The following is a 72,089-nucleotide window of genomic DNA, read 5'->3' as shown; positions in this document are numbered from 1 at the left end:
AATTCTGCAATCAATGATGCGGTGCGCGAAAAAGTGGAAATTATTGAAAAATGGCTCTATCAGAGAGTCGAAGTACCCCCAATGGGTCGCCAACGTGGTTATAGTAAAAAGAAAAATGGCAAGTGGCAGATGTTCGTGGATTTCACTGACCTGAACAAATCTTGTCCCAAGGATTTGTTTCCACTACCTCGTATCGACCAACTCATCGATGTGACAGTCGGACATGAGTTGCTGAGTTTCCTGGATACCTACTCGGGCTACAACCAGATCCTTATGGAGGAAGCGGACCAGGAAAAGACCACCTTCATTACCCACTAGGGGACATACTACTATAAGGTCATGCCTTTTGGACTGAAAAATGCGGGGGCAACTTACCAAAGACTGGTGACGAAAATGTTCAAAGAACAACTCAAAAAGATGATGGAAGTATACATCGACGACATGCTAGTCAAATCCAAAAAGAAAGAAGATCACATCGATCATTTAAGAGAAGCCTTCGGCATACTCAGGAAATATAACATGAAGTTGAACCCTGAAAAAGTGCGCATTCAGTGTAGCCTCAAGAAACTTATTGGGTTTCTTAGTGTCGCAGCGGGGTATTGAGGTCAATATCGACCAAATCAAGGCCATCGAGGGTATACCAGAGCACTTGACCACCAAAAAACAAGTCCAAAAGCTAACTGGCCGTATCGCCACCCTGTCAAGGTTCATCTCGCGGTCCTTCGATAGGTGCCATAAATTCTTCGGCATACTTAAAAAGGAAAACTCCCTCCAATGGACCCCTGAATGCATCCAAGCATTGAAGGATTTGAAGGTATACCTATCCTCACCACCGTTGCTCTCAAAACCGGAACCGGGATAACCTCTCCTCGTCTATCTCGCCATATCCGAAGTAGCTGTGAGCGTAGTCCTAGTATAAGAAAATAAAGGTACACAATCTCTCATCTATTACATTATCAAGACACTAGTCGACGCCGAGACGAGGTACCCTCACCTTGTAAAACTGGCTATGGCCTTAGTAGTAGCTTCAGGGAAGCTTAGACCGTATTTCCAATGCCATCCCATCTCGGTCATCACGACTTTCCCCTTAAGAAGCATTTTACACAAATCCGAACTTTTGGGTAGATTGGCCAAATGGGCCATCGAACTAAGCGAGCACGATATCACAGATCGACCGCGAACAGCGATAAAGTTTCAGGTCCTCGCCGACTTCAATGCGCACATACTGCCCGAAGTAAAAAAGGAAGCCCTCCACACTTCTCAAACACACGATCTCTATTTCATATACACTGACGGCACATCTAATGCGTCGGGGTCCGAGCTGGGACTCGTACTTGAAGTCCCAACGGGCAAAGTGATTTGCCAGTCCATAAGATGCCCGAACATGACTAACAACGAGGCCGAGTATGAGGCCGTAATTGCAGGACTAAGACTAGCACTCAAATATGAGGTAAAGCCAATAAGATTGTGCTGCGATTCTCAGCTCGTGGTCAACCAAGCCACATGGACTTTCCAAATCAAGAAGCAGAGGTTACAAAAATACCAGACCGAAATCTGTAAACTACTACCCAAGTTCGACGAATGTGAGCTCGACTAGATTCCCCGAGCATAGAATTTCGAGGTAGACGACCTCGCCAAATTGGCAGCAGCCACCAAAAACATCATGACCGGGGACCAAAATGTGGTCCACCTCCTCAATTCGTCGATAGACCAAATCGAGGTAAGAACCATAAACCTAACTTGGGATTGGCGCAACTATATTGCTATATATTTACTGGACGGTATACTCCCCTATGATAAAAAGAGGCAAAGAAACTGCAGACGCAAGCAGCCAGGCATAGCATCGTTCACAACGACCTGTACAAAAGGACATATGGCGCCCCCCTAGCGAAATTCTTGGGCCCAAATCAGACGCGGTGCGTCCTTGAAGAAGTGCGTGAAGGCCACTACGGAGCTCACTCCGGCAATAGAGTGTTGGTCAGGTGCCTCATATGAGCAGGATACTATTGTCCCTCCATGAAAAAAGAAGCAGCAGATTTCGTGAAAAAATGCGAGCAATGCCAGAAGTACGCCCCAATGATCCACCAAGCAGGCGAACAACTACACTCAGTGACTTCCCCTTGACCGCTCATCAAATGGGGAATAGATATTGTGGGCCCCCTCCTGGCCGGACGAGGTAATGTACGATTTCTCTTGGTTTTGAAATGAATATTTCTCTAAATGGGTGAAAGCATGAGCATTCTCCCATATACGCGAACAAGAAGTAATCGCCTTCATATGGAAAAACATCATATGCCGTTTCGGTCTCCCCAAAGAAATCAGCTGTGACAATGGACCTCAATTTGCAGGAAAGAAGGTCACCGAATTTCTTGAAAAAATGGCACATCAAAAGAATACTGTCAACGCCTTAGCACCCCGTAGGTAACGGGCAAGGGGAATCCTCCAACAAGTCAATACTAAACATCATGAAAAAGAAACTCGAACACGCCAAGGGACTGTGGCCGGAGGTATTACCAGAAGTACTCTGGGCCTACCGATCAACGCCAAAAATGAGCACCGGAGAAACGCCATACTCGTTAGTCTGTGGAACTAATGCAGTAATACTAGTCGAAGTCATGGATCCCAGTCTAAGGTACTTCCGCGAGAGTGGATCCCAGAACGATGACAGTAGAAGACAAGATCTCGACGAGGTCGAGACACGAAGAGATATGGCTTACGTAAGAATTGTCGCCCAAAAGCAACAAGCAGAACGCTACTATAACAAGAGAGCAAAGATCATGCCACTTAAAGTCGGGGACTATGTGCTTAAAGCCAAAACACAAGCAAGCAAAGACCCGCGAGAAGGCAAACTGGGAACAAACTGGGACGGCCCCTACAAAATCATGGCAGCAACAAGCAAAAGGTCATTCACACTAGAAACAATGGAAGGAAAGCGACTACCAAACAACTAAAATGTTATGCACCTCAAGTACTTCAACTTTTAAAAGGACGAGGTCCCCAAAGTCGCACTCTTTCTCCCTCGCTCGAGTTTTGTCCCAATTGGGTTTTCTCGAGAAGGTTTTTAACGAGGCGATGACGGGGATACTTCAGAATTGAAGTGCACAGATGGAAAGCACTGCACGATCAGTTCTTTGCTCAATCTCTCACTATCTTTCCACCTCGACCAATGAAGGGACTATATAGACCGGGACTGGGACTGAACCACCAGCCAGATCCCGGAAAATATGTAGATCTCTCCAAAAGTATGAATAAAACACAAGTACATGAAAGTTTCTCTACTCTCCAATTAAAGGTTGTATTCGACATCGTTCGAATTCACACATATTCAGCTCACGGCCCCAATTAATTAAAGGTTACATTCGACCTCGTTCGAATTAACATGTATTCAGCCCACGACCTTAATTAATTAAAGGTTACATTCGACCTTGTTCGAATTAACACCTATTCGCCCACAGCCTCAGTTAAATAAAGGTTACATTCGACCTCGTTCAAATTAATACCTATTTGGCCACAGCCTCAGTTAATTAAAGGTTACATTTGACCTCGTTCGAATTAACACCTATTCGGCCCACGACCCCAATTAATTAAAGGTTACATTCGACTTCGTTCGAATTAACACCTATTCGGCCCATGACCTCAATTAATTAAAGATTACATTCGACCTCATTCGAATTAACGCTTATTCGGCCCACAACCTCAATTAATTAAAGGTTACATTCAACCTCGTTCAAATTAACACCTATTCGGCCAACGACCCCAATTAATTAAAGGTTATATTCGACCTCGTTCGAATTAACACCTATTCGGCTAGGGCCTCAATTAATCAAAGGTTACACGTGACCTCATTCGAACTAACACATGTCCGTCCCACTGCCTCAATTAATTAAAGGTTATGTTTGACCTCTTTTCGAATTACTACCTACTCGGCCCACCGCCTTAACCAAATGAAGGCTACCTGCAACACCGTTCAACCCACTCAAGTCTGTTATGACGAAAGAAATCAAGAAATAAAATCAGAAAAAATGCACAAATTTGAACAAAACAAAGAAGTCAGGTACGAATAACAAAACTAACATTTTCATAAGAACATTTTTTACAAAGGCTGCACGCATACAAAAAGTTCACATGCCCGCGGCTAAAACAAAAAAAAAGAACTAATCACCACCTGGTTCAGCAGCGTCACCCGCTTGATCATTAAGACCGTCTTCACCCACCTCATCACCAACGGGATATTCATCCTCGTATCAGGGATCATGTTCAATCCGGTCCACGCTCGCACCCTCCTCGTCATTGCCAGCTTCCGGTGTAGCTGGGCCATAACCACAAGCAAACCGAGCTTTACGTGCCTTAGCACGTGCATTCTCAAAGTTGGCTTCTGAAACAACCCCCGCCCTGTCAGATCCCTGAATATATCCAGTTGGGCCTCGACGTGAATCCATTCCTCGTACAGATCCTGAGGAACATGAGGAAAAGCATAAGTGCGGGATGAGGATGACTGATCCAACAACTGTGCCTTTTCGGCCTCGAGGGCAACAACTCCATCACCAAGGCACGCAGCCTCTTCTTCTAACTCCCATATCCGCTCATCAAACCCCTCCTTTCTGAGCCTAGCCGTCTCCAAAGCGCAATCCCGCTTACAATGGAGAATGCGGATAATGTCCTCTAAAGCTTATGCTTTCCTCGCAGCTGATAACTGGGCCGACTCCGCCTTCTCCAAACCCACCGCCTTCTCAGCGACCTCGCCACTCAAAGCAACTACTCGAAGTTGACACTCCTCAAGCCCGGCACACAACGAGACCACTTGGGCCTGAAAGTCGGCGCATTGGGCCTCGACCCCCTGCTCACCTCGAGCTTCTCTTCTTTGTCCTTCAACGCCCCCTCGCGTTCGCTATATTTTTTGATGACCTTCACCAATTCGCCATCCTTGTCCTTTAGCTCGTTTCGGAGAGCCCAAAAGTTGCTACTCCCACCAAGCCGCCTGCAAAGCTCACGATGCTTATCATGATACTCGCGATACTTCCGCTCCATCTTTTGGGAAATAGCCTTACGCCTCTCCTCTCAGCGGGAGCTTTCGATCTCCAAGATCACTGTCTGAAAAGAAAGCTAGAGCGAGTAAGAACAAAATCATATTCGACATGAAAAACGAACATAAAAATAAAATACCAAACTTACCCTAAGAGCAAGGGCGGCTATGCTCTTCGACAAAGTGGAGTCCTTCAGTTTCTCGAGTGTCTTACCCTCCACATCAGAACAGAGGGGACCAAGAGAAGGGACCACGTCCTTCGTATTAACTAGAAGATAAAAGTCTAGAGGGATCGCAATGGTCCGCGTGGTCCCCTCCAATCTCACCTCGAGTCGGGTGAGTCCTTCTCCCATCGTCCTAACCTCTTCGGCATCCATATCGGAGCCCGTCTCGTAACCCTATTCGGCTACATTTTTGCCCTTCATGTCAACCTTATAGGAAGGATCCTCGGCTGGTAACGAGGTCAATGGCTCACCTCCTTGTAAGGCATCAGGGACTCTCGTCAACGGCCCTTCAAAATTCGTTTCGGCCCCAGGGAGCAACGTACATCCCTTGACCTCTGACGATGACGAAATCATGGGAAATAGCTCGGCATCATCTCTGAGGTCTATAGTTGCCGTTTCTCTGACGACGAAATCCTCCATCGCCAAACTCCCCTCACGAACAACTCCCTCGGCGATATCTACAGATCGCCTCTTGCGGGGGAGCAGATTATCATCATTTGGCGATGACCCTTCCTCATTGTTCTCGTCAATTAAATGATGCAGAGGGGAAGTTGAAAGTCCCACTGCATGAGTAGTCGACGACCGAGCAGGCCTCACCACAGCGGATGGAACATAAACGGTATTCCTCTTGCGGAATGCTGGAGCAGGAGCCTTCGGCCTCCGCGAAGACCCTCAGGCTGCAAAAGAGATTAGAACATCAACTCTTACTTAAAGTCGTAATGAGGAGGCGATCACAAGGTCAAAATGGCATAGGTAAAAGATCACTGTATAGATGAACACGGACAGACAAACTCACCGTTCGCTGAAAGCTTGGTCCTGAACTTCTTGATAAAGGTCGTCCATTCACGAACCCCCACTGTATGAGGCAGGACTTGGCTAACCCAGTCATGAATATCCGCAAACAAAGGAGGGGCGAAGTCTCAGCTGAACGAGAAAAGGGCAAAATGTTAAGCTACAATCAAAACGGGCAAATTAAGTGCTTACCAAAACAGACTTACGGCCATAATTCCATGCCTCAGGAAACCCATTTGCGTTGGCCACCACGTCCTCGGTCTTGATGTAGAAGTAGCTGAGCCAGAATCGACGATTTTCTTTATCGTCCATCTTCACTACTAAACTCTTACTACCTCGATGGCGAAGATGTATCATCGTCCCTCTATAGAAATTAGGTGTGAAGAGGTGCATCAGGTGGCAAAGAGAGATCCCACGGCCACCCAATTCCGCGTATTTTGTCAACATGCGAATACGTTTGTAGATATAAGGTGAAAGATAGGTCGGGCAGACGCCGTAGTAGCGACAAAATTCCTCCACCAATGGGAGAAGGGGAAAGGAGTAGCCTACATAGAACGGATACATATAGAATGCGCAGTATCCTGGGTGATGAATTTGCACCACATCGCGCCCTGCTAGGACCAGATCGATATGGGCCAGAATTTTGAACTTCGCCCCGAAATCAGTAAGAGCAACCGCATTCATCACCGATTCCGAGACCTCAGGGTCGTCATCGGGTAACTTTGAGAAATCGAATCTAGGCTTTTCACTACGAGGAATTATTTCCTCTACCGTAAGGAACCCTTCATCTTCAAGGGCAGCAAAAGCATTGTCGCCGTGAGGAGGCACACACACTGCCAGGGGAGTAGGATTAGACGTCGCACTAGAATTGGAAGTTGCATTAACCATGGTCTTGAAAGAGGATGTCTAAAGTACAGGAGTAGGAAGCAACGATCACTAGAACCAGAGAAATGGGTACGCAACGACGAAGTAGAATAGAGACTAGGGTTAAATATGAAAAACGAAAGAAGGAAGCGCAGGGGATTCGATATCAGATGAAAGCAAAACAAACACAAATGGCATCAGATCCTTATTTATAAGAGTTCGAGTACCAAAACCAAGCCATCATTATCCAGCGCTGATATCGAAACGACAGAGGTGCAATGGTATGTAATATTTGGCTGATAAGAACACTTTTGAGAAGAAGACTCTCTTTCGGGTAAAAACACAAAGGCTACCTTTTTATAAAGATTCTCGTTCATATTATTCCCCACTTTTCCACGAGATCCAATAATTGTTCATGCAAATCTTGGATCTATTTGTCATTCATTGTTATCAGACAGAATATCCACCTTGTCCATTCATTATCAGGTGAATCATTCTCTTTATTTACATAAATGTCATTTATTGACATTTATTGCTAGATATATTTCATTTAATGTTCTTGTTTAAGAGTATTTCAGATTTATTGACATCAATCATATGCAAACTCAACCCCAAATATCTTGCATCCGCTTAATATCTAGAGTCATTATCCTTAACTAGATTTGACCTGTCATTATATAAATTTAATAGTTTAACCGGAGATTATATTTCTTGGTCAAACAATTATATACTATAATTTGTTTAGTTTATGTTAATACGCTTTTTTTTATTTACGTGGTAGTTATCAATATAATATTAATAATCGTTCTATATTGAAATGATCATCATTCTTGTTTTGTGTTAAATAAATGTTTCGTCCGTAGGTCGCGCTATATTTGTTTAACACAAAAAAGGAAATCCTAGACTTAAGTGGCTCCAAACAACTTGACACAAACTGCAAACATTTTAAAACTTTGATGGCGCGCTTGTGCTATCAACCTGTGTGGAACTTTATTGGATACCTAATAAGAACAGAAACCTTTCTGTCTAGAAAGAAAAAAAAAACAGGTACTCTTTTTAAATGTCAAATTCGTGTGAAGTATTGTTATGTGATATGTTCCAGAGAGATGCAATTTTTAGACTAACAAAGAGGATTTATATTTTGAGTGCTATCAATTGTACACTAAATATTTGAAAGACTTAGGGTTGTGTAAGCTACTGATTTTCCAATAAAGAGGATCATTATTTGTGTTTTTCTTCAAATCGAGGGAAATTCTTTTTTGTTATCTCAAATTATAAGTAATGACGCGATCCACAATCTCGAAATCTCATAAGTTCATAGAATATAGAATATTTACAAAGAGATCAAAAATATTAAATATTATCTATTTCAAATTCGTCGAAGAGATTTATAGACGTTGCTCTTTTTCATGAAGATCAAATTGTATACGGTCGAAATAGATTTCGGCCCTCCTACATTCGATCAAGTTCGAATGGTAAGCGACCGGAGTGAGATTTTGGGATGAGTTCCGAAGACAGTACAAACAAGCTTCGAGTTCCAAGACTGATTGAGGAGTCGGGTCGATACCATTATCGAGCCCATGACAAAATCGACCCGCAAGGCAACGTGAGGATGGTCGGAAACGCAGTACACCCACCCCGAAGGTCGAACTCAAACCAAAGCCGAGGGCTCGACCCAATAACGAGTTCGAGCCAGTATCGAGCTCGCAGATAAGAGCCGTTACAACCGCGCTAAGGGAGAGAATCTTGGCGGGAATCGAGGAAGAGACAATTCATCATGGGTTTTCCACTATATGTTTTTTTTATTATAAATAAAGTAGGATCCCTCTACTATAAAAGGGGGAATCCTTGTAAGCATAAGGCAATCTCACACATTGTAACAAAAGATTACTTCTCATATTGAAAGATATTCCCTTGTGCTTATTTTACTTTATCTTATTCGTTCTTCTTGTTCACTATTCTCATTCTCATAGTCAAGAACATAGGTATTACTATTTCTCTATACGGTTTGTATCAAATTATATCACATATCCTTAGAACCATACTCAAATTTAACTTTATCCGATATTTATTTAAGAATGAAGAAACCAAGCTCAGTAAGGTCATTACCCGAGAAATAAAATGTTGGGCCTCTTCTAGGAAAAGAGAGGCGTCGCCGATATCGGAGGCATCATCGACTCTAGCGAAGCAATCCCGAAAAGGATCCCCTGCACTAGAGCCTCCGCCTATATCGGGGTTCTTCAATTCTCGAGCTTCTTTTAACGCCTCCTCAGAGAAGGTCGGAAGAGAAGGCAAACGACCCACTATCATGGTACCGAGCGAATCGCTCGGGGCACTCTGATCGAGACTCGGGGTATTGGAACCGGCCCCAACCGATGTGGCTATCATCGGCTCAGAAGGTCTGGTGATCTCGATAGATTTCACAGGCAATAATTATGTACTACCCGAGGACAAATCAGTAGTATCTGAGGCTCCTTCATAATCAACCTCGAATACTGAGGGGCTACCAATCGAGTAAATCAAGTTTCGACACAAGAAAGTTGTTTTCATATCTAATTCATGTCGAAACAGGGTCTCGATAGAGAAAAGTGTAAGGGCCAAATGGTCAAAATGAACCATGCCCACGTAGTTTTGATCGAACTCTGGCACAAGATACAAACACATGTATAACGACATAAAGGAGAACTTCTAATTTCAGACATCTCACACTTTGAAAAAGATTTTCCTGCTTCAGGTTAAAAGGCCTACGGGCTAAGATATTTTGAGTTCGAGTTCGAAACAATCACTCACTCTATTATTAAAGCCTAAGGGCTATCTTATTTCGAGTTCGAGCAATCACTTACTCGATCATAAAAGGCCTACGGGCTAAGATATTTTGAGTTCGAGTTCGAAACAATCACTCACTCAATTATTAAAGCCTAAGGGCTATCTTACTTCCGAGTTCGATCAATCACTCACTCGATCATAAATGGCCTACGGGCTAAGATATTTTGAGTTTGAGTTCGAAACAATCACTCACTCAATTATCAAATCCTAAGGGCTATCTTACTTCGAGTTCGAGCAATCACTCACTCGATCATAAAAGGCCTACGGGCTAAGATATTTTGAGTTCCAGTTCGAAACAATCACTCACTTAATTATTAAAGCCTAAGGGCTATCTTACTTCGAGTTCGAGCAATCACTCACTCGTTCATAAATGGCCTACGGGCTAAGATATTTTGAGTTCGAGTTCGAAACAATCACTCACTCAATTATTAAAGCCTAAGGGCTATCTTACTTAGAGTTCGAGCAATCACTCACTCAATCATAAAAGGCCTACAGGCTAAGATATTTTGAGTTCAAGTTCGAAACAATCACTCAATTTTTAAAACCTAAGGGATATCTTACTTCGAGTTCGAGCAATCACTCACTCGATCATAAAAGGCATGCAGGCTAAGATATTTTGAGTTCGAGTTCGAAATAATCGCCCACTCGGCCATAAAAGCTACGAAGACCGAGTTCGATGGAATCGCCTATAAAAGTATTCGCATGGCATGAACGAAAGCTTCACAAGGCAAGAAAGTTGAAAAAAGTCAGTAAAAGAAAAAGATATTTGTATAAATATACAAAGATTATTTACATGAATAAAAACGACATAGAAGATAAGGGCTAAGCTTCTCGGTTATCATCAAGAGCGGTCTCTTTTCCACCGGGCTCCCCTTTATCATCAGACCTACCCTTTCTATCGTCATCATCATCGTCATCATCACCATCATCATCGCCATCGGAAACTAAGGCTTCAACATCGGCTTCGAGTTCTTTGGCCTTTTTCATCTCTTCAGCAAGATCGAAACCTCGAGCGTGTATGTCCTCAAGGGTCTACCTCCGAGATCGACACTTAGCAAGTTCGGCAACCCAATGTGCTCGAGTGTCGGCATCATCTGCTACCTCGCTTGCCTCCGTTTGAGCAGCCTCGTCATGGACCCAATAAACAGCAATAGACTTATCCACCATGACTTTTGATGATTCGACCTCCGCCTTGGCCTCAGCAAGCCTTGCTTCAAGCTCCCCGATCATCTTAGCCTGAGCCGAGCCTTTTTGCTTGACGTTTCGAAGCTGAACATTGGCCGATAATAATTTGGCAAGATAGTTTCCTTTTCCACAGCCAGACGGTCGATAGTCTCCTTCCACCGATCACATTCGGCTTTGATTTGATCGACTTCTTCCCGAAGCAATATGATCTTTTCGACTTTTTGCTGCAGCTGAGATAACGAAGGTTTAGCTTCCATAATTGGGTCAAACCCATGCTCTAACAGAATAAGGCTCAACTACTTATCTAGTTCGGCCTCTTCTTCTCGAGCCTTAGCCAAATCTGCTTGGAGGTCCTTTATAACCTCGTCCTTTTGGCCGCAGATAAGCCTCAGAGCATCTCTCTCCCCCGAGACTTTCTGAAGCTCGACCTCACACTGGCTGAGGTCAGCTTGAAACTTGCTAATGGCCTACATAGTAGAAAAAAAACATGAGTCAAGTATAGAAAAGAATGAAGAAACCAAGCTCAGTAAGGTCATTACCCGAAAAATGAAACGTTGGGCCTCTTCTAGGAAAAGAGAAGTGTCGCCGATATCGGAGGCATCATCGACTCCACCGAAGAAATCCCAAAAAGGATCCCCTGCACTAGAGCCTCTGCCCATATCGGGGGTCTTCAATTCTCGAGCTTCTTTTAACGCCTCCTCAGAGAAGGTCGGAAGAGAAGGCAAACGACCCACTATTATGGTACCGAGCGAATCGCTCGGGGCACTCTGATCGAGACTCGGGGTATTGGAATCGGCCCCAACCGGTGTGGCTATCATCGGCTCAGAAGGTCTGGCGATCTCGATAGCTTTCGCAGATCGAACCACCAAAGTCGAAGCATCTTCTTCTTCTTCTTCTTCTTCTTCTTCTCTAAGTCGTTGGACCGAGTCCATCGAAAGAGCGATTGCTTTCCTCTTCACTCTTCGAGTTTTGGGCTTAGGGTCTTCAGACCGAGAGACAGCCTTTCGCTTTTTATCGTTCCCCGATTTCGGGACCGGGGACTTGGTTCCTTCCTCACCATTCAGAGTCCTCAAAACAACATCCTTGGTTACCGCTGCATGAAAGGAAGTCAGTAACAAATGGAGCATACAAAGCGTTTCGAAAAACATAAGAAGAGACCCTTACCATGACATTAAAGCTTTCGATGCCCGACGGTGGAGCCTGATTAGGCCTCGAAAGATTTGAGGCTGATACAATCGTATAAGGTGATTTAAGGTAAAATCCAGCCCCCCGGCCTTGTTGGAGAAGAAGTGAAGTAAGATTACTATGCGCCATAGAGAAGGATGAATTTTACCGATGGTGACCTGATATCTTTTGCAAAAATCGATGATCACTAGGTCGACGGGACCCAACATGAAGGGGTAAGTATAAACACTTAAAAACCCCTCCACATGAGTGGTGATGCTCTCTTCAGAAGAGGGAATTTGCAATACAACCTCGGGACCCCAGTTGCAGTCTCTCCTCACAGCCCCGCGATGGCCCTCTCATATTGAGCACATGTACATCGACACATGCTCGCATCGACCCGGCACCGACGAAGGATTTTCAGCCCTAAAGTCAATCTTTAGGGTACACGGGCCAGGAACATACTCGTAGGGAGGCGGCTCCACCGGCGCCTTGTCGCCGGACGGCCGTGATAAGGAAGCTTTCTCCTTCTGAGGTACAGTTTTCGAAGTTTTGGCCATTGATATAAGAGAAAGAAAGGCAAAGGAAGATGAAAGGTTGATGATGCCAAACGCTGGTGTAGATGTCTCTACAAGGGGCGAAATAGAGAGAGAAAGAGTAAGAAAATTTGGAAGAGTGAAGATGTAAAAGTGGTAAATGATAAATGGAGGGGTTATTTATTGGCTAAAATCGTGGCGGTTCAGTATCAGCGGTGGCCGACCACCATCTGACATGCATTAAATACCTTGAAAGACTAAATCGATGGGATAGCTATCATGTACGTCATGATCGAGCCATATGAAAATGTCAGCTTATAACCTGATCGAGCCGTCGAAAATCATACCGATTCTCACCATATCCTTCCGGAGAAACGAGGGGACTAATTATATACGGTCGAAATAGATTTCGGCCTTCCTACGTTCGATCGAGTTCGAATGATAAACGACCAGAGTGAGATTTTGGGATGAGTTCCGAAGACAGTACAAACAAGCTTCGAGTTCCATGACTAATCGAGGAGTCGGGTCGATACCATTATCGAGCCTCTGACCAAATCGACCCGCAAGGCAACATGAGGGTGGTCGGAAACGCATTACACCCACCCCGAAGGTCGAACTCAAACCAAAGCCGAGGGCTCGACTCAATAACGAGTTCGAGCCAGTATCGAGCTCGGAGACAAGAGCCGTTACAACCGCACTAAGTGAGAGAATCTTGGCGGGAATCGAGGAAGAGACAATTCATCATGGGTTATCCATTCTATATTTTTTTTTTATAAATAAAGTAGGATCCCTCTACTATAAAAGGGAGAATTCTTGTAAGCATAAGGCAGTCTCACACATTGTAACAAAAGATTACTTCTCATAATGAAAGATATCTCCTTGTGCTTGTTTTACTTTATCGTATTCGTTCTTCTTGTTCACTATTCTCATTCTCATAGTCAAGAACATAGGTATTACTATTTCCCTATATGGTTTGTATCAAATTATATCATATATCCTTAGAACCATACTCAAATTTAACTTTATCCTATTTTTCGGATAAACACAAATATATCCCAAAAAATCTGCATCATCATATGTTCGAAAAATATGCTATTTATGCCCTCGAATGGCGAAAAATTCAATCAAGGAAGTAAACAAACAGAAATGTACCCACAAAAATATATCAATAAAATTATTTTTTCATTTAAAAAAAAAAGAAGCAATCGACAATAAAGTGCAAAAAGGAAACATTATCGCAAACGGTTAATAATAATAACAATAGGAGGATCCGAGATTAGGTAGTTCAGGTGTGCTTTTTGGTGAATAAATAAATTAATGTGCAGTTCATATATGGTTGCCACTTAAGCTTATTAAGAAGATAAGTTTGACACTTTCCTATTATCCCATTAGATTAGTGATAGAAAGGCATTATTATATGAGATTTTATCCTCTTCTTTTGCAGCATTACATTAATTTGAGGACTTCATTAGATATATTAATAACTGGAATTGGTTGGTAATCATCTTTTGGATAGATGCATTATATGTTTGGCCTTTCTCCAATTACTTTTGGTCAAAGGGGGATCCAGCGTGAGAGTTACAGGTTCAATTGAACCTATAATTTTCGACGCGGAACAGAAATTTATAGGTAAATATTCATTAAAATTATAAAAGTAATAAATTTGAACCCATAACTTTAAATATGTAATGAATTTTTAAAAATCTTAAAAATTGAACCCTAAAATTTAAATCCATTCGCCTATGCTTTTGGCCCCGTTCGTGTCCTTCCAATATCCTCTTTGAGTGGAAGTTAGATATCTTTCTTTCTTGTTTTCATATGTTATTTTTCTATTTTCTGTTAATCCGATTTTCCTTTTTGGAAAGTGACTTAGCTCCTTTTGGGTGCAACACATCCATCTATTTTTTACATAGTTTACCGGAAAAAAAGGGAAGACTCCATTGGAGCAGTGATATTATTCAAGTCTACCATTTTCGAAGCAATTGGGCGAACTGCACAACACAGATAATGAACGTAGAAATGGCACGAGGTAGCCATTTGTCGTGGCACCCTTTAGAGCATAGCCGGTTTTAAAAAGAATATTCATGTATACGATTAAAACCGAGTTTGCCCTTCGTATGAATAATCGATATTGGAATATTATAGACCAAGGTTCAACTTCGTGTAATATCAAGCCATGATGCGAATGCGAAGTTAGGTTACCGAGCTCGAGACCCAAAGGTCGAGCAAAATAGAGCCCGGTCAAGATCGAGATCGGCTAAGATCAAAGTTGAGCAAAATAGAGACTGGTCAAGATCGAGATCGGATTAAATAAAGACCGATCAAGGCCTCGATCGGCCTCGATCGAGGAAAGTTTATCGAGTCCAAAGACAGAAAGCCAGAATATCCATAGTGGGGCCCGAATCACGGCGGAAATCCCGACACATATCAAGGAAAGACCAATTAATTAATCTATCATGGGATTTCCTACTATATTTAGAATCATAGTAAGAGTAGGACTTCCCTACTTATATAAAGGGGGTCTTTGATCATTTGTAGGGGGAGAACACAATATTAAGCAATATATTGTCTTTTTTCAGCTCTCAATTTCTTGTTACACTATTCATATACCAGATGAATCCTTAGTTGTTTGGAAGGAGATCGAATTCAAGGGCAAAGGTTAATTGATTTATTTGGTTGGCATTTATCTTTTTTTATAGCTAATTATAGCACTGATATATATATATATATATATATATATATATATATATATATATATATATATATATATATATATATATATATATATTATACTTTCTCGGTTTGTATCAAGTTATATCACGTATCCTTAGAGCCGCGTATAAATTCAATTGTTATCCATTTTTTCAGGTAAACAGTTTGGCGTCCACAGTGAGGCTAAGGATAATAGTGACTATTTGACACAAATCTCTGTAAAACACATTATTTCACACTTGCTCTTGGAAGTATCTTTGATTTTAGGTTAAAAATGACGAAGTTTCAATTAGTGCCCCTACATATCGACAACGAATCTGGCCATCAAGGTGACAATGACAACGTGACGCCCGGGGATGAAAGGCCACACGCTGACCCCGTTGGGACTCAGGCTGTGGATCCAATTGACGTTAATTTGTATGTGGCCATCGAAGCGAACCAACATTCCGGTCCTGAAAGCAGCATCCATGGTGAAACCCGATCTGCAGTTCGAAATACCCAAAATATTGGAGACGATGGGATCAGCCTGCGTATGATTTTCAAAATGCTGCAAGACCAACAGCTGGCGATAGCTTAGTTGAAGAGCCAAACCCATGTACCGAGCAGGGCCGGGCTCGGTCCACCCCAAGAAGTCACCCACAGAACGGGGCCAGTTGTGGTAAGGTTGAATGAACAAGAATCGGGGACTAACCCCAAAATTATAAAAATGCTAGAGGAGCTAACAAAGCGGATAAAATCAGGGAAAAAGTGGTTCGAAGCAAATGACAAGAAAGTGGAAACATATAACTCCAGGGTTGATCAGATCCCGGGTGCGCCACCAATACTGAAGGGTTTGGATTCCAAAAAAGTTCGTAGAAAAGCCTTTCCCCCCGAGCGCAACTCCAAAACCGATCCCTAAGAAGTTCTGCATGCCCGAGATTCCTAAGTATAATGGAACGACCGACCCCAACGAGCACGCCACCTCTTACACGTGTGCCATTAAAGGGAATCATCTAGAAGTTGACGAGATCAAATCTGTATTACTAAAGAAATTTGGGGAAACCCTATCAAAGGGAGCAATGATATGGTATCATAATTTACCACCTAACTCTATCGATTCTTTTGCCGTGCTTGCAGATATTTTTATAAAAGCACACGCCGGAGCCATAAAGGTCGAGAGTAGGAAGTCGGACCTCTTCAAGGTAAAGCAAAAAGAGAACGAGGAACTAAAAGAATTTGTATCTCGTTTCCAAATGGAACGAATGGATCTACCACCGGTCACAGATGATTGGGCCGTTCAAGCTTTCACTCAAGGACTAAATGAATTAAACTCAGTGGCTTCACAACAGTTGAAGCAGAACTTGATTGAGTACCCGGTTGTTACTTGGGCCGATATACATAATCGATATCAATCAAAGATTAGAGTCAAAGACGACCAGCTGGGGGCTCCTTCTGGTTCCGCTACCAAAAGAGACATCGATCGAGAACCGAGGATGAACGGGGACCGATACCAACCGTATAATAGAGATCGCTGGGGCAATGGACCTGTGCACAATTCCATCCGAGGTGAAAGAAGAAGTGATCGAGGCCAAGGCTCTAGAGGGCTGATGAGCAAGAATGGTTTTGGCAGGCATACCGAACCTAAGGAAGCACCGCGATTGTCAGAATATGACTTTAATATTGATGCATCTGCCATCGTATCGGCTATCTCATGCATCAAAGATACTAAATGGCCTCGACCTCTGCAGACTGATCCAGCCTAGAGAAATCCTAATCAAATATGCAAGTATCATGGCACCCATGGCCACAGAATGGTAGATTGCAGGCAGTTGAGAGAAGAAGTAGAACGGTTATTCAATGAAGGGCACCTTCGGGAGTTCTTAAGTGATTGGGCCAAAATTCATTTCAAAAACAAAGAGTTCAATAGGCAAAATGAGCAAGAAGAACCACAACACATTATTCACATGATTATCGGAGGGATCAATGTTCCCCAAGGGCCAGTGTTAAAACGCGCTAAGGTGTCAATCATAAGGGAGAAGCGATCTCGAGCTCAGGATTACATACCAAAAGGAACCTTATCCTTCAATGCTGAAGATGCAGAAGGAATCATGCAGCCACATAACGATGCACTGGTAATATTTGTACTCGTGAATAAAACTCAAGTTAAGCGTGTGTTAATTGATCCAGTTAGTTCGGCCAATATCATTTGATCAAGGGTCGTAGAGCAGCTCGGTCTACAAGACCAGGTTGTGCCCGCGACCCTGGTGTTAAACGGATTCAACATGGCATGTGAAACTACTAAGAACGTGATAACTTTGCCAGTAAATATGGTCGGGACCATCCAAGAGACGAAGTTCCATGTGATCGAAGGCGACATGAGGTATAACACCCTGTTCGGGAGATCGTGGATCCACAACATAAGAGCAGAGCCCTCGACTCTTCACCAGGTCCTGAAATTCCCAACACTAGAGGGAATCAAAATGGTTTATGGGGAGTAACCCGCTGCAAAGAAAATGTTTGTCGTTGATAAAGTAATTCCGATATCTACACCTTCCTCGATAAAGGCATCAAATTTGAAGGAAAAACAAGAGACCAAATAGCAATCACAAACGTCGACCTCGACCCAACTAGAGAAGTAGGGGACTGACGAAGATGATGATTATGGGGTACCTCGATTTTTACAGTACCTGATGATTCTGACGCTACCAAATTAATGGTCTAAGAGTTGGAACAAATCATACTAGTCGACCATATACCCTCTCGAAAGGTATACCCGGGCACGGGGTTAAATCCCGAGCTTAAGGAAAAGCTAATTCAATTTCTTATAGCTAACATGGATTTTTTCGCTTGGTCCCATTTTGACATGACAGGGATCCCTCTGGAAATCACCACCCATAAACTAAGCTTGGACCCGAAGTTCCATCTGGTAAAGCAAAAACGATGACCCCAGTCCGAGGTTAAACATACTTTCGTCAAAGACGATGTAACCAAGCTTCTTAAAATAGGGTCCACCCGTGAGGTTAAATACCCTGAATGGTTAGCAAACGTGGTAGTAGTCCCTAAAAACGGAAACAAACTTAGAATGTGTATATATTACAAGGATTTAAATAAAACATGCTCCAAAGATTCTTTTACTTTGCCTAATATCGATCGCATGATCGATGCCACGGCCGGTCACGAGACCCTCAGTTTTCTCGATGCCTATTCCGGGTACAACCAAATACAAATGAACCCAGATGATTAGGTAAAGACTTCGTTTATCACTAAGTATGATACCTACTTCTACAATGTTATGCCATTTGGATTAAAAAATGATGGTGCCACTTATCAACGCCTAGTAAATCGGATGTTCGAAGAACAAATAGGGCAATCTATGGAAGTTTACATTGATGACATGCTAGTTAAGTCCCTGCGAGCAAATGGCCATTTAAAACACTTACAAGAAACTCTCAGTGTATTGAAGAAATACAACATGAAGCTAAACCAGGAAAAGTGTGCATTTGAGGTCGGGTCAGGAAAATTTCTATGGTTCATGGTATCTAACCGAGGAATCGAGATTAATCCTGACAAGATCAAAGCTATCGATGGCATCACGGTGGTAGATAGCGTAAAGGTCGTGCAGAGGTTAACCGGGCGCATGGCTACCCTGGGGCGATTCATCTCGAGGTCCTCCGCTAAAGGCCACTGATTCTTCTCACTGCTAAAGAAGAAAAATAATTTCACATAGACCTCGGAATGCCAGCATGCCTTGGAAGGGCTTAAACGGTACTTATCGAGCTCGTCGCTGCTATACACACCAAGGGCAGACGAATAACTTTACTTATATTTGGCAGTATCAGAGGTAGCGGTAAGTGTAGTCCTAGTCCCGGAAGAACGAGGTACGCATTCTCCCATTTATTATGTCAGTCGGACCTTAGGTGAGGCCAAAACTAGATATCCCCGCCTAGAAAAATTAGTGCTCGCTTTGATAAGCACCTCTAGAAAACTAAAACTATACTTTCAATGTCACCTCATATGTGTTGTAACAACATATCCACTTCGAAATGTTTTGCATAAACCCAAACTTTCGGGACGGTTGGCCAAATGGGCCATAGAAATCAGCAGGTATAATATCGAATATCGAGCCCGAACATCAATTAAGTCTCAAATTTTGGCAGACGTTGTAGCTGACTTCACACCAGCCCTGGTACCCGAGGTTGAAAGAGAACTATTGATAAATTCGATTATGTCCTCAGGAATCTAGACTCTCTTCACGGATGTGCTTCGAACGCGAAAGGGTCCGGGCTCGACATCGTACTAAAACCACCCACAGGCAACGTGGTTAGACAATCTATAAGAACTGTGAAATTGACTAACAATGAGGCCGAATTTGAGGCCATGATTGCAAGTCTCGAACTAGCTAAAGGCTTGGGAGCGAAGGTGATCGAGGCCAAATGCGACTCCCTACTCGTAGTGAATCGGGTTAACGAAACCTTCAAAGTTAGAGAAGACCAAATGTAAAGATACCTAGATAAGTTACAAGTAACTTTACACCGATTTAAGGAGTGGACTTTGCAACATGTGCCTCAAGATCAGAATAGTGAGGTCGATGCTCTCGCAAACTTAGGGTCATCAATCGAGGACAACGAGCTCGATTCAGGGGCCGTCGTACAACTCATGAGATCAGTAGTTGGAGAAGGTCACGCCGAGATAAATTACAGAAGCTTGACGTGGGATTGGAGAAATAAGTACATAGAATATTTGAAGACCAGAAAGCTTTCCTCAGATCCTAAAGAATCTAGGGCCCTACGCACGGAGGCAGCACTGTTCATTTTGACCGAAGATGGGACTCTATTTAGGAGAATGTTCAATGATCCATTAGCAATATGTCTGGAACCAGGAGACACTGAGTACGTTCTAAGAGAAAGTTCACGAAGGCACTTGCGAAAATCACTTTGGTGCTGAATCATTGGTTCAAAATGTAATCAGAGCCAGCTATTACTGGATCGGCATGGAAAAAGATACGAAAAAATTTGTTCGAAAATGCAATGAATGTCAAAAGCATGCGACAATGATTCACCAACCCGAGGAACCACTCCATTCGGTTTTGTCACCATGACCATTTATGAAATTTGGAATGGACATTGTCAGCCCCTCCCATTGGCACCAGGTAAAGCTCAATTTATTTTGTTTATGACTGACTATTTTTCTAAGTGGGTTGAAGCACATGCTTTTGAGAAAGTTAGGGAGAAGGAAGTCATCGACTTCATTTGGGATCACATCATACGTCGATTCAGGATGACATCCGAAATTGTGTGTGATAACTGGAAACAGTTCATCAGCAGCAAAGTAAACAAATTTCTCAATGATCATAAGATCTAAAGAATCCTATCAACACCTTTTCATCCTAGCGGGAACGGGAAAGTCGAATCAACCAACAAAACCATCATCCAAAATCTTAAGAAGAGGTTAACCGACGCCAAAGGAAAGTGGAAGGAAATTCTACCCGAAGTTCTTTGGGCATATCACACAACCTCAAAATCCAGTACCGGGGCTACCCCGTTCTCATTAGTTTATAGCGCCGAAGCTCTAATACCGGTCGTAGTCAGAGAGCCGAGTATCCGGTTCTGATATGCAACAAAGGAATCAAATAACGAGGCCATGAATACGAGCCTAGAACTATTGAACGAAAGGAGTGAAACCGCCATAATCCGATTAGTTGCCCAAAAGCAACTAATCGAAAGATACTACAATTGAAGAACTAATCTTCGATATTTTAATGTCGCGGACCTAGTGCTAAGAAAAGTCACCCACAACACCTGAAATACTAATGAAGGGAAATTAAGCCCGAATTGGGAAGGACCGTACCAAATTCTCGAGGTCATCGGAAAAGGGTCTTACAAGCTCGGAACAATGAATGGGGAACAACTACCAAGCAACTAGAACATATCTCACCTAAAATGGTACTACTTCTAAGGTACGCCTTTTATTTATTCATTTCCTATTTTCAGATTAACACACGCAGGCTGTCGACAAGAAATGACAATGGGCTTTTCAGCAAACGACACGAAGTCCTTGGGTCTGAAAGCACGTGTTGCACTCTTTTTTCTCATACCGAGTTTTGTCCCAAATGGATTTTTTCGCAAAGGTTTTTAAAGAGGAAACAATGAATCGTGCTAACTTAGAATCAAGCCCGATTACGAATCGGCATCGTATATCCATTCGGCATTATCCGAGGTTCCTTTGCAATCAACCTCGAATACTGGGGGGCTACCCTCGGATATGCATTATCTTCGAATATCAACTTTAGGAAGGAATAGAAACTACTTCATAAAAGGAGGATCTCGAGAAATAGGATTTATTGCAAGGGTCAAACTGTCAAATCAAACTGTGTCCATATAGATTGCTCGAACCCTGTTTCGATCAAGAATAAATATAAATATGTTTCCTTGCAAACATCTTATACTTTAAAATTAGCAGAATTTCCTTCTTCTTCCTCCTTTGCAAAGAGCTTTGTACTTCTGAATATAAACAAGCCCAAGGGCAATACTTAACCGGAATATGAACGATCTCTCCCTCATTCAGGGACTGCCATCTGACTCAAACAGCCCAAGTCGTCGGGCCCCGGGAGAAAAAGACCTAATAAGGCAATACACCAATTTCTAAAAGTCACGGCCACACTACTCAGGAACTGATATCTCGAGCAAGCCCAGATAAAACAGGAGAACAAGCCAAATGGGTAGCTACCGAACTAAAAGGAAAAGACTGATTTAACACGGCTCAGAGACGTCCGAAATCCGTAACAAAAATAGGCCTTCGAAAATGTTAAAACTTCGGACAACCGGTCCTAAAGGCTACCTCGGCAAAATTTCTAACTTAAGAAAGGAAACAAAGGCCTGATTTGTTCGAACCCTCGAACACAACCTTATTGTTTCATACTAAGGCATTTTTAACCTTTGTAAAGACAAATAAAGCAAAGGAAAATTACGAGAGCCAAAAGGGCAAGAGAAGCCATATATTTATACACAACAATTTTTTACAAAGGCCAAATCGACCTAAATTTACAACGGCCAAAAATCGGCCTCAGAAAAAATGCAAAAGAAATACAAGAAACCTAAATGTCCTAAATGGATTGGTCTTCATCGGTGGTTGCATCACCATCCTCAGGATTTTCTTTGTCCTCGGATTCACTTGAACTGCTCTCGGAGTCTTCCTTATAGAAGGCCAGCCTTCGGGCCCTGGCTTCCTCCGCTTTGGCATTTTTAATTTCAGCCACAATATTAAAGCCCTGGGCACTGACCCCCTCGAGAGCTTCCCTGAGAGCCTGCCATTTCGCATGTTCAACCTTGCCCTTGGCTTTGTCCTGGTTGACCTCGACATCGACCCTAAACGGGGCCACTTTAGCATCAACTCTTTTGTTAGTCTCGGTCATCTCGAATCTGGCCACTTTGAGTTCACCGACCAAGCTTGCCTTATCAGAAACAGCCAAATCCAACTGATGCTAAAACTCTATGAGCTACACCGAGGCCTTCTCTTTCGCACCTTGGAGCTGGGTCTCGGCCGACTTCAGTTGAGCTTGGGCGATCTTCTTTTTCGAGGCTAGAATGTCCATGTTCTTTTTAAACTCTTCCGCCTCGGCCTGTATCGCATCCACCTGCATTTGGAGTCGTCCGATTTGTTCTAACCGTTGTCGGGCCTACAGAATTAGATCATTTGTAGTTATCTCCAATTCATATTCACTATCTTGAAGTACTCGAAATACCTGCTCAGGCATCTCGGCATGTTCATCCCAAGTCGTTCCCAAATCTGCCCGAAACTTCTCACTAAGGGTTTTATAGGTGTTACTCTTCTTAGTGAGGTTCCTAACCTCGGCCTCATTATCCTCCCGAATTCGGAGGAAAGCCTCGTGATGCAACACCGAAGCCTGCAAATAAGGAAGAAGATGTTAGAATTACCTACAACTCTAAGTGTAAAAGAAACATTAGAGATACCCTCGAGGTTACCCGATTCAGAGCATGTTGGGCCTTGTTGAAAAGGCAAGCGACTCCTACCGCGTTCATCACAGCTTGATCCTCTTCGATCACCAAGGACCGAAGGTAACTAGCAATCCCCACTGGGGAGAGAAAACTCGGGCATCTTCTGGGACGGAGAGCACTCTTTTCTGCCTACGATCGGGATTAGCACTCGGGGCCGGGAATCGGTCTACCAACTTAGGGCTCGGTGAAGACCCGATAGCGCCCAACTATGATGCTTTCTCCAGTACCGGTAATCTACTGAACCCGATAATATCCTCTGAGGGAGTGGACTCGAGCCCATCCTGAAATCCATGAATATCATTCGATCCCTGAACACCCTCGTAAGATTGACTTTCCAACATGTTAGCCTCATGGATCATAGCATCTGAAATCTGAGGGGATCCAGTAATGTCGATTATCCCGAGCTCATCCTTCGAGATATCTTCTGCTGCCCAAGAAGTCTTGCCTCTGGTATCTCCTTCGACCATCTCGGCTCGGGACGGGATGGCCTTGGCTTTTACTTGTTCAGGAATTATGGCCAAAGCTCCCTTATCAACCTCCGTCGATTCGGAGGATTGTTGTATCACAACATTAGCCCGCATACTGGCTAATTCTTCTTCTCCTTCTTTGGGATCATATCTTAATCGGCGGATCGAGTCTGGAGGCATAATACCGGATCCCCTTGGGCTTGCGAGATTTTTTTGTCGGTTTTTTATTTTCCGAGACCGGGGAAATCAGAGCCTCTTTTCTTTTCCTCTTTGACCTGCTTCGGAGCAGGGACCTCTTCGTCACCAGATGGAGGCCTCATGGCAACGTCCTTCCCAAGACCTACAAAGGAAAAAAGGGGGGGTAAGCAAGAGAAAAAGATCAAACGATAAAAATCTAATAAAGAGACTTACCATAACTACGGGCCTCCCATCAACCCTACGATAGTTCCATCCAAGCGCGCTCAGAGTACGGTCTCTGCAGCACCAGACCTTCAAGAAAATGAAAAGCATAACCACAAAATTAAACATTCAAAGGGGAATAATACTCACGATTTATGTTCCATTTCTCAGGAAACGACATGTTATCAGCAGGTATCATGTCCGAATTTCTAACTCGAATGAATCGGCCCATCCAACCTCTGTCATGAGTCTCGTCTATGCTCGAGAACGGTGCATTGGTGGCTCAGCGAGCAAGTTTGATTAGCCCTCCTCGATAGAGCCGGGGACTGTAAAGGCGCATGAGGTGATCGAGGGTGAAAAGACACCCCTCGATTTTTCTCGAAAAGAATCGAAGAATCACTATTCACCCAAAAGAAGGGTGAATCTGGACGAGGGTCACGTCATATCTCTTGCAAAAGGCGACGATGCTAGGGTCTAAGGGACCCAACATGAAAGGATAAGTATAAACACTTAAGAACCCCTCCACATGGGTAGTAATTAATTCTTCAGGCGATGGGACTACCACGTGCTTTTCGCCCCAGTTGCACTCATTTTTTACTTTGTCGAGAATTTTCTCGGTGATTGTGCACTGGTACCTCGAGATTGGCTCACATCGGCCTGGTACCGAAAAGGATTTTTCAACCTTAAAGTCGATGACAGTTGAGCACCCTACCGGAATGAACGAATTCCTCAGGGTGAGGCTCTGCCGCATCCCCGCCACAGGCGGGTCGTGATGATGAAGCGGCCTCTTTTTGCGGCACTGCTTTGGAGGTTTTCGCCATTGATGATCAAAGGAAGAGATAATTAGGGTTGTATGCAGTACGAGAATTGTGAAGCAAAAGGATTTTTTGAATAAGATGCAGGAGTTGAGAAAAAGTTTTGAGTGAAAAGTTTTGAATGAATATGAGGGTCTGAATACTTATAACGTGGTAATGACATTTCAAAACTAGTAATGGCCGACCAATGACTCTGTCATGATCCAAAATCCTAACATGTCGTGATGGCGCCTATCGATGGTACTAGGCAAGCAAATTCTCAAAAATACTTCCAATGTTTCACAAAAGATAAGTCATGAGCATCTAAACAACCAGTCTAAGAAACAGTGTCTAGAAGAGTCTGTGTCAAAATACCAATACAGAAAAGAAAAGATAATGAGGAAGGAGAAACAAGGACTGCGAATGCCAGCAGCTACCTTGTGAATCTTCGATACTCAACCATGCACGAGATCAACTTCCTCCGTGATCGAGAACAACTGGATCTGCACATAAAGTACATGGTGTAGGGTGAGTACAACGAACTCAGTAAGTAACAGTAATAATTAAGGAACTGAAAGGTAGTGGCGAGCTATACAAATACAGTTCATTTCAGTAATTTCAGCAATGAAAGTAGACGTGTTTCCATTCCGGCAATTTAAGTCAAGTCAATTACACATTACCAAGTTCAGGTAAAACCGGATACAATATTTTTCCAGAAATTTCACAACAATGACATAAATCATCTAAGTTCAGCAACAATGAAACAAGTGCAGCCTCTTAGGGAAACAATCTCCCAAGCTCTCTCAATAGCTCAACACTCGGCTCTCAGCCCTCAATACTCACACTCAATAGGTACATGCGCTCACTGGGGGTGTACAAACTCCAGAGGGGCTCTTATAGACCAAGTGCTATAATCCGCACGGACAACTCACATGCTGCACAGACAACTCACGTGCTATAGAATCAATATCTGGATCCGCACGGAGAACTCACGTGTTGCACGGACAACTCACGTGCTTCACGGACAACGCACGTGCTATAGTATCATATCAAGATCCGCAACAACAACTCACGTGCTATAGTATCATATCAAGATCCGCACGGACAAATCACGTGCTATGGTATCAATACCTCACAAACAGGCCCTCGGCCTTGTCACACCTCCTTTTTCCCGAGGGGATAGGGGTTAGGGGAGTTTTTCCAATTTAAGTGACATTATTCGAAATGAGATTATTTATTTATTCAGAGTCGTCACTTGGAATAATTTATGGTGTCCCAAGTCACCGATTTAATTTAGTATCCCAAATCGAGGAAAATTGACTCTTATTTATGGTCTGCGAACGCAGAAGGTCGGGTAAGGAATTCTGTTAACCCGAGAGAAGGTGTGAGGCATTCTCGAGTTCCGTGGTTTTAGCACGGTCGCTCAACTATTAATAATTGGTCTGGCTATCTGATTTAATACATGTGTTTAAATCTATATGTGCATTTTTATTCCTTTTACCGCTTTCATTACATTACTACATTTTAAATTTTTATGGAATTAATATGAGACGAGTTACGTTGTCGTACACTCGTTATTTATACACATCGCAAATCGCGTCACGTGAAATGTACCCGCAATCTACAACGTATTTAATTTTATTTATTATTGTTTGAAGTTGTGGTCGAGTCATATGAAACGCACACTCGAATTGGGGATTACGTATCCTGACCATGCCACGGGAACCGTACCCACAGTCACGATGATTTATTATTAATCGCGCCTAAAGAAAGCTACGAAGTTTATGAATTATTTGTCTTAAACTAATTTGAGATTTGTAAAGCCATAAGAGTATGTCATTGTAGAAAAACATGAAAATAGATTAAATTAATTATTCAAGAACTACAAAAAAGGGTCATTGTATGAGATTAATAGGCCTAGCAGATTTTAAGTTTTGGCCCAAAAGTAAAATAACTTTCTTCATTAGCTTGTAGTAACCTCACAACTCCACTTCCTTCAACAACCCGTGTGTCTAGGCCCAAACATTGGATCTTCACCAGTGACATAATTCTAGTTAAACTTGTTTAACAACTTAACTCTATACTTTAGACAATTGACAGCTTAATTTAAAATAAATATGGAACTACTAAAGCTCATTTATTAACACGTGAAGGACTAAATAACCAAATAGAGACATAACATTGCTTGAGCTTCCATTTCAAGAAGATTTTTTTTTAATGAACAATCACAACTCACTTATCAATTAGCAAATTTCATTAAATCGTTCGTGGATGAACCCCTTTTTTAAGAGAACATGCTAATGAACTAAAACAAATATACAAAGAGGAAGCTCAAAAATTGGCATGTTTAACAGAGAATAATTTCATTCATTCAAGATATAAATGAACACCAAAAGAAAAAGAAGTAACTCATATCATTAATCAAAACAAGATAAGAAGTGGACTTCAAAAGTTGAATTTGAAACTTTACGGTTTTACACCTTTCAATCTTAAACTCGTTCAGACCGCACGCAAGACCTCAAACGGAGCATCGAAACTCGCCGACGACCTCAACTAAAAACTTCATTGTTTCGACTGGGTTTGGATGGTAGTTTATGGTATTAAAAGGGTTGTTTTATGGAGGTTTAAATATTGATTTTGGGTGGTGAAGCCGCTGATTTTTTCGAAAGAAAGACGAAGAAAGAATGACACGAGTAGAAATTTCCTTATCCTAGAAGAAGAAAAATATTTTTTTCTCAATTCCTTCCTCCCTATTTTTTCCTTTCTCTCTCTCTCTCTCTCTCTCTCTCTCTCTCCTTTTTTTAATCACATTTCTCTTCTATTTATAGAAAAAAAATTCGAAATTTTCAGATTTTTATTTTTTATTTTTTATTTATTTTTGTATTTTTAATTAAAAAGAATTTTTACTTCCCATTTTTCTTATTTTTTTTTAAAAATAATTCCCCACTTTTCTTTACTTTTATTTTTTAATTTCTCACTTTTTTTACTTTTAATATATTTAAAATCCCACTTTTTTACTTTTCTTTTTTTATTTTCCACTTATTTTACTTTTCTTTTTTTATTTCCCACTTACTTTTACTTTTTTTTTAAAACAAAATCAGATACCCTTACTTTTATTTTTTAATTCCAAATTTATTTTACTTTTTATTTTTTTTAAATTTCCACATTCTTTTACTTTTATTTTTTTAATTTTCCACTTTCTTTTACTTTTTTTATTAAACAATTTCTACCTACTTTTACTTTTACTTTTTAATTTTATATTTCTACTTTTCCTATTTTTTTAATTCCCATCTGAAATTTGTTTTAAAAAAAATATATATTATTTTTTATTTATTTTCGGTTTTTAATTCATTTTATTTAAAAATAAAGATAAAAATAATAATAAAAATAATACTAATAGTAATAATTTACCTTTTAAATTATTAATAATTTTTTCTATATATATATATATATATATGTATAATATATATATATATATATATATATATATATATTAAATCCTGAAAAATATTTACATAGTAGAAGGTGATAAAAATTCAAATATAGTCAAAAATTAGGTGCTCACAGCTGCCCCTCTTTGCTTGGAAACATGAAGAGTTTTCAGGCAAAGACTAGGTGAGCCACGTGACTAATTTTTGACCAAACCATTATTCAAAAGGAAAAGAAATAAAAGATAGGGTGCAACCGAGTTCTGGTTTTGGACAGCCTACATATCCCGGGTTATAGGGGAATCAGGTCGCGTGTAGTTCAAGGAGAATGATGGAATGATGAGTTGAGGAGTCGAGTGAGGTTCCGTCGAGGCTCCGGTCCGCGGTCCTGCTATTATATCAAAATAAAAAAAAAGAAATTAAACAAGCCTATCAAATATGAGTTACAAGATTCCTATCTATGAGTCTTCAGAAACTTGATATTGAGTCTTGACTGATTCTTCATGCAGGCTCTGATCTAAACCTTGATGCTCACTAGCTGTAGGTTCTAGTTCATTGTTCTATAGCTTCTTCTAATCAAACCGGAACTCCAATGCCCGTGGCTTCAGTCATGTCTTAGCATTCCACATCTTTTCAATTGCTTTTGCATTTTGGATTCACTTTTTTTTTCTTTTATTCTGAATTGAGACTTCTTCTTTTGGTCATCTGGAACCCTGTGCCTCGAGGTAAAACCTACTCAGACACCAAAATGAACAATCGAACGAAATTTTTCTGCCCCAGTTTGCACTTGGAAAATTTCGTGAGTTATTGTAACAAAATTCTAAATTACTTCTTTATTGAAAGCAATAAAAGGTCGGGAGTGGTGTACCCTAAAAATGTCATGTTTTGTTTTTGGGATTGTGTTCTTTTATTGTCAAAAGGATGTCTCAACTAAGGATTGGTGTACCTTATGTTGGGAAAATGTGGCCAGGGAATGGGATACCCTATATTGGCAAAGATATTGGGGAATGGTGTACCCTGCATTTAAGATCAAATCAACTAGGGAATAGAGACCCTGTGTTGGAAAAAGCGACTAGGTAGTGCAGACCCTATGTCAAAAATAAAATCAACTAGGGAGTGGAGACCCTATGTTGGAAAAGACGACTAAGGAGTGGAACCCCTATGTCTACAATAACATCAACTAGGGAGTGGAGACCCTATGTTGCAAAAGCGACTAGGGAGTGGAGACCCTATATCTAAAAATTATCAACTAGGGAGTGGGGACCCTATATTGGAAAATCATCAACTAGGGAGTGGAGACCCTATGTTTGAAAAGAGACTAGGGAGTGGAGACCTTATGTCTAAAATACCATCAACTAGGGAGTGGATACCATATGTTGGAAAATTATCAACTAGGGAGTGGAGACCCTATGTTGGAAAAGAGACTAGGGAGTGGAGACCCTATGTCTAAAATATCAATCAACTAGGGAGTGGATACCCTATGTTAGAAAATCATCAACTAGGGAGTGGAGACCCTATGTTAGAAAAGGGACTAGGGAGTGGAGACCCTATGTCTAAAATATCAATCAATTAGGGAGTGGATACCCTATGTTAGAAAAGCGACTAGGGAGTGGAGACCCTATGTCTAAAAATTATCAACTAGGGAGTGAAGACACTATGTTGAAAAACGCAGCTAGGGATTGGAGACCCTATACTACTATAATTTTTTTTTTATTTCTTTTTAATTTCATATATTTTTTTAAGATAATGAGTAAAATGCGAGAAAGAGTTTGGAGAAGACTTCCCTTTTGCAGTAGTTGCTGCAAAACTGTTTCTAGCCTTTGCGTAATTTCGTTTTGGTTGCACCTGCTTCTTGCAAGGTTGCTTTTGGATTGCACCTGTTTCCTTATTTATTTATTTTTCAAACAAAGAACAATTTGTCAGTTTGAAACGGTGGTTGGTTTTGTGGCCTTGATTGTTTCAGTCACTTGGTCTCGATCCTTTCAGTTGCAACTGGATGTTTCCTGAATATCGATTGCATTTCTAACCTCGGAGAAACTCTGGCTTTTCTGGATTTTGCCATGATGGTTAGTCACGTGGGACTTAACCTTTTCAACTTTTATTTTGCCCTTGTGGGCATTTGACTTTGAATTTCCTCTTTCAATAGTTTTTGATTTCGAAACATCGGCCAACATGGCCAGTTGGAGTCAACTTGATGCCCTTGCCGAGATTGGGTGCCTTTTCTTTTGCATATTGGCTTGTATCAAGTGAGAACCCTATAAATAAGTCATGCCTTCCCTTCTTTGTCTTAGTTTCAGAACAGAGTTAAACCGAAAAGGATTCAAAGAAAAGCAAACAATGGAATAGACAAATGAATTTAGACAAGAGGTATCCCTTTCGGGGAAAAGAATGAAGAACTTATCTGGAGTGTATACAGACTTCAATGAACATGACATGCCTATTGGACTAGATGCCTGATATGTGTAAACCGTCCAACTCTCAGAAATTCATCACAACTCTTGCTTTGACACTGAGAAACTTTGCCCAGGACTGTGTCGATGCCAGTGACTGTGAGGATTCTCTTTTCGATCAGTGGTGCCCTTTGTGGGTTTCACCAGCTATCCTCTCTCATTTCTCTTCTCATCATCGCCTTATAGTGCTCTTTGTGAGTTTTCACTAACAAGACTCTCTCATTTTCGAATTTCTCTGCTTACCATCGCCTTATGATGCCCGTGAGGTTTTCACCAATAAGACTCTCTCATTTTATTTCTCTTATTTTATTGTATCAGATCCGAGTAACTGTATCCTCCCATTTTGAATCTCTTTGCCGATTGATTGGAAGGACTTGAAAAGGATTGGGTAAAAAGGATTTGGATTGAATTACAACTTTGGAACCTTTCAGACAAAACCATCGTCAAACCATTATAACATCTGCCCCGGTTTCACTTTTGAGGGAATTTGGGTTTTTGTTTTGGTGTGACTGAACCCCAGAGAGAGGCTGCCTACGTATCCTTTCGGAATCAAGTCAAACGTAGTTCAAGAAACATGAACTTATTTGGATTTTTGTTTTCTTTTATTTTTCTTCTTCTTTCTTTTTTTTCTTTCTTATTTTTTTTTTTTAATAATATCTTCAGGTTCCAAAGAGGGTAATCAAAGAAAGGTAACCGACTCAAAATGGTTAGCAAAAAGGTTAATGATGTTTGGATAGCGATAATGAAAGCCTTCTTCATCCCAATCAAAGAACATTAATGCCACATAGAGGGTCAAACATAGTACCTTTTGACTACATCCGCGTTGACAGTTGTTTCAGGGACATTTCCTTTGTTGCATCCTAGGTACAACACTCTCTTTTGCAGTACTCTCGTTATAATGTATGGACCTTTCCAATTTGGAGCTAATTTTCCTTTAGCTTCTTCATGAGGTGGCAGGATACGTCTCACAATGAGTTGTTCTATTTCAAATTTCATGGGCCGCACTTTCTTGTTATAGACACGGGCTATTCTTTGTTGGTACAACTGCCTGTGGCAAATTGTGGCCAATCATTTTTTATCAATTAATGTCAATTGTTCCAATTGGTTCGTGACCCAATCTTTATCCTCAATCTCGGCTTCGACAATGACCCGGAGAGAGAGAATTTCAACTTCTGCAGGTTTCAATCGGGCTTGACATAGGCTTATTCTCATATTGTTCTGATTTTTTGTTTTATTTCCTTAACCTCATTTTTATTGCATTCTGCTTCTTGATTCATTATTTCGAAGTCTGACAGAGTTTTAGGATCTAGTCATGAAGTCCGCAAGCATGTCATGTTATTAAAATCTGCATGAATCAAAACTGAAAAGAGAATAAGAAAAGTGACAAGATTAAAAAAATAGACATTCTTAGACAATGAAATATTAATTTCATTTAATTTTTGTTCTTTTTTTTTTGATTCCGATTGATTTTTTTTTTGAATTTTAAAGATAGAAGAGTTTACACCGGAAAGTAAGACAATAAAGTAAAACATCCGGATCACACCCTGAGATAATCCGGACGCAGAAAGGATAGCAAGACTGGCTACTAAGACTCCCGTCTAATAGGGAACTTTCAGGCTTGGCGGCCATTTTTGGCTTTTCCTCTATCTCGGCAAGGGCTGTAAGGGCCTTCAGTGCCGTATCAAATTCCTCATCTCTCCAATTTATGTTCATCAAACCCACTGAACCACTCTGAACGGCCTGTGATGTGGCCTTAAAGGCAGCATGACTCAAGATTTGGCCCATTTTTAAACCATTTTCGACCATCTCCCTAATTTTGATAGCATCAGCGAAAGGATTACCCATAGCAGACATCATGTTCTGGAAGTGGTTCGCCTCTTGGGCCTGTTGGAAGACCGTAACCATTTCTGTTTCGTCCATTGGAGGCTTTCCCCTAGCTGCTTGCTCGCGCCATATGACAACATATTCACAAAAATATTCTGCGGTTTTCTTTGTCAATCTGGACACAAAGTTCTCTTTTTGGATTTTTCACTCTTATTTTTTTTTTTTTTTCACTCTTTTGTTTTTGGTTATTTTTGTCACTCTTTTTTTCTTTTTCTTTCTTCTCTTTTTTTCCACTCAGTTTATTTGATGTCAATGATCGAATCCGATGGGGATTGCCTACGTATCATAACGCCGCATGAATCAGATGTTGCTTAGTTCGGGAAGATTAGGAATAAAGTAAATAAACTAACTCTTTTTTTTTCTGGATTTTGAATTTTTTTTTCCGAAAGACTTATAAAGAAGAAAAAAATTTATTTTATTTCTATTTCGATTTCTTTGTTTTTTTTTTTATTTTTTGAGAATTTTTGAAAAGAAAGAAAATATTATTTTGGATTTTTTTAAAAAATATTTTGGGAAAAAACTTCTAAAAAAAAGGTAGAGAATATTTTTGGATTTTGAATTGATTTGTTTCTTTCTTCAAATGAAAGACTTCTATAAAGAATTTTTTTTTTTGGTTTTAAAATTTTATTTATTTGGGATTTTCTAAGAAAAAACTTCTAAAGAATGAATTAAAGAAAAATATTTTTGGATTTTGAATTTTTTTTTTAAAAAAAAATCCAAAAGAAAAACTTCTATAAAAGAAGGAAATTTTTTGGATTTTATGTGTCAAAGAAAAACTTATAAAGAAGGAATTAAAGGAAAATATTTTTTAATTTTTGAAAATTGGGGCCGGAACCGATGAGGTTTGCCTACGTATCTCACATCCGGTGAGAATCAGACTCGCGTAGTTCGGTAGGTTTTGGAGCAATAGGAAAACATGACTTATTTTGAAAATGACTTTTTTTTAGAGTTTCAGTATTTTTCAAATACTTGGATTTTCAAAATCGGGTAATTTTTTTTTTTACCTCACTCTTTGTTTTTTCTTGGTTCCATTTCCCTATTCTAGAAGCCGGTCAACATGCAAGCCGAAACAAACATATGCACAAATAGCACATAAAATGCATCAAGATGGTCCAATATATTGGGTACACCTGTCCTAGACGGACCCAACCCCTATGTTGAATCCCCAAAGTCAAATGCACGTGATGCAAATAAACGTTCCTACTAGGGATCCGACATGAGGCTATGTTATTCTAGGTTTAGATCCTAGGTGTGTTGTTCTAGACCTGGCTTACCCGAGCAGACAATTCGAGCCGAGGGAGGGCAGCGTACCGGGAATACAGAAGCTTCACCAGCTTTGCAACTTGTCCGAACCTCGTTCTAAAAATTAGGGTATGACTCTAACAGAAAAGAAGCCACGCGAAGCGCACACTTCCCAAAAGATTTAGAAGACTCAGAGAGAAGAGGGTTTCGTAACAGTTTATATACAGTTCAAGCAATATCAAAGCGGTAAAAAGCGGCATTTAGCACATTAGGCTCAAACACGAAAAAATCAGATAATAAATAAAATCCAAGTATAACAGTTATTCTAAGCTCGAATTCTGAACCCTGAACCAGAGATTCTGGGTTCTTATTCCCCAGTAGAGTCGCCAGAGCTGTCACACCTCCTTTTTTCCGAGGGGATAGGGGATAGGGGAGTTTTTCCAATTTAAGTGACATTATTCAAAATGGGATTATTTATTTATTCAGAGTCGCCACTTGGAATAATTTATGGTGTCCCAAGTTACCGATTTAATTTAGAATCCAAAGTCGAGGAAAATTGACTTTTATTTATGGTCTGCGAACGCAGATGATCGGGTAAGGAATTATGTTAACCCGAGAGAAGGTGTGAGGCATTCTCGAGTTCCGTGATTTTAGCACGGTCGCTCAATTATTAATAATTGGTCTAGCTATATGATTTAATATATGTGTTTAAATCTATATGTGCATTTTTATTCTTTTTATCGCTTTCATTACATTACTGCATTTTAAATTTTTATGGAATTAATATGAGACGAGTTACGTTTTTGTACACTCGTTGTTTATACACATCGCAAATCGCGTCACGTGAAATGCACCCGCAATCTACAACGTATTTAATTTTTTTATTATTGTTTAAAGTTGTGGTCGAGTCACGTGAAACGCACACTCGAATTGGGGATTACGTATCGTGACCATGCCACGGGAACCATACCCACAGTCACGATAATTTATTATTAATCGCGCCTAAAGCAAGCTACGAAGTTTATGAATTATTTGTCTTAAACTAATTTGAGATTTGTAAAGACAAAAGAGTATCTCATTGTAGAAAAATATGAAAATAGATTAAATTAATTATTCAAGAACTACAAAAAGGGATCATTGTATGAGATTAATGGGCCTAGCAGATTTTAAGTTTTGGCCCAAAAATAAAATAACTTTCTTCATTAGTTTGTAGTAACCTCACAACTCCACTCAACAACCCATGTGTCTAGGCCCAAACATTGGATCTTCACCAGTGACATAATTCTAGTTAAACTTGATTAACAACTTAACTTTATACTTTAGACAATTGACAGCTTAATTTAAAATAAATATGGAACTACTAAAGCTCATTTATTAACACGTGAAGGACTAAATAACCAAATAGAGACATAACATTGCTTGAGCTTCCATTTCAAGAAGATTTTTTTTTAATGAACAATCACAACTCACTTATCAATTAGCAAATTTCATTAAATCGTTCGTGGATGAACCCCTTTTTTAAGAGAACATGCTAATGAACTAAAACAAATATACAAAGAGAAAGCTCAAAAATTGGCATGTTTAACAGAGAATAATTTCATTCATTCAAGATATAAATGAACACCAAAAGAAAAAGAAGTAATTCATATCATTAATCAAAACAAGATAAGAAGTGGACTTCAAAAGTTGAATTTGAAACTTTACGGTTTTACACCTTTCAATCTTAAACTCGTTCAGACCGCACGCAAGACCTCAAACGGAGCATCGAAACTCGCCGACGACCTCAACTAAAAACTTCATTGTTTCGACTGGGTTTGGATGGTAGTTTATGGTATTAAAAGGGTTGTTTTATGGAGGTTTAAAGATTGATTTTGGGTGGTGAAGCTGCTGATTTTTTCGAAAGAAAGACGAAGAAAGAATGACACAAGTAGAAATTTCCTTATCCTAAAAGAAGAAAAATAATTTTTTCTCAATTCCTTCCTCCCTATTTTTTCCTTTCTCTCTCTCTCTCCCCTTTTTTTAATCACATTTCTCTTCTATTTATAGAATTTTTTTTTTGAAATTATCAGTTTATTTATATATATATATATATATATATATATATATATATATATATATATATATATATATATATATATATATATATATATATATATATTTATTTTTTTATTTTATTTTATTTTTTTAATTAAAAAGAATTTCCACTTCCCATTTTTCTTATTTTTTTAAAAAAATAATTCTCCACTTTCCTTTACTTTTATTTTTTAATTTCTCACTTTATTTACTTTTAATATATTTAAAAACCCACTTTTTTACTTTTATTTTTTTATTTCTCACTTATTTTACTTTTCTTTTTTTATTTCCCACTTACTTTTATTTTATTTTTTTTAAAAATCAGATACCCTTACTTTTATTTTTTAATTCCAACATTATATTTCTTTTTATTTTTTTAAATTTCCACATTATTTTACTTTTATTTTTTTAATTTTCCACTTTCTTTTACTTTTTTTATTAAACAATTTTTACCTACTTTTACTTTTACTTTTTAATTTTATATTTCTACTTTTTCTATTTTTTAATTCCCATCCAAAATTTGTTTTAAAAAATATATTAATTTTTATTTATTTTCGGTTTTTAATTCATTTTATTTAAAAATAAAGATAAAAATAATATTAAAAATAATAATTGACCTTTTAAATTATTAATAATTTCTCTAATATATATATATATATATATATATATATATATATATATATATATATATATATATATATATATATATATATATATATATATATATATATATACATATATAAGGTGATAAAAATTTAAATATAGTCAAAAATTAGGTGTTCACAGGCCTCACTCAGTCATCAACCTCTTTAGTCTCACAGCCCTCAGTAATAAAGGGGAATCAGCCTAAAACAGAATGATATAATATATCAACAGGGAATAAGAGAGACTGAGGTATAATATACAAGTAATACTACGACTGAGTACATGTGACATTAAGCAGGAAGGTTCAACAAGTATTACGACCACTGTGGTCTTTATAGCACCAACACATAGCCTAAACATGTTTCACTGTAAAATTTCCATAGCACAGAAAAGGGCACATAGCTAACAACAAGCTTATTCAACTTTCCAGTTTCACGGAATAGACCAAGTCCTAATTTTCACGGTGCACGCCCACACGCCTGTCACCTAGAATGTGCATCACCTCCAAAATACTCACATAATACAATAATCTGGGTTTCATACCCTCAGGACCAGATTTAAAATTGTTTCTTACCTCAAACCATGTAATTCTTTATTCCGCTATGCCCTTGCCACGAGAAATGGTCTCCGGAAGCCTCGTATCTAGCCACAATTAATTCGATTCAGTCAATACCAATTATTGTAATTAATTTCATAAGAAAATACTAATTTTTCCAATAAAATCTAAAATTTAACTCAAATCCTTTCCGTGGGCCCCACATCTCGGAACTCGACAAAAGTTTTAAAATATGAACGCCTATCCAACCACGAGTCTAACCATACAAATTTCACCAAATTCCGACATCAACTCGACCCTCAAACCTTTAATTAAAATCTTTGAAGATTTCTACCATTTTCAACCCAATCTTTACCCATTTGAACACAACAATCTTTCCATAAACCTTATTGGTATGTGTATGTATAACTAATACTATCACACCCAAGAATCATACCCCCAATCACCCATCTTTACCCAAACTCGAAATTGAAGATTAGAGTTAGAAATCCTTACCTCTTTAAAGTCCTAGCAAGAGCCTTGTGAAATCTTCAAGCCTTGAACAAGAATTGATGAACAATTGACTAAGTCTTCACTTTCTCTCTCTAAGACGCTCTCACCTCTCTCTAAAATATCAGATGAAACGCTTCAAAATGACTCCAAATAGTGTTTTATAAGAATGGGGTCGGGTTTATAAAACCAGGAAAATGAAGCCCCGAAACACACTCTGCGGTCGCATATGCAATCGCATAACGCTTCTACGGCCCGCATAATGGGTCGCAAAAGTGGCCTCCGGAACTGGGCAAGGCTGCCTCAGTCTGTTGTCGTTATGCGGTCCGCCGACCTATTTTGCGATCGCATAATGCATCACAGAACTGATTTGCTGTCGCATAATGCGCCGCAAACTTTCCTCCACACTTGCCCCACTCCTGATTCACTCTGCGGCCATTATGCAGTCCATAGGATGATTCTGCGACCATTATGCTGTCCGTAAAGTGATTCTGCGACTGCATAGTGGGTTGCAGAAATGACCTTTTTCCGGCAAAAAAAATCCTTCACTCATCGGCGCATTGTTCAACCCAAAATTTTCGAGTCGGGGCTCACCGTGCAAAATTTCTATAACTTTTGTACCAATTGATCCACCTCGATACCACAAAACCTTAATTTCCTTAGCAAAAATTCTCTGGGGTCGTTTACACATAAGTCGTAATACCTTGTAGTAAGTTATTCAAGACTTAAAATATTTGAAAGGAGTGTAAATGCTCAAAACGACCGGTCGGGTCGTTACAATCTCCTCCACTTAAACATACGTTCGTCCTTGAACGTGCCAAGAGTTGTTACTACGCCTTTAAATCACTGTTCCTCCTTACCATACACATACCTAGGGGTGATCCCACGTCCCTTCATTCTATATAGGCCTGAAAACATAACACAACTAAAAATCATTAATTTAACCATAGCCCAAAACTTAGAGCCCAATTTCTAACACCCATAATTCTTTCCAAGATCTAAATATCGCATCTACAATGTATAAGTCTGAACAAGCTGTATCAAGCCATAGCTATAACCCCAGATATAATCACATTACATACTACACAACTCACATGCTCGCAACACCATTCCCAATCACAGTAATTACTCCAAACCAACCAAGTATAAGTATTAAACCTCATATCAAGCCAAACCGCATTCCAAATCCTTCGTACACTGCTGATAATAAAAGAAACATGCAGAAATCTCATGACCCATTATCATAGAAACAAGTCATGGAGCTCTCTCGCCCCAACTAGAACAATAATCACTTTCTAAGCCGACTTTCAATATTATCCTCCCGAATATACCGTAATCAAACTTGATAGAACAAATTCTAGGTCCAATGACCTTATATTATTAAACACAGCTATCTCACAAACACGCCACATCAAAATAACTCAAGCCACAACTGTGCAATCCGTGTACCCAAATATGGAGATGTCTCAAGGAAGAGAACCGTATTGCAAATTAAACAAGCACCACCACAACCACAATGTTACAACCAACTCCTAATATTTTGTGAAAAGGATAACCGTAGGCGCATATGCACAATTGTGGAGGAAGGAAATTAATAAATCAGATAAATTATCATAGAAATAGAATTCCCACACATGGCACGGATAATTCGCGGGCCAATAATATAAATCACCTGGCATAGTCACGGGCCTCCAGTCCCAGCATATCATACAGGAGCAATTAAACAAGTACACATGTATATGATAATGAAATAATATTCTCATGCTCCTGAACTGGTATAATAACCTGTCATAGCGTAAGCATGTGCAAAGTCTGCTATCACACTTCAAATTGGCAAGTTAACGCAGAAATAGTAACTACCCCGTTTATTTAGGGGAATTAGCCTCTTTGAAACCACAAATGTAGCCCATATAGTTCTCAACAAAGGTACAAACACGAGAAACATTATAACTTTACGCTTAACGGTCAACTCTAGGCATATCATAGCCTAAGCATTCTTTCGAGTATGAATACTTGCCCCGATGCCCGCACATTGGCTCAAACCTCACATATATGCACACTTATAGCGCATAACTATCACAAATAATTAACGCAACTAGTGCCTCAACTAGGTTAAAATAAAATACTCACCTCAAACAGGCCGCAACCAGAAACAATATACTTATGAGAACTCCCACTCTCCAGATTTATCAAACACATGAATCACCGTAACTGATCCCAACTCCAGCACTAGAATGACTAACACATCTTCCATTCACGATCTTCCCATGAGGAATACTTTCATAATTCTTCCGTGCCACATAGCAATAATTTGAATATCAGTAGTCTATCAACCATGTGAGTACTGCAATCCATAAGTCAAAACACAATGCGTCTTTTGGAATCCGCACCCTTCTCAAGGATTACCGAGCAATTATAATATTCATCTAATTATCTGAAATTGACCATTCTATCCAAAATTCATGATCTTCTTTTCAAGAATGAACTACCACCTTGTACGTATAAATCTTAATCACGCGCCACACACCACATCTATCATGCCATCATGTGACAAGCACGAGAATCTCATTATCAACTTTGGGTAACCAACAAATTACATACATGGTCATTCAATAACCTTCATCTTGCTTGCTTCCAGGAGGAATTCATAATACACAACACGTTCCCTACACCGGTAGTATATATCCGGTTCAACCCATGGTAGAAACCATTAAGAACACTTTGAAATTCATTTGCACATAACCAAGCTATCAGAACTGAATCCCTCTAACTCGACCAAGCCACACATGTCACCAAACCCCACCAAAATTTATGTAAAAGTCTCACAATATCATAATTACCCCATAAATACCACAACCGTAACACTCACTCTGAAAATACCTTATGTGAATTTAAAATTGCTCTTCTTTCCTTTCTTATACTGAAATGTAGAATCCATAGTCATACAAAATTACCGCAACTCCCGAAACCTTCAAATATAAATCTCAGATTTTATCCATACACAAGTCCGAAAACATTCTCAATTGCTATATATGATTCTCAAACCCATTAGAATTTCTCGGGAGTCACCCACTTTGCTCAAATCTAAATTGCACCGCCCAAACGGACTGAGAGGTACAAGCCCCATTAGCACAACAACCCTCAAAGAAGTAACCATGCCTTAACACCACCAATCAAATTCATACTTCATGCGTACTACGTTCTTCAAAATAACAGTTTAATTATTCCATGATTTTCGTATTTTTATAAAGTGCCATATAACCCGTATTCAGGGAATTTCCTTACTCGAGTCATCCTCGATCTCCATCTTTGCAAGTCATAACTGATCCACAAGTATGTCTCCGACCAAAATTAAAATTTAACATATAACCATGAAATCAAATTGTCAATAGCAGGCTCTCTCACTTAGCTTTAAGCTGCAATTATATAAACTTAGAACCCGCAATGATTTCTCCTTCGCAATTACCATGATCTCGCACCGTTAACCCGCCAGAGTTCTCGAAGTCTTTTGTTAAGCTTTTCATGAACATTCTGAATCACCAGCCACAGTCACACACTCTACCTCTTACCGGGTAGCAAGTAATATTCCTCGTAGAAGCTTCATCAACATCACGCCACCGCTAACTGCTCACAAGAGATAACTCACCTGTGGAATTCCTTATCGACATCTTCCAATGACGCTGCACTGGGTGCAACGACCACGTAATCACTAAATTCTCCTGAGCTCACGCTCGTCCACCATTTGTATAATCTGCACTTTCCCTATTAACATCAACTAAAAGTTCAACAATACCTTCCGAACTCAAGTCATATTGCGCCTGAAACGATAATCAGATCTTCACATCCCTCTTCATTTCAAACAAACTCCTTTCTGCCATATTCAATCTTTCTTCGTACAGTAACCATCACTCCAAATAAAGTACGTAGGCCAAATCACATTCTATCACGATTCCAAACCGTTCTACACATTCTCAAGGCCCGTGACTATCCTACCACATAATCCATATGCTAATCTGCCACTCTTAATTCGTTAAACTATCTCCTTTAAGCAACTTCTCAACCTCTACTTCTCCTACTTGACCTGCTAGTACTTCAACCACCACGAAACACTTCCCGTCATGTCTTCCCTCATACTTTGTTACCCAACTGTTGCATCAAATCAAAATGCATCTATGTACCACCTGAACCAAATAAATTGTTACCGACTCTAAGCCTCTTCGAAGATCATCTTTCTCGAGCCATCAACATTAGAAATACCCATTCAATTTTGAACCGCTGCACACAGCTATCTCTGGAAACCGCGCCCATGCACCATTTCATAATACCCTACCCCGAAGGTGAAATCCAAGAAGACCGTAATGCCGGCGGACCATAATGCGTTTAAACAAGGACGTCGACACCGCATCACAATGAAAATTCGACCATGCTCGTAAATACCAAGTCTTGTTACTTTAACAACCAAACTTGGACATCTATAGTCTGATTGCCTTTCCTCCGATAGAATTAATTGTTGAACCCCTTAATCATGCACTGAGAAATCCTCTCTTTGAGCCATTCACTACCTCAACACATAACGAGCACCTTACCATTACACCAATATTGTGTGATAACCACGCATATCCATCGTAGCAACCCGTGCATAGTCTCAAAATTATAGAAAATACAGATACTGAGCTGGAATAAAAGAACATTCTTCTGCAAGGCGACGATAATAGCTTGCCCGAACACGCAGGGAAAGACATCTTGCACCACATTTGCAATACCACCACAACTCCTCGACGCCCAATTGATAACAAGCGCTTCGCGTCGCATAAGATTGAGTAGGAAAGAAATAAAGGCACAAGCCTCAATAGAATCAAATCGCACGATGAGGAAACCAAGAAAGGAAGTGCTCCTAACAGCCTTGTAGCCTCTCGAAGATAAGTACAGACGTCTCCGTACCGATCCGCAAGACTCTACTAAATTTGCTCATGACTCGTGAGACCTATGTAACATAGGCTCTGATACCAACTTGTCACGACTCAAAATCCTAACCTGTCGTGACGACGCCTATCGATGGTACTAGGCAAGCCGATTCTCAAAAATACTTCCAATGTTTCACAAAATATAAGTCAAAGCTTTTACATGATAGAGTTTTCGTAAAAACAGGAATTAAACCTAAAATATAGTGCGGAAAAGTTGCCCCAAACATCGGGTGTCACCAAGTCATGAGCATCTAAACAACCAGTCTAAGAAATAGTGTCTACAAATATCTGTGTCAAAATACCAATACAGAAAAGAAAAGATAACGAGGAAGGAGAGACAAGGACTGCGAACGCCAACAGCTACCTTGTGAATCTCCGATACTCAACCACGTACGAGATCAACGTCCTCTGTGACCGAGAACACTTGGATCTGCACATAAAGTGCATGGTGTAGCATGAGTACAACCAACTCAGTAAGTAACAATAATAATTAAGGAACTAAAAGGTAGTGACGAGCTATACAAATACAGTTCATTTCAGTAATTTCAGCAATGAAAGTAGACATGTTTCAATTCCGGCAATTTAAGTCAAGTCAGTTACACATTACCAAGTTCAGGTAAAACTGGATACAATATTTTTCCAAAAATTTCAGAACAATGACATAAATCATCTAAGTGCAGCAACAATGAAACAAGTGCAACCTCTCAGGGAAACAGTCTCTCAAGCTCTCTCAATAGCTCAACACTCGGCTCTCAGCCCTCAATACTCACACTCAATATGTACATGTGCTCACTAGGGGTATACAGACTCTGGAGGGGCTCCTATAGCCCAAGCGCTATAATCTGCACGGATAACTCACGTGCTGCACGGACAACTCACGTGCTATAGAATCAATATCTGGATCCGCACGGACAACTCACGTGCTATAGTATAATATCTGAATCTGCACGGACAACTCACGTTCTATAGTATCATATCAAAATCCGCACGGAAAACTCACGTGCTATGGTATCAATACCTCACAAACAGGCCCTCGGCCTCACTCAGTCATCAACCCCTTTAGTCTCATAGCCCTCAGTAATAAAGGGGAATCAGCCCAAAACAAAATGATATAATGTATTAACAGGGAATAACAGAGACTGAGGTATAATATGCAAGTAATACTACGACTAAGTACAGGTAACATTAAGCATGAAGGTTCAACAAGTATTACAACCACTGGGTCTTTACAACACCAACACATAGCCTAAGTATGATTCACTATCAAATTTCTACAGCACAAAAAGGGGCACATAGCTAACAACAAGCTTATTCAACTTTCCAGTTTCACATAATGGACCAAGTCCCAATTCGCACGGAGCACGCACGTCACCTAGCATATGCGTCACCTCCAAAATACTTACATAATACAATAATCTGGGGTTTCATATACTCAGGACCAGATTTAAAATGGTTACTTACCTCAAACCGTGTAATTCTTTATTCCACTATGCCATTGCCATGAGAATTAGTCTCCGAAAGTCCCGTATCTAACCACAATTAATTCGATTCAGTCAATACCAATTATTGTAATTAATTACTTAATAAGAAAATACTAATTTTTTCAATAAAATCCAAAATTTAACTCAAATCCTTTTCGTGGACCCCACATCTCGGAACTCGACAAAAGTTATAAAATATGAACGCCTATCCAACCACGAGTCCAACCATATAAATTTCACCAAATTCCGACATCAACTCGACCCTCAAATCTTTAATTAAAATCTTTGAAGATTTCTACCATTTTCAACCCAATCTTTACCCATTTGAACTCAACAATCTTTCCATAAACTTTATTGGTATGTGTATGTATAACTAATACTCTCACACCCAAGAATTATACCCCCAATCACCCATCTTTACCCAAACTCGAAATTGAAGATTAGATTTAGAAATCCTTACCTCTTTAAAGTCCTAGCAAGAGCCTTGTGAAATCTTCAAGCATTGAACAAGAATTGATGAACAATTGACTAAGTCTTCACTTTCTCTCTCTACGATACTCTCACCTCTCTCTAAAATATCAGATAAAACCCTTCAAAATGACTCCCAATAGTGTTTTATAAAAATGGGGTCGGGTTTATAAAATCAGAAAAATGAAGCCCCGAAACACACTATGCGGTCGCATATGCGACCCCATAACGCTTCTGCGGCCCGCATAATAGGTCGCAAAACTGGCCTCCAGAACTGGGCAAGACTGCCTCAGTTTGTTGTCGTTATGCGGTCTGCAGACCTGTTCTGTGGTCGCATAATGCACCGCAGAACCATGGCTGGCAAGTGGGCCGGTCTTGGGCCTAAATGGGCCAAGTGGGCCGGTCCAAACGGTTTCGGGCTAAACGGTCCCGACCCGCGGGCTAAACGGGCTAAGTGGGCCCAACATATTTAAAAAAAAAAAAATTAAATAGATATTAGAGACAAAAGGATGTTAAAAAAAATATCTAAGATAATGCTTTGTAAATTTCATTATAGAATTGTGACCTAAATTTTAATATTCAGTATTTAATATCGAATATATATAGTATATAAGATGTATATATAATATATATATATATAAGCTATATTCGATAAGCTATATATACATCTTATATATTGTATAGTATAGTATAGTATAGTATAGTATAATATAGTATATAGTGTATATATATATATATATATCAATATAAGTAATAAACTATATTCGATAAGCTATATATACATCTTATATACTATATATAAGATGTATATAGTATAGTATATATATTAAATATATAATATATATATATATATATAAGTAATAAGCTATATATACATCTTATATTATATAAGATGTATATATATATATATATATATATATAGTATATATCATACATTTAATATATATACTATACTATATATACATCTTATATAATATAAGATGTATATATAGCTTATTACTTATATATATATATATATCGATATAGAAGAAAAATTAGAGAGAGATTGTGATAGATTGGTAATTTTTGTAAGAAAAAAATGAAAGAATGATGGGATATTTATAGTTGAAAATAGGGAAAAAGTGTAATTATAAAAAGTTTGGTATTAAAACAAAGTTGGGGGGTTAAATGGCTATTTTTGACAGCCCAACGGCTATATTGTTTTATTATAAAAAATAGTCGTTGGGACCGTTTGGCCCGTTAAGGGACCGGGCCGGTCCTGAGCTCTGGCGGGCTAAACGGTCCCGGGCCTGACAGGCCCAAATCATAGGACCGGCCCAGACCCACTAAACCCGGGCCAAACGGTCCTGGCCCGTTTAGCCTGTTTGCCCCGCGGTCCCGGGCCTGGACCGGCCCACTTGCCACTCTTACGCAGAACTGATCTGCGGTCGCATAATGCACCGCAGAACTGATCTGCGGTCGTATAATGCGCCGCAAACTTTCCTCCACACTTTTCCCACTCCTGATTCACTCTGCGGCCATTATGCGGTCTGCAGAGTGACTCTGCGACCGCATAGTGGGTCACAAAAATGTCCTTTTTCCGGCAAGGATTTTTCTTTACTCATCGGCGCATTGTTCAACCCAAAAGGTCTGAGCCGCGGCTTGCAAGATTGTCGTGAGAAATTTCTATAACCTTTGTACCAATTGATCCACCTCGGCACCACAAAACCTTAATTTTCTTAGCAAATATTCTTCGGGGTCGTTTACACATAAGTCATAATACCTTGTGGGAAGTTATTCAAGACTTCAAATAGTTGAAATGAGCGTAAATACTCAAAATGACCGGTCGAGTCGTTACAGACTGACATGCATTTAATGCCTTGGTAACTAAATCGACGAGACGTTTGTCACATACATCATAATCGGGCTCTTCGCTGACGTCGTCACCCACCGAGTCAGAATTCAGAAATTCATATCGTTTCTCGTTATCAGCTTTTCGAGAAACGAGGGGACTATCTGTATACGGTCAAAACCGAGTTTGCCCTTCGTATGAATAATCGATATTGGGACATGATAGACCAAGGTTAAACTTCGTGTAATATCAAGCCATGCTGCGAAGTTAGGTTACCGAGCTCGAGACCCAGAGGTCGAGCAAAATAGAGACCGGTCAAGATCGAGATCGGCTAAGATCAAGGTCGAGCAAAATAGAGATCGGTCAAGATCGAGATTGGATTAAATACAGACCGATCGAGGCCGAGATCGGCCTCGATCGAGGAAGTTTATCGATCCCAAAGACATAAAGTCGAAATATCCGTAATGGGGCCCGAATCACGGCGGAAATCCCGGCACATGTCAAGAAAAGACCAATTAATTAATCTATCATGGTACTCCCTATTATATTTAGAATTATAGTAAGAGTATGACTTCCCTACTATATAAAGAGGGTCTTTGATCATTTGTAGGGGGAGAACACAATACTAAGCAATACATTGTCTTTTTTTCAGCTCTCAATTTCCTCTTACACTATTCATATACCAGTTGAATCCTTACTTGTTTGGAAGGTGATCGAATTCAAGGGCAAAGGTTAATTGATTTATGTGGTTGACATTTATCTTTTTATAGCTAATTATAACACTGATATATATACTCTTTCTCGATTTGTATCAAGTTATATCACCTATCCTTAGAGTCGCGTATAAATTTAATTATTATCCATTTTTTCGGGTAAATAATTCACTTTTTTAATATGTAAATAAAATTTGGCAAAAATATCTTACGCTTCACACAAAAAAACTCCAGACCCACCAGCTTTGCTAGAGGCCAAAGTTCTGAATTTTAAAGCTCTAAACTTAGCTACCGTTTCGACATAGATTTTGGCTACTTTTGTTTTTTTAAAAAATGAAAACATTATTTACTCATGGAATTTAATTAGTTTTTAAAAATTTTTAAGTTCCAAAAACTAGTTTGGGCCAGTTTTTGGGTGAATTTTTTTCTTTTAGTCACAAAACTTCATTTTTTTTCAAGTAAAATGCATATCCAAATATAACTTCAACTTACAAAAACTATTTTGCAATGCAACTTCAAAAAACTCTTTTTTTTTTAGTTTAAACCAAATCTATGTCCAAAGCTTAGAATCACAACTTCAGTAATAACGTGTTTGGCTAAGCTAGAAAAATCAACTTATTTTGAGAGGTACTTTTTTCAAAAGTATATCGAAAAAGTACTTTTGGAGAAAAACAGTTTGTGTTTGGCTAATCAATTTGAAAAGCACTTTTGAACAACCATTTGTGTTAGGCCAAACTTTTCAAAAAGTACTTTTAAGTGTCAAAATAAGAAAATAAAAAGATTTACTCAATAGTTAATGTTATATAAGTAGATAAATAATCACAAATATTTATTTATTAAAAATAATAATTAAGTTTTTTATTTTATTTAAGTAAAATATAAAAATAAAATTGAAAAGTACTTTATTCTTTCAAAATAATTTAAATATATCAAAAAATCATTCAATAGATAAGAAAGCTCACCCAAAAGTCATTATATATTAGTTAATAGTTTAAAGTAAATATGGTTATTTTGGTATATACAATATCTTACTAAAGGTATTTTTGGTAGGAAGAAAAGTCAAAACTGTTTCTACTTTCGGGGAGAAGTTACTTTTTTTCCCAAAAAGAACTTGTAGCCTGTTTGACCAAGCTTTTCCAATCCTATAAGTATTTTTTTTTCTTTTAAAAAAAGTATTTTTTTTCAAAGTTGAAGTGTTTGGCCAAGCTTTTGGAAGAAAAAAAAAGGTGTTTTTGAGGAGAAACAGAAAAAAATAGCTGTTCTCCAAAAGCATTTTTTTTGAAAAGCACTTTGGAGAAAAATACACTTATAAGCAATTTTTAAAAGTTTGGCCAAACATTGCTGCTCAGAAGTGCTTTTCAAATTAATTAACCAAACACAAATTGTTTTTCACCAAAAGTACTTTTGAGAAAAGAACTTTTAAAAAAAAACACAAATTGATTTTTGCAGCTTGGCCAAATATGCTATTGGCAAAATACCTCAAATTGAGAGGGAAAAAAAAATATTTTTGACTTGGGGAGAAGATTGGCCAACCAACCAGGCTATAAGAATTTATTTGTTCTCTGCCCGAAATTTATATTTGGAACTGCATTTAATTTAAATTCAGACCTTGGGACGAATGTAAGTTGTACTACATGCCAACTTCAGTTCAAGATATGCAACAGTTCTTCTTGATACACAACGAAAGAGACGAAATGAGGAAAGAAAATGGAAACAAAGGAAATGGTTAGATCTCATTCACGTCTACTACAAATCGTCTTTCTAGGTTGGATTTTCCAACTTTTGAGTGTGTGTACGTGTGAGAGTATAATTGTTTTTAAGAATACTGAGTATTATTTAGGTTAGTCACACTCACACCTAAGTTTATTCTATTTCTGAAAATTTTCATTATTGTTTTAATTAGTTTAAATTATTAAAATTTCTGATTTTCAAGAACCCACGACCTTGGATTCAACGTGCCGTAAAAGACAAAAAAAACAAAAAACAAAAAACAAAAAACAAAAACGTGTTTCGTTATCTTCCTTACATTTTGTGGTAATAATCAAATTCCCTTAAACTTCTCTCCTTATGCTTTACACTGCTAATATCTTAACCCAAAAGAGGAACCCTTTTTGCAAGAAAATGGAGCTTCGGAAAAGCCATTTTCTTCTCAAATCCATTTTATTGCTGATCTTTCTCCTGGTATTTGTTTCTGTAAGTTATCAAATTTCGATCCCTTCCAAACAAGATGGGTTCTGGTACGAGAACAGAACACCAAAGGTAGATTCAATTTTGATCGAGGCTTTCTTTGACCCAGTTTGCCCTGACAGTAGAGATTCATGGCCCCCACTTAAACAAGCTCTACAGCAATACGGTTCTCGTGTCTCTCTTCTTGTCCATCCATTCCCTTTGCCGTATGCTCTTTTCTAACACCTTTTTTTGTTTATTTTTCAAATATCATTATTTGATTCGTCATAGTTAGACTATTTTAGGCTGACCATCATCTTACTTCAAATACTGGTGGCTCATTTTATATGATATTGTTTAACTAGACATGAAGTTTTAAAAAAAGAGTTTTGAAACTTGTGATATAATAATTACTTCAATTAGGGTAATGTGAGAATCTTAAAGTGAAGTTGTTCTAAATATAGAAATGTATCGTTTCTTTGGCGACAAACTAAAAAGAAAAACGTATCACACAAATTGGGACATGGGGAGTATTGGAATGAAATGAATCTATTGGATATAGGATTTTATATATAGCTAAATGAGGTGTAGTTGATTGATTTTTAACTTTCAGTTTATATCTGGAACTTAAATCCCTTTTTTTTTTTTGTGTGTGTGGTGGTGGTGGTGGTGGTGGTGGGGGGGGGGGGGGGATCAGAAGAAAGTTAATCTAAGTGGAAATATGAATGATTTGACCGATTTATTACTCCCTTTACTGTGTTTCAAGAATTCGTGAGGACCTATAATTACTCTGCCTTCTTGAATGTAGGGGTAAGGTGCAACGTACACACTATCCTCCCCAGACCCAACTTGCCGGATTACACTGTGTTTGTTGTTAGTTGTTGTAAGTAGGTAAAAAGGGAATTTTTTCGGGTGCATCTCTGCTTGCTGTTAGCTGAAATGATGATATATTCATTAGTGTAGGCACTTTTTTGCTGTTTGATGTAATTTTGTTTTCTATGTAGACTTCTTTTGCATTCTATCTCAATCTTTTGAGCTCAAATTGCCGATGTTTTGGTTGGCTATCTGATATGTTTACTCTCTTTGGTATATATTGAACATCCAATTGCTTCAGTAATGGTTAAACACTGTGGCTACTGGTTCATATATCACTGTATATATTTTCAATGATGACTTGTGCTCCATTTGCTGTCTGAAACATTATGTAAGATGGTGGCATTTTTATCGAGGACTTGCCTACTTAACATCTACATACTAAGATGAACATGAATGATGCTTCTCTGAACTTTGCTTCAGCACAGTAAAAGTAAAGTTATCGACTGCTATGTTGATCTTTAGAAAGTTTTAGCCAATGCAATTTCTGTATTTGAAAATTCATTAGTCCTTTGAACTTGCTATACCGTTGTGTAAAATGGTGTGTATTTCCTCCCACAAACGCAATTGCTAACGTTTTTCCTCTTCCTCTTTTCTTTTTTGTTGAGATTCAAATGTTGCATGAGTAGAGCATGACAATATGTTGTTTTCCTGTTCAGCTTTTGGAAATAAATCCTACCAGACAGAGATTGACTTGTTTGCTCTTGCTATTCTGCAGTTACCATGACAATGCATTTCTTACCTCGCGCGCATTACATGTTGTCAATAAGTTGAATGCTTCTGCCACGTACAAGCTACTGGAGTCTTTCTTTGATCATCAGGTAAGAGGACTTCTGTACTGAATATGTGGAACCTCAACTGCAGTCAATAACTCATGTTAAAAACCATTGTTCTAAATGAAGAGATACATGCACCTCTCATTTTTCCGTCTATGTCCATGTTTGTTTTTGCCTTGACAGTTAATGTTCTTTGTGATTTAATTTTCAAGATGAAAGTGTATGTTGCTGATTTCCTTTCTCTTTTCCCCTAATATACTTGTTGCTCTATTGTATGCTTTAGCGCGTTGCTTCAAAAGTCCTACTCCTTTAGCTTATATTCCTCCTTTCCAATTACTTGCTATCATTATGGACTTCTTATTCTAGTTTATAAGATACTTTGAGGTGTCTATAGGCTATGTAAAATGATGTTTTTGGAACCTTACAACTAGGTAACTTTCAATTTATGGCTTCATAGCATCTTCCTTCTACTTTAAACAACATTGACATCATTAGTTGTGCGGCCTATTATGTTCCTGGTAATTTACCTCAAAGAGTAGGTCCTCTATCACTCAAGTTCCCTTCAACTGTTAATCTGTAGTTGGAGTGCTTTTAGTCAAGAAAATTTATTGCACACTTCTTCAAAAGAAAGCATTGCAATTTGCAAAAGGTTCAAATTCCGAAAATTGGAGAATTTTGTTTGATGGTTATGACTTGTTATTACTTAATTTCTTTTCCTCCTCGTCATTCCCCCACCCCCTGGTGGAAGAAAATCCCGAGAAGATGAAAGAGAGAAAAATAACCTCTTAATTCAGGCATAGAAGCTAGCTAATCAGTTTATAGTGAACAAAAACCTCTTAGTTCTGTAGTTAAAGCTTTGTCAAAGCAAAGTAGTGAACCTAAAACCTTTTCGTTATTTGATTAAAGCTTTGTCAAGGCAGAGTGAAAGGCAAGTGAAAACGGACAAAAAAAAAGAAGCTACTATAACATTTCAAAAATGGGACCGCACCCGTTTGGCCATGAAATGTTACCTTCATATTAGTTCAACATATTTTTTGCCTATACTAGTCTGGCCATATTTGTGAATATTGGACTTCAGTATTTGAGCTTGCTCCAAGTGAAATATTGACATTCTGGAAGGTTATTTCCAGTGAAATGTTGACATTCTGGAAGGTTATTTCAAGTGAAATACTAGTTTCCTCTCATAAATCTTCAATTTTCACAACTTTTATTCCAAATGAAGTTCATGTGCAAACCCAACTGAATCACAAACTTATTTTCAACTAGAAATTCAAATTCTCCTTTTCAACTTCAATTCAAATATTGTCCAAACGCCTATGAAATGTCACTACTTTTTCAGAAATTGGTGAGCTACAAGATGTGCACGAGTGTTAATGATTTGAAGCAACAAAAGAACCTAGAAAAACATGGCTGATCATGAACCACAGATTAGTCAACTGATTGAATGTCCAAAATTGTTAATTACAGACATTTTAAATGTATTTGAGTACTTGATTTTAAGGTGCATTGTTGAACAGGCAGAGTTTTACAACAAAGCGACTTTCGCCTTGTCTAGAGCATCTGTTGTAGAAAAGGTTGCAAGGTTTTCAACTAATACAATTGGGAATTCGAATTATGATGTGATTAAGGCTGGCTTTACTGACTACAAAACTGATCAGGCCACAAGATTTTCCTTCAAGGTAACTTATCCTTAATTATTACTTATGCCAAGCGCCTTATCTTTCTTCCCTTTTACTTTTTGAGCTGATTTCTTTATGTTTTTTCACAGTATGGCTGTGTGAAAGGTGTGTATGGAACTCCCTTTTTCTTTGTAAATGGGTTTCCACTTCCAGACGCTGGCTCAGCACTGGACTACAAAGGGTGGAGACGTGTCCTCGACCCATTGGTTCACCAGCAGGACACGGAGGAATGACCTTTTGCATTTCTTCTTGTGAATCACAGATCTTTAAATATCTTTGCATCTATCTCGATCGTTAGATTACTAAGAAAGACGAATTTGTATCTTGTTTATTATAAAGCGGTTGTTAACGTAGTTTTCTAGCTAAAGTGATTTAAGTATGAGTATTTCTATACAGTTACTGATAATGGATTGTGAACTCTATTTAGCTAATGTTGTTGATATGGTAGATGAGCTCGGAACCCGCATGTTTTTTTTTTCTTTTTCTCAAAGGTCCATCATACTGACGGTGGAGTTAGGCATGACTCCCACATGTATATACCAAAAATAATAATTACACGAAGGAGGACATAACCCTTTGCCTCATAAACATAGTGTAGATTGGTACGCACCAATCTAGTGTAGAGATGTTCAAAAGAGATCAATCTGGGAATGGAACGCTCTTCCTTAAAGTTTGATACTAAATGTAAATAGGTACATATGACCCCACCTATTGATCTATTATGTAATAGCATCATTGATAGTGATGTGATTTCTTCTTGGCCTGAATCCGAAATTTGGAAGGCCCTCTTGGTCTAACTTCAAAGTAGCTCTAACCTTACTGGGAAGAGAAACAGCTTCTGTGAAGATAGCTTGCGTCATGGTGTTCTCACCCATATTTGCTAGCTGATCAGCAATGACATTTCCTTCTCTGAAAATTTGAACAAAGGTAAACTCTCCATTTTTTGCTATATCCCAGAATTGTTCAACCAAATGAAAAACTTGCCATGATGGTTTCATCTTCTTGTTGATCATATTGACAATCACCAATGAGTTTGATTCCACTATCACTTTTAAATGACCATTAGTACAACATAAATTGATGCCTTGCAAGACTGCCTTAGCTTCAGCTATGTTATTACTACCCAGGCCATAGAAGTCAACAAATGCAATCACTAGATTACCAAGGTGATCTCTAAGGACACCACCCCCTTCTGTTGCCCCAGGATTTCCTTTACTACACTCATTGACATTCAACTTCATCCAACCTTTCTCAGGTTTCTCCCACTTTACTGATCTGGAAAGAATTGTTTGTTGAGCCCTCTCAACACTCTTGCATTTATCAAACCATAACTTAGGAAGTCGGAGACTAGGAAATTGAGTACTAAGAATCATAGTACACCAGTTAGTCACCTGTTGAATAACATGCCGACCAGACATGTGCTTATTTTCAAATTTAGCTGCACATTTATCCTTCCATAACTCCCAGCATATCAATGAAGGTAAACATTGGAATAGCAGAGATTGAATCTCATTTCTAGTCTAGTTTAACCACCATCTCATGACAATTTGTCTTAACTGTCCAAGTGTAAGGCTAATGCCACAAGTTTTGTCGAAATAAGTCCATACCTGCCTAGCAATTTGACTACAACTAAATAAGTGTGTGATTTCCTCCTCATTATTATTACAGCAACAACACTTGGAAGGAAACATATAACCACACTTCTTTACTGCATCATCTATTGGGATCCTTGAGTCCAATAATCTCATCATAAAAATTGAGATCTTAAAATGGAATGTTCTTATGCCAAATCTTTTTACTAGTAAGAGTCTCCTATTTGCATGCCACGCAGATTTGCAAGTGAAATATCCAGAGTTTTTTGGAGTCCAGATAGGTTTATCGTCCTTACATTCATGTATTTGAATTCCAATCACTGAATTGATTATACCGATAGGCAGAACCTCTAGCAGCTTCTCATAATTTCATGCTCCTCCCTGGATGAACTCCTGCACCTTAATGTTCTTTGATGCTCTAACAACTGGACACATACGGGCTAGACTCCCTAATCCAGTCCAATTGTCCCACCAAAATGCCACCAATTTTCTAGAGAATACAAGGTTCAACTACTTTTTTGATCTCATCATCCTCTTTAACGTGTGAGATTGGCCATTGGCCCATTGTTTAGCCACAGGGTGCGCTCTTTTATAATATTTAGCCCACAAATTCTAGGAACTAAGTTTGATTCAAATGTCAACTTAATGTTGTCAACTTAATGTTTCCTTGCATCAATCCTTTTTTGATCAATTTATGGCCTAACTTTTGGAGGCGCATCTAGGATTTGATCTCTATAGGTTTAACCTTCAATATTTTTAGGATTGAACCTATTGTATTTTTTAAGTTATGAGTTCATATTTATTAATTTTTATAGTTTTGGTGGATTTTTACACATAAATATATGTTTCGCGTCGAAAGTACTAGGTTCAGTTGAACTCTGCATCCGCCCTGCTAGGGATTATAAAATTATGTGATTGCACGTCTAACGAACGGTACTAAAACAACTCTTGAATAGTCCTTTTATATTTCTTGAATGCAGTAGACATTTTCTTCCCCATTAGAATATTGGTTTTGATTAATATCGTATACTTGGTTTTGTTTTCACTATTTCCAAACTTAAACGTGAACCCCATAATTTTTTCCAACTTGTAACAACTTTTGAACAACAAACAGAGGGGGGAAATGAGAAGAAAGGGGACCTTGAAGTTTGAGAACATATGATGCAAAGGTTTAACGATTCCCATTTGAATGAAAATATTTGGAGAAGTTCTCTAAACACAGAAAACAAATGCATCTGTTCTTTAAAAATAAAAATCAAATAGTCTTTCACGAACCAAAAAAAATATACTTTAAATATCTCAATTTACTCTTAATGACTTACTAAAGCAACACAAATATTATACTACTAATGTTTCTTAAGGTTATAAATTTTAAAAGTTAATATATTTCTTTACAGAAGGAAAACAAAATGGAAAAGGAAAAAGGAAAAGAAGAAAACCCAAGTAAAACCGATTAGACCGGTTGAATGCAGTTAGGGCAGCTAAGAAACCGGGAGTATAAATAATCCCCCAAGTTCGCTGTAAACGGTCAGGGGGCGTAACAAAGCCGAACAAGACTGCTCTTCCTTCGCCAAAGAACAACTCCTACTATCTTATCCTTATTCTCAACAACTGAAAGGTATATTTCAGATCCCATTTCTCAACCCTAGCTTCCATTTTACACTCCTAACAAATCCAAATTTGTCTTCTTTCTTCTGAAATAGTAGTAATTTCTTTTTTGGATTTTGACTTGATTTGTTGTTATTAATAATAGATGGATCGGTACCAGAAGGTAGAAAAGCCAAGAGTAGAAACACCCATTGATGCAAATGAGATTCGTATCACCAGCCAAGGCCGCATGAGAAGCTATATTACCTACGCTATGACCTTGCTTCAGGTTTAAAATCCTTTTCCTTTTTAAGACAAAAATATTTATCGTATTATCATTATGCTTGTGGCGTTGCTTACCATGCTGCTGTGTTGGGTTCTTTTGTTTTTGTTTTTTCATAATGTGGTTTCATATTAAAAGTCAAATTATTAATTATTGAAATGAAATGCGTTTTCATAATCTCCAATTCTCCATATAATCTATTTTTTCGTAATGTGGTTTTCATAGTGTGGCCTAGAAATGTGCCTGCCTGCTTCAGGTGTTTCTTTGATAAAAATCTTATCTTTTTTTGTCTTAATCAAACTATTATGCTAGTTTTTTTCCTTATCATGCTTCTATGTTTGGGCTCTTAATGTACTTTTTGTTTATCTTCATATTAATGAGGGTTTCGTATTAAAGTACAATTATTAAGTATTGGAATGAAATGGGTTTTCATAATCTTTCTTATAAATCTTCGTAATGTGGTTTTCATTTTGCGGTCTTAAAATGATCCAGCTTCAGGTGTTTCTGTGATTGTGCTCTTAATGTTGTTCTTTATAATGCTGGTTTCATTCTAGAAGATAAGTTATTAAGTTTTGGAATGAAATGGGTTTTATAATCTTTTGTTATCTATATTATAAATTTTCATAATGTTGGTTTCAGTTACGGTCTTGAAATGCGCCTGCATCTCTGATAAAAATCTTATTATTTGCTATCTATTGTATAATTCTGCTAGTGTTCTAATGTTTCCATGCTTCTATGTTTGCACTCTCGATTTATTTATTTTTATAAATTTCAAAATGTGGGTGTCATTTATGGTCTTGCATAACCTTGATATGAACTTGCTTGGGGCGTTTTTCTGATAAAAATCTTGTCTTTTTGCTCTTTATGGTATCTTCAACTAGTGTTCCTAGCTTTCCATGCTTCTGTTTGTGCTCTGTTAATTATCTTTTTTTTAGTTTATATAATACAGCTTTTAAGCCCCCAGGGCGTTGGTTTAGTGGTAAAATTGGAACATGTGATGTGTTGATTAGACAAACATGTCACGAGTTCGAACGCTGCCATAAACAAAGACTGGTATTTAAGTGGATAAGGAAGGTTGGGGGGAAGGGGGGGAGGGGCATCATCCACCTAGTTCGCATTGTCCCTCCGAGATTTCTTAGTTATAATAGGAATGCGGCTTTTATTATTTGCTCTTAAAATGAGCATGCTTCCAGTTTCGTTGATAAATTTCTTACTTTTTTACTCTTTATTGTGTACTTTGATTAGTGTTCCTAGCTTTCCTTGTTTCTGTAATGTGGGTTTCAGTGTGGTCTTGAAATGAGCCTGCTGCAATTTTTTTCTCTAAAAAAATCTTAATGTTTACTCTTTGTTATATAAGTCTGTTCTAGCTTTCCAGCTTCTTTTGGTGTTAGGCTAGCAGCAGTCAGTTTACATGGTTGATAGGTTAGTTTGTATAGATTTGGTTGTCCATTTGTTGATGTCTCTAGCTTCTGAGTTATCTAGTTATCCTAAGGTCCAGTATGTCAGTTTCTCGAAATACCAAGAAAAGAAAATCATGAATTTCTCCAATTAGTTTGCTGAAGAGTGAATATATTGCTAAAGCCTTATAGAAACAGTGCTTACCCATCAAATAAAAAAAGAAAGAAGAAACAATGCTTCTGCCCATCAATTTCAAAAAGGAAAAAATTAACACTACCAGGCGTCCCCAAAAAAAAGGAAAAGGAAAAGGAAGAGAAAGAAGCACTTTTAAATCTGGAGCAGTATTAGTTTGGTGAAAACTACATTACCAAGGGACTGCTGGATTTTGGTGAGTGAGGTTTTATTTCCATACTAAGAACTTTATGTTAGATTGTGGTGGGTGAGGTTATTGTCCCATACTGAGTACTTTGCCCTATGGGTATGGGAAGCTAAAAACTGTTCTGCAACAGAAAACCGACTCTTAACTGACTGAAAAAACTGACATGTTCTTTACGTTGATACGGTTTGGAGTTTGGACTTTGATGTTAGCATTAGAAGAATCTATCCCCCTCCTCGTGAATATAGCCTATTAAATTTTTGGTCTCTACCAGAGATTTACCTTTTAAAGGAAACTTCAGTAAGATGCCTCATACTCTTAAGGTAAACTAAATTCAGAACTAATATGTTCTCGACATTAATTTGCTTCTCACTAGTCGTGTAACACTAGCATTTTGTGTTTCTTCTTCTTTTAACAAGTTTATTCAGTTTTAAATCTTGCTCTATCTCCAATACTACCTAGAATCTTCACAAAATAGATGCAAGGGCGCACATTCTTAGCAGAAAAGTTAACCAAAGTCCAAAAAGTACTTAGCAGTGATAAAAAGGAAATAATGAACAACAAAATCTGAATAAACGAAACCGTTAAAACTTGTCAATATTTTTTGTTTCATTTGGTTTATGCAGTTAGCAAACCGACTTGGTGCATGTTTGATTTTTTTAAAGAAAAAACTGACTCATTTGAACCATGAATACCCCTTCTTTGACCTTTCATTTCTAGATGGATTACCAGGAAGATATTGCCTTATTGCTGATTCCTTTTCTTTCCCCTTTTGCTTTTGGAAAAGGGGCATGGGAAATAGCATCAACCTTAAAATGTTTAAAAGCTAATTAGCTTTCTACACCTTGCATATTGCTGCATAATTTGCATGAGATTTTTTTAATATCTCTATTGACAATGTGATTCATGTGTACTGCTCTTTTATGATACTTGATGTTCTTACTTTCGATGCAAAATCTGCAGGAAAACACATCAGATGAGATTGTGTTCAAGGCCATGGGCAGGGCAATTAACAAGACTGTGACAATTGTGGAATTGATTAAGGTAGACAATACTTACTTTTTCCTTTGTAGTCCATTTGATGGTTGCATATTAGATCTCTAATAGACCTCTGGATTCGATCGCATGGTTCCAATGCAGAGGAGAATTGTTGGTCTTCACCAAATTACTTCTATTACATCCACAGACATTACTGATACATGGGAACCCCTTGAGGAAGGCCTCCTGCCGTAAGAGGATCTTACTGAAACTATGCATTGGAGCTTTTGTCTTATTCTCTACTGCCTTAACCATTCCCTCATTTAACACAATTATATCCGTACATGTTTTTTTTGTGCTGCAGTCTTGAAACAACCAGGCATGTCTCAATGATTACAATGACTCTTTCTAAAAAGGAGCTGGATAAGAATAATATCGGGTGAGGTTCTTAATTTTTCAATTATTCCCGGACTTTGCATCTTCGACTTCTATTCCATTTTCCTGGCAAAGAAGCAGTATTTCTGAAGAACTTAAGCACGTTCATATAGAAATTATCTGCCTACTTTCTAGTTATCTTCAGTTTTACCTACCGTGTCACATTTTCTGTTCTGAATAGGCCAGTTCTTGAGTATTTTCTGAGCCATAAATATCTCTTTCTTTATTAAATCTGCGCATTGTATAAGCATAAAAACGTGTTGTGAAACTTTTTACATTTAGACCAATTGCTAATTGGCTTACAAAATTTGTGTCATACTATGCTCTGTGCTGGCAGGTACCAACCTCCAATTCCAGCTGACCAGGTGAAGGTGTCCACAGACATTGACTATGAAGGAGGTTTGTTGTATTGTACAAATGAATAAGAATTTGGTTACACGTGAAACAAAATGGAATTTATTTGGTAATATATGATCTTTAGATGGGTCACCCAATGGTCGAGGAAGAGGTCGTGGTGGTAGAGGAAGGGGAAGGTCTAGAGGTTATTCAGGTACGAATGTTCGTTAAGCTTTATTGTTGTAAAAACTCTGCTGATATGTAAATTTACGCTCACATGTCAGGGCAACTTCTCTGCGAACACCACATGTTTGATTCTATTGAGGCATTGGTTGTTCACTGGTTGTGCAAGTCTTTCTTTTGGGATATATGGAATTGAGTGTATGCATGTTTCTTAATCAGTAATGTGTATATGCTCTCTTTACGTGCAACTGAATTGTTAAGTGTCTTAACTAGCCTTTCAATTTTCTTGAAGTTGATCTCGAGTTTGTTTATGAAATGATGTATGTACTAAATAAATGCTGCCAAATTCTCAAGTCGTAAAGTTGGGAGCAATTGTGCAAAGAAATAATCTTAGTTCATAAATGGCTTGTAGGGGAGAAACCATGTTGTGTCTATTGTAATAGCTTTTTTCATAGTTCAGAAATGTCTACATATCCTTGAGCCGGGGTTTGTTGGAAACAACCTCTCTACCTTCAAGGTAAGGGAAAGGTCTGCGTACATACTACCCTCCCCACAACCCATTTGTGGGAATATACTGGGCTTCTTGTTGTTGTAGAAATCTTTACAAAACCATGATATTGATTCAAAATGTGATGCATTTTTTTGTGCTATCCTAATAATTTGTTTCACCAAAAACCTGAATGCCCCACAAAGTGGGTGATGATTGATGTGGAGTACTCTGTCCCCTCTCTATGTTCAAATATGTTTTACATAAATGTGAACTGAGGATGGTTATTTATGACATTCTGGCTGCATCTTATTCAGGAAATGGCTTTATGCCTGCGGAGTATGATGATGGAGGGTATGATCGGAATCGGAGCTACGGCAGGGGCAGGGGTCGAGGCAGGGGTCGGAACTTCCGTGGGCGTGGCAGGGGAGGGTACGGTGGTGCTCTGGACACTCAGCAAGATGCTGGTGGCTACATCCAAGAAGCACCTGGTCGGAACTTCCGTGGGCGTGGAAGGGGAGGGTACGGTGGTGCTCTGGACACTCAGCAAGATGCTGGTGGCTACATCCAAGAAGCTCCAGGTCGGAACTTCCGTGGGCGTGGAAGGGGAGGGTATGGTGGTGCTCTGGACACTCAGCAAGATGCTGGTGGCTACATCCAAGAAGCACCTGTTCAGGGCCGAGGTAAGGTGTCGATGCCTTTGCATAGTTGTATGTTCCTCTGAGTAATTCAAATAACTCCTCTAAGACATTTCTAATGTTGGTTCACTCTTCCCTTCTAAAATTTAACAACCTTTGTGTTCATGCTTATAAATTTCCCCGGCTTGTTTGGTTTTGCCCTCTAATGGAGTTGTGTTTAAGTGCAATAAGCTTCCAGTTGTAGAGAGTTGCTCAGAGTATAGTATGGTATAGAATGTGGACAGAAGAGATGATAATCATATTTTTAAACCCACCCGCCCCCTCTTCAAATTTAAAAACTCATCATCTCACTGGAGTAGTGTAAGAAACTGTGAGTAGACAGACTAAGAAAATGCTACTCTAACAAGTGGAAGGTTAACTAGTTGTTATTGCTGTAATTTATTGATCTCATGCTTCCTCTTCCTAAGGATTTATTTTGTTGTAGGCCGTGGACGTGGCAGGGGACCTCGTGGCAGGGGACGTGGATTCAGACCTAATGGACCGCCAATCCATGTTGCTGCGTAGATGGTCAAACTTGGAAGCAACACAGAGATTATGTTCTATGAGTGCCTGCTCCGTTTTCAACGTATTTCTTTCATTTGTTCGTATTAACTTTAGGTTATTTTGACAATGTAATCAGTGTAGACTAGTATTAGAACTTGTTACCAGTTACCACCCACCTTGTGGTGAGCATTTTTGTTTTCCTTAAGATCTTTCATGTTTTTTCTAGTAGGGTTAGGTGCTTGATCAAGTGTAATTTCAGTAGCGAGCAGCACATTCTTTTATAAGTTTTTCAGGTATTCAGTGTTGACTTCATTCCCATGTACTGCCAATAATACCCTGTTTACTGTATCTGCTTCTTACAGCCATCAGTTTTTATTATCTTCTCAATTTTTGCTGCATGGCAATTGAGATAAGTCAGGTGTTTAACAAATATGTCCCATCAATGTAAAAAGTTATTAGAATACTGTTTTTTTTTTTTTTTTTTGGGATATTTCTCAAAACAAAAATCATAACAGACAACCTTTTACTTTGCAGAATTATCTATCAGCAGTTCGCGTTGTTAATTTCAGTTACATCATATAACATTATAAAATTATTCCTAAACAACCTGCATGATATCAATAGTTTTTTTTTTTTGCAAAACTAATGTAAACACAGTAACAAGAATTACAATGTAATTGTAAAATTTAATAAGTGGCATAAGATAAAAGGGAGCTATAGAAAAAGTTTTAACATGATAATGAGAGAAAAAGTAACCTATAAAGAAGAGTCAAACTGATACAAATTTTCAAAAGGTTGTGGGTCAATGTAGAAGAAAGTTTAGTTTAGCTTTAGTAGGCGTTTGGATATAAGAATCTGTAAAATTTGAAAAAATGGTGAAAAACTTTTTCACTTGAGAATGATATTTGAAATTTAGAGTTGTGTTTGGACATAAATTTCAGTTTGATTTGTTTTTGAAGTTTTGTGAGTGATTTGAGTGAAAATTTTGGAAAACAGTTTTTTGCAGTTTTTTAAATTTTCAAAAGTTTTCAAAATGCATCTTCAAGTGGGAAATTTTATGAATAAATGCTGATTTCGAATAAAATAAATTTTTTTCATTTCCACCAAATTTTATGTCCAAACGAGCTCTTAGTTTATTTAAAACGACAAAAAGTAACCCATCTATCTATTGAGAAAGTAACCTATATTTCTTTTGTCTTTTGTAACCAAAATATATGATTATTAATTTTAGAAAACTCTTTTAACGTGGGAGAACATGGCTGGTTACTTAGGTTCCAAGAACCTCAGGAGATTATTCGTGGTGTCGGAATTATAATATTATTACATCATGACACTTGTCAATGGCGGCTGACATCAAGATTCACTAGGGGGTCCAATTGCTGAAGTATGTGCCTATGTCATTCATCTTCCTTTGGACCATTTTAATCATTGCCTAAAGCTCATAGCCTTAAATATATTATTATCAGATTTCCCTTTCCTTTAATGAAGGAGACTAACTCAAAAGCATAGAGTGGAAGAAGAGGTTCAGAGAAAAAAATGGAGACAGAAGAGAACATTGTAATTGTGGGTGCTGGCATAGCTGGTCTTGCTACTTGTTTGGCACTTCACAGGTAAGAATATACTCTACCAAAACTTACCAATATATATTACTGCATAAGTATGTTGAGTTTTGGGACTTGTTTGACGACCACAGATCTAGCATATAAGCTACGAGTGCACATTAACTCATTGCCATATGTAAAAGGGGCTTAGACAAATTTAAAACTCTGTGTATATATTGAGAGGTGTATTCACTACCTTCAAAAGCTTGATCCACCAGTAGCAAAATGTCACTGCATATGTTTGTTGAGTTGAGAGCTCTTTAGTTAGTGTTGTGTCTATATAGTGGCGGATAAGAATGGATGTTGGGCCTAACTCAAACCCAAAAGTTAGATGAAAGGAGGAGGAGTACCCAAGCCATATAAAGAGTCCAAGTAACCCATCCATCTCGGATATGGGATTCCATCAAAACCCTTTGGTACAACAAAAATATTTTTCTTGTGTCTATACCGAGGTGTTTGATGAATTGCGTAAATGCTTTTTTATGTAGGGTGGGGCTGCGGAGTATTGTCTTGGAATCATCAGATTCGTTGCGAGCTACTGGATTTGCACTGTTATTGTGGACTAACGCCTGGAAAGCTTTGGATGCACTTGGCATTGGAGACTCTCTTAGACAAATTTCCTTATCCATTACTGGGTAAGAGTTTCCCTTTATATTTAAATCTTATGAGATATCTGATTGAATTCACCATAATCCGATAGCATTAGGCCCATAAGGATCGGTTTCTAAATTGGTTTTTTGAAAAATTAATTTAGGTTGGTCTCAGAAGAAAACAATTATACCTGATTGGGGTTAGTCATAGAAGAACTGGTTTGCGAAAGTGTTGTCTTTTAGATTTCAGTCAAAACCTTTTGGAAAAATATAACTGAAATCCTAACTTTATAGCGATTTCATATGGTTAAAATTAGCAGGAAATCAACTAAACACCTTTATTTAGTACAGTAATAAATTTATTTCCGGATAGCTGAAAAGCAAAAGAAATTGTCTCTATATCCATATATATTGAATGTGGAAACTTAAACATAGATATCATACACCATTCCTTGAGCTAAGGGTCTATCGGAAACAACTTCTCTACCTTCACAAGGTAGGGATAAAGTCTGTGTGCACATTACCCTCCCAGACTACACTGGATTTTTTTTTTTTGTTGTTGTGGATATCAGAAACCAAACGCATAATCAGGGCTGATGTTGCAAAACCCAAACCCCATTGTTTTGGGCTTAAACACCCCAGAGACATTGATTTGGTTGGTTTGGTATTAGAACATTTCTAAACCAAAAACGGCAAGGGGTTTATTTGCTGATCTTGTTAGTCGCTCTTCCAGTCCTCATTATTATTGTTGTTGTTTGTTGTCACTGTCATTTTCCTTGTTGTTTCCGTTGTCATCGCTGTTGTACAATCACATAAACACTCTAACAATATCTTATCCTATAGCAAAATGCATTCGTTTAGATCCAGGTATCTCCTTAATTAGTAAAAGCCCATCCTCGATCAGTCCCTCGTAAGCTGTATTCACACAACTAAATATGCTATTCTTTGATTGTCCAAATTGCTAGAGATTTCTTGTGTTTTACTCTTCATCAAGTATCAACCATTGCTGCAGGGTTAAAAGTTTCTCTGCGGATTCAGGAGCACCTATTAAGGAGGTATCATTTGTGGACAATAACCGGTAAATATTCTATGCTTAACTGAAAGAATTATTTGTATAGTTGTTCAATCAATTAATCAACTATCCATCAATCTCATATTAGATGGGGTCGGTTATATTAATCCTTTTATGCATCACCTCTATTTAGGTTCATTTTGTTCTAACACTAGATAATCTAGGTTTTAGGACAAATTAGAAATCCTCTAAAATAGTATCAAATCACATAGACATACAAATCTCTAACTATGATAAAAAATTTACTCACAAACACCGAACTAATGTAAGTATAACAAGAAAAACTAATGTATTTAATCTCCACATACTATCATATAAGCCTTGACGATCTCACGACATCTTTGGACAGAACAATCACATCTGTCACAAAGGTCTTAAGTATGAATAAGACGCATCGCGTATTCAGGGAATGCTGCTTACCAATTGTCTGATTGTTCTTTGGTGAAGTGATTTGGTTCATTGTCCTAATCCCTATGATAACGATAAAGAAAGTTCATCTTGATCTTTGTTTCTCTTGGTTGGTAACGTGTTTCTTAGATCAATTTGTTGAGTTGAGTGTGCCTTTTTTCAACTAATGGATGGACTGATTCCTCAGCCAAATTTCTGTTCTTGAAGTCAGTAGAAAGTCATCTAAGGAGACTTGTATCATGTTTCAGTATAGATTATGAAAGTCGTTGCGTGAGAAGGAAAGACCTGTTGGAGAAATTAGAGAATGAAGTGCCTCAAGGCGTTATTAGATATTCTTCCAAGGTTGTTTCCATTGAAGAATCTGGACCAATGAAAGTGGTACATCTTGCAGATGGTTCCATTATTAGAACTAAGGTAAATCTTTCTGTGGAATCTTTCGCTTATGGTCCAAGATTGCTTTTTCTTCAACCTTGGAATCCCTATTACTTATTGAAGCTTCAAATATATAATTCCTTCCCTAAGTCTGATATGACTAACTATGATAAGTTTCAATTAAGGCCTTAATTGGGTGTGATGGAGTAAATTCTGTGGTGGCAAACTGGCTTGGGCTTCAGAAGCCTGTCAATTCTGGGCGGTCTGCAATTAGAGGCTTTGTTGAATATCCCGACAAACATGGTTATCAGCCTAAGTTCCATGCATTTTTTGGAGGTGGAGCTCGGTTTGGCTTTCTTCCTAGTGATGAGAAGAGTTTGTATTGGTTTTGCACATTCACACCATCTGTTGTCCATTGTAAGCAATGCTCATACATACTGTTATTTTGCAAACAGATTATTCCAATTTAGTGGCTTTAACAGCTTGTGGTTCTCATTACAGTATATCAATCTGAACATGTTTAATTGTTCCTTTTAATTGGACTGCAGTTGATGGAAATGCAGAACAAGATCCAATTAAACTGAAGCAATTTGTGTTGAACAAGGCCAGTAATATGTCTAAAGAACTCTCCGCCGTTGTAGAGAGAACAACGCTAGACTCTATATCTTGTGCTCAGCTGAAATTGAGATTGCCTTGGAATGTTTTGACGGGGAATATTTTGAAGAATAATGTTTGCGTAGTAGGTGATGCACTTCATCCCATGACTCCAGACCTTGGTCAAGGTGGATGTTCTGCCTTAGAAGACAGTGTTGTTATTGCAAAATGCCTCGGGGAAGCTTTGGTGAAACCGATAAAGGATCGAGGAGTTGGACAAGAAGATGAGGACGAATTTAATAAGATCAAAAAAGGACTTGAGAAGTATGCTAAAGAGAGGAGATGGAGAAGTTTTACATTCATCAGTGCTGCTTATTTATCTGGTTTTATACAAGAGAGTGGTAGCAAAGTAATCAGTTTCTTAAGAGAACGTTTTTTGGCTGGAGTCACTATAGCAGTTACACTCAGAATGGCTAACTACGATTGTGGAAAACTCACTGTTTCTTGAAGTGTATGTCCGTCCATACATCTCAAAACTGTTGAACTGAAGAAAGAAAGAGGTGCCAACATTGGTGAAGTTACATACACCGCGTATACTTACGTGTGCGTTTGGCCACAACAGCCACAACAACTCACTATTGTAAAACACCATAAACCACTTTATAACCTACTCAAAAATACCATGTAAATATGCTGTCACATTTGGTTTCAGAACGACCAAGGAGCAGTAGAAAAAAGCCTAAAGTTCTATATACTTTGAGTTCTATTTAAACTTTATCTATATTTATATCTATATCTATCTATCTATATTATTATAAAAGCACGAATAATTTATGTTAAATGTTAGATGATTAAAATATCTTCGAAACTTTGATAGGCTTTTATACCCTTAATATATTGAGTTAAAGATAGATATAATTGTAATATTCCAAATATATTACCCAAGAATAAAATTCTTTCAAGATTAAAACTCCACATATGACTGATAACAAATTCCTACTCTACCAATACCTAGAACTTTTAAAATAACTACAACTAGTAAAGTTGAAAATAATTATGAATTTGAATAAACTTACTATACTTGTCACGATAAACAACTTGAATAAAAACTAATATTAAATATTATTGCATTCTTTAACCGACTTATAAATTTATTCGTATCATTTTGTAATTTTAAACTATTTAGTTTCAATTTATCATTTGATTATCACAACATTATTATGATTTGGTTTGCATTACATATATATAACTTATATTTTAAGTAACTCATTATCTAACTTTAACAATTACTTATTGTAGGTCTTTGTAATATTTGAGCACGAGCATAGAGGCTAGTATATGAAAAGTCAAATTACGAAATTACCCTTAACTTTATTTTTTAATAAAACGTTACGCTTTCGCAAATTAGTAAATTACCCCTTCGCTATGGATTAGTTTGAAAAAAGAAATTATCTATCGGTTGCACCGATTGCTTCCCCTATCTTTTAAAATCAGACTCCATGCCAATTTTCCTCAGTCTTTGTTCTTCTCTTAAAACAACAGGTTTGGCATCTGAACACCTCTTTACCAAATTGTTATCTTTTTCCATTAGTCATCTTCTTCTTATATTTTCTCCCAAATCTACTTGCTTGTCAGAATTTAGGCGCCACTAATATTCACTCCATCGATTCCCTCGGCTAAATCCTAGGCCATATCTGCCTCTCGCAAAGTCGAGTTGTAAGTTGGTTGTCAATTTTACAACTGATTTTCTTATACCTGGCCAATGTTAATTTTGAGATGACTAGCGTTTAATTTGGTTTTATTTTCACGGTTTTCGCCCTTACTTTTCTATGTTTTGTTGAGGTTTTTTATTTAAGATGAAATAGTCTTAAAATGAGGATGAATTGGGAAATGGAGTGAAAAATAAAATTTTTATGTAAAATTTTAAGTTTTTCCCTCTCGACAATGAGATATTGTCCCATATCGGAAGAGGAAAAGATTTTTGGTGGGTATATATATAATTGCTCTTCTTGTAGCTCTTAAATAGTTAAGAAGAAAGCAAGTCTCGCGCCGCCGTCGTCGCTCGCTCGGCTCGGCTTCGGCTTCGGTCAAATGATTGATTAATTGATTAATTTTTTGGACCAAATTTATTTGTTAATAGTAAATATTAACGTAAGATTATCCGCATTTGTAACGGATATGTTCCAATCCGTGTATTGACCACCACCTGCAATAGCAGCCGCCTAATGCTCTTCCCACCATGGCCAAGTGCTTGCTCCACAAACAAGCTAGTGCATGCTCCACAATGGAGGGTGGAGGGTCGTTCATCTTCAAAGCTGACTGCTATAAATATGTGCAGCAGCTGTTGAAGAAAGACACACAAACACCAAACTGAAAACGCTCAACTTTGGCTATACATTGCACTCCTTCCTCTCAGCATTTCCATACGATTTTCTGAGTTTCTACTCCTTTGTTCTGCATTGTTTTAACTTCAAACAAAGCAACTGTAAGTGTGATTTGCTACCGAACTTTGTGTTCGCTGAAACACTGGGGTTTGAAGTACCGCTACACCAGTGTGTGATTCGTTCTATCCTGGGAGGAAATAATCCATAACCTTGGGTACTAGGAGGGGATTAAATTCCTTAAGGAAACACTGTGAATTCAGTGGGCTCGAATTAATTACTATTTCATTACGATAACTTATATTTCTCAGAATTATTATTTACAAATACAGCAATATTGGCGGGACTAACAATCTTAAGGAATTTAATATTTATTTCTGTATTTGTGTTATTCTTATTATTCTGCAAACTAAAACCTTTGTGGTTTTGTGTACTCCCGTTTTGGAGAGTAAAGCCTTCGTGACGTTTTGTTGGAGATTAAAATCTACGTGATTTTTACTCCAGTTTGAAAACGTTTGTTTGTGTCATTCTTTTACAGAAAAAAAGACGACTGAAAGCGAAAACCAAGCTGTTCCGACGGTGACTGCCAACGCATCGACAAGCCGAACACCGGCGTTGGCACCGGCAGAAAAATTCGAAAAATTTTTCAAGATTGATTTCAAGCGCTGGCAGAGAATCACGACAATCACGACAAAGATGTTCTTCTACTTAACTACGTTATGTCTACAGAAGTTCATCAAGGAAGATGTTCCTGATCTGCCAGATAAAACTCCAGAGAATGAACGCTTTGTCGTGATTGAAGCGTGGAAGCATTCTGATTTTTTATGCAAGAATTATATTCTTAGCGGATTGGATGATAATCTGTATAATGTATATAGTGGCGTGGAGACGTCAAAAGAATTGTGGAATGCGCTTGAAAAGAAATATAAAACTGAAGATGCGGGGATGAAGAAATTCGTTGCCGCAAAATTTTTGGACTACAAAATGGTAGATATCAAGTATGTTATTACCCAAGTTCAGGAATTGCAAGTGATTATTCATGATCTACTTGCTGAAGGTCTTGTTATCAATGAAGCATTCCAAGTAGCAGCAATGATTGAGAAGTTGCCTCCGTTGTGGAAGGACTTCAAAAATTATTTGAAACACAAACGAAAGGAAATGTCCCTTGAAGATCTCATTGTTCGGTTGAGAATCGAAGAGGACAATAAAGCTGCTGAAAGGAGAGGCCGTGAAAATTCAACAATAATGGGAGCAAATATTGTTGAAGATAACAAAAAGAGGAAGAAGGCTTCTGTTCCGAAATACAACCCAAGCAAGAAGCGGTTCAGTGGAAACTGCTACAACTGTGGGAAAATCGGACACAAATCTACGGAGTGTCGTGCTCCGAAGAAAGATAAGAAAAGGGGTTAAGCAAACATGGTAGTAAAGCATGATGATGTTGATAACTTGTGTGCAATGCTTTCTGAATGTAACTTGGTGGGAAATCCTAAACTGTGGTGGTTTGATTCTGGAGCCACTCGCCATGTTTGTGCAGTTAGAGAAGCTTTTGCTACTTATGCTCCTGTTGGACCTGGAGAGACAGTTTATATGGGAAATGCTTCAACAGCAAAAGTTGAAGGATATGGGAAGATATTTCTGAAAATGACTTCTGGCAAGGTCATGACTTTGAACAATGTCCTTCATGTTCCCGAAATAAGAAAGAATTTAGTCTCTACTGGACTTTTTGTTAAGCACGGTTTTAAGTGCATTTTTGTGCCCAACAAGGTTGTCATAAGTAAGAATGAAATATTTGTAGGAAAAGGTTACCTCACCGATGGTCTTTTCAATCTAAATGTAATGGTTGTGGAAAACAATAATAATATTTCAACTTCTTCTTACTTACTTGAGTCAAATGATTTATGGCATGTACGTTTGGGTCATGTCAATTATAAAACCTTGCGAAAAATGATTAACTTGGAAGTACTGCCTAAGTTTGAATGCGAAAAATCAAAATGTCAAACATGTGTGGAATCTAAGTATGTTAAACATCCTTATAAGTCAGTTGAAAGGAATTCAAATCCTTTAGACTTAATTCACACAGATATTTGTGACATGAAGTCAATACCATCTCGCGGTGGAAAGAAGTATTTCATAACTTTTATTGACGATGGTACTCGATATTGCTATGTTTACTTACTGAATAGTAAAGATGAAGCAATAGACGCATTCAGGCAATACAAAAATGAAGTTGAAACGCAACTTAACAAGAAAGTAAAAATGATAAGAAGTGATAGGGGTGGTGAATATGAATCTCCTTTTGAAGAAATATGTTTAGAATATGGAATTATTCATCAAACAACAGCCCTTACATGCCCCAATCTAATGGGATTGCGGAAAGAAAGAATTGCACATTAAAGGAGATGATGAACGCATTGTTGATAAGTTCTGGTTTGCCACAGAACTTGTGGGGGGAAGCCATTCTTACGGCTAATCGAATATTAAATCGAGTGCCCCATAGCAAAACACAATCCATTCCATATGAAAAATGGAAAGGAAGGAAGCCCAACTTGAATTATTTTAAAGTGTGGGGGTGTTTGGCAAAAGTGCAAGTTCCTAAACCCAAAAGGGTAAAGATAGGACCGAAAACCGTTGATTGTGTTTTCATAGGATATGCGACAAATAGTAAAGCATATCGATTTCTGGTTCATAAATCAGAAAATCCCGACATTCATAATAATACGGTTATAGAATCAGATAATGCTGAGTTCTTTGAAAATATATATCCGTATAAAAAGGAATGTGAGTCGTTTGGTGAAGGATCTAAACGACCTCGGGAAGAAACAAAAGAAAGTATATGTAATCATGAGGATCCAAGACGTAGTAAACGTCAAAGAACATCTACTTCATTTGGACCAGATTTTGTGACTTTCTTATTGGAGAATGAGCCTCAAACATTTAAAGAAGTTATGACTTCTTCCGAATCATTGTTTTGGAAAGAGGCAGTCAATAGTGAAATAGAATCCATATTGAACAACCATACATGGGAATTGGTTGATCTTCCTCCTGGAAATAAACCTTTGGGTTCTAAATGGATTTTTAAGAGAAAAATCAAAGATGATGGCACTATTGATAAATTCAAGGCAAGACTCGTAGTCAAAGGGTATAGACAACGAGAAGGTCTAGACTACTTTGATACATACTCTCCAGTTACAAGAATTACGTCCATACGGATGTTAGTAGCATTAGCTGCAGTGTATGGTCTTGAAATTCATCAAATGGATGTTAAGACGGCCTTCTTAAATGGAGAGTTGGAGGAAGAAATTTACATGGAACAACCTGAAGGGTTTGTGGTTTCAGGTAAAGAAAAGAAGGTATGTAGACTTGTTAAGTCTCTTTACGGACTAAAACAAGCACCCAAACAATGGCATGCGAAATTTGACCAAACAATGTTGTCAAATGGTTTTAAGATAAATGAATGTGATAAATGTGTGTACATTAAAAATGTTCCAAATCACATAGTCATTGTTTGCCTATATGTGGATGATATGCTGATAATGA

The 72,089-nt window shown here is 38.4% G+C and overlaps 4 protein-coding genes across 7 annotated transcripts; all 4 read left to right on the top strand.

The window, feature by feature from the left end:
• Positions 1-2,549: 2,549 nt before the first annotated feature.
• On the top strand, positions 2,550-2,951 carry LOC138897987 (uncharacterized). The gene has a single exon (XM_070184016.1). It carries the CDS (start codon positions 2,550-2,552, stop codon positions 2,949-2,951), a length of 402 nt encoding a protein of 133 aa, XP_070040117.1.
• A 46,273-nt stretch (positions 2,952-49,224) lies between these two features.
• LOC104118648 (uncharacterized) lies at positions 49,225-53,158 on the top strand. Its single transcript, XM_009629942.4, has 4 exons — positions 49,225-49,597; positions 50,962-51,064; positions 52,537-52,698; positions 52,788-53,158. Exons 1-4 carry the CDS (start codon positions 49,272-49,274, stop codon positions 52,929-52,931), a joined length of 735 nt encoding a protein of 244 aa, XP_009628237.1. The 5' UTR covers positions 49,225-49,271; the 3' UTR covers positions 52,932-53,158.
• Positions 53,159-55,770: 2,612 nt separating this feature from the next.
• On the top strand, positions 55,771-61,882 carry LOC104118647 (uncharacterized). 2 transcript variants are annotated; one of them, XM_070182661.1, is made up of 10 exons: positions 55,771-55,908; positions 56,044-56,166; positions 58,898-58,978; positions 59,075-59,163; positions 59,277-59,351; positions 59,685-59,746; positions 59,829-59,897; positions 60,671-60,754; positions 60,935-61,036; positions 61,476-61,882. In XM_070182661.1, the coding sequence occupies exons 2-10, from the start codon at positions 56,044-56,046 to the stop codon at positions 61,553-61,555; spliced, it is 765 nt and encodes a 254-aa protein (XP_070038762.1). In that variant the 5' UTR covers positions 55,771-55,908; the 3' UTR covers positions 61,556-61,882. The 2 variants fall into 2 exon arrangements, with proteins under 2 accessions (XP_070038762.1, XP_009628235.1); XM_009629940.4 differs by having other exon boundaries at positions 60,671-61,036.
• An 884-nt stretch (positions 61,883-62,766) lies between these two features.
• Positions 62,767-66,964, top strand: LOC104118646 (monooxygenase 2-like). 3 transcript variants are annotated; one of them, XM_018778413.3, is made up of 6 exons: positions 62,767-63,144; positions 63,624-63,770; positions 64,738-64,803; positions 65,454-65,619; positions 65,763-65,913; positions 66,126-66,964. In XM_018778413.3, exons 1-6 carry the CDS (start codon positions 63,071-63,073, stop codon positions 66,677-66,679), a joined length of 1,158 nt encoding a protein of 385 aa, XP_018633929.1. In that variant the 5' UTR covers positions 62,767-63,070; the 3' UTR covers positions 66,680-66,964. The 3 variants fall into 3 exon arrangements, with proteins under 3 accessions (XP_018633929.1, XP_009628234.1, XP_018633930.1); XM_009629939.4 differs by having other exon boundaries at positions 65,763-65,994; XM_018778414.3 differs by having other exon boundaries at positions 62,988-63,144; positions 65,459-65,619; positions 65,763-65,994.
• The last annotated feature ends 5,125 nt before the right edge of the window (positions 66,965-72,089 follow it).

The sequence above is a fragment of the Nicotiana tomentosiformis genome, chromosome 8 (genome assembly GCF_000390325.3).
Source record: "Nicotiana tomentosiformis chromosome 8, ASM39032v3, whole genome shotgun sequence".
NCBI classification, from domain to species: Eukaryota; Viridiplantae; Streptophyta; class Magnoliopsida; order Solanales; family Solanaceae; genus Nicotiana; species Nicotiana tomentosiformis.
Note: the sequence above shows the minus strand (reverse complement) of the source record. Positions and strands in the feature narration are given on the sequence as shown.

Coding starts and splice junctions, on each gene's coding strand:
- LOC138897987 (XM_070184016.1), top strand. CDS start 2,550: ATGAGCACCGGAGAAACGCCATACTCGTTAGTCTGTGGAACTAATGCA.
- LOC104118648 (XM_009629942.4), top strand. CDS start 49,272: ATGCTTTACACTGCTAATATCTTAACCCAAAAGAGGAACCCTTTTTGC. Junction 49,598..50,961: donor GTCCATCCATTCCCTTTGCC/GTATGCTCTTTT, acceptor GCTATTCTGCAG/TTACCATGACAATGCATTTC. Junction 51,065..52,536: donor AGTCTTTCTTTGATCATCAG/GTAAGAGGACTT, acceptor ATTGTTGAACAG/GCAGAGTTTTACAACAAAGC.
- LOC104118647 (XM_009629940.4), top strand. CDS start 56,044: ATGGATCGGTACCAGAAGGTAGAAAAGCCAAGAGTAGAAACACCCATT. Junction 56,167..58,897: donor ACGCTATGACCTTGCTTCAG/GTTTAAAATCCT, acceptor CAAAATCTGCAG/GAAAACACATCAGATGAGAT. Junction 59,747..59,828: donor AGACATTGACTATGAAGGAG/GTTTGTTGTATT, acceptor TATGATCTTTAG/ATGGGTCACCCAATGGTCGA.
- LOC104118646 (XM_009629939.4), top strand. CDS start 63,071: ATGGAGACAGAAGAGAACATTGTAATTGTGGGTGCTGGCATAGCTGGT. Junction 63,771..64,737: donor ATTTCCTTATCCATTACTGG/GTAAGAGTTTCC, acceptor CCATTGCTGCAG/GGTTAAAAGTTTCTCTGCGG. Junction 64,804..65,453: donor TCATTTGTGGACAATAACCG/GTAAATATTCTA, acceptor ATCATGTTTCAG/TATAGATTATGAAAGTCGTT.